This window comes from Rattus norvegicus, chromosome 8, assembly GCF_036323735.1.
Source record: "Rattus norvegicus strain BN/NHsdMcwi chromosome 8, GRCr8, whole genome shotgun sequence".
NCBI classification, from domain to species: Eukaryota; Metazoa; Chordata; class Mammalia; order Rodentia; family Muridae; genus Rattus; species Rattus norvegicus.
The window spans coordinates 5075476-5147564 of NC_086026.1; positions in this window are offsets into that span (position 1 = coordinate 5075476).

Consider the following 72089-nt stretch of genomic DNA (forward strand, 5'->3'; position numbering starts at 1 on the left):
TTTCAAGGAAGGGAATCTAAGTATCATCGTGAGTTCATTAGAGTCCCAATAGGATTCGCATGTAATATGCTAGTTATTCAAGATAGAGCAACGTTTTTAACGAACCTAAACACTGTTTCTTTGAGAATTCTGTTAGTTCCCAGTAGCAGCCTCTTGTAATATGTGTACTTTTAAAGATTTATCAAAATTTGGTAAGCCGTATCTCAGTAACTTGGTGAATTCGGTTAGTTCCCAATAGGCCGCACTAGAAATAAGTGGACTTTTCAGGATATAGAAAAATTTTCACGAATGGAATCAAAATTTCTAGTCGAATTCAGTGAGTTCCCAATGGGACATGCTTGTATGAGTGTGCTTTTCAATATATAGCAACATTTTAAGGAACGGAATCTAATTATCATGGTGAATTCAGTAGGTGCCCAATAGGACTCGCATGTAATAACTTGTTTTTCAAGATAGAGCAACGTTTTAACGAAGTGAAAAACTGTTTCTTTGTGAATTCAGTTAGTTCCCAGTAGCAGGCTCTTGTAATATGTGTACTTTTAAAGATTTATCAAAATTGACAGAGCCGATTCTGAGTAACTTTGTGTATTCAGTTAGTTTCCAATAGGCCTCAGTAGTAATAAGTGAATTGTTCGGGACGGTTTTTAAGTATCATGGTGAATTCAGTAGGTTCCCAATAGTATACGCATGTATAAGCATGATATTCAAGATAGAGCAACCTTTTAACTAACTGAAACACTGTTTCTTTGTGAATTCAGTCAGTTTCCAGTAGCAGGGTCTTGCAATATGTGTACTTTTAAAGATTTATCAAAATTTGGTGAACCCAATCTTACTAACGTGGTGAATTCATTTATTCCCAATAGGCCTCAGTAGTAATAAGTGGACTCTCGGGATATAGAAAAATTTTCACGAATGGAATCAAAATTTCTAGGCGAATTCAGTGAGTTCCCAATGGGACATGCTTGTATGAGTGTGATTTTCATTATATAGCAACATTTAAGGAACGGAATGTAAGTATCATGGTGAATTCAGTAGGTTCCCAATAGGTTTCGCAATTAATAAGCTTGATATTCAAGAGAGAGCAACGTTTTAACGAACTGAAATACTGTTTCTTTTTGAATTCAGTTAGTTCCCAGTAGCAGCCTCTTGTAATTGTGTGCTTTTAAAGATTTATCAAAATTTGATGATACCAATCTGAGTAATCTGGTGTTTTCAGTTAATTCCCAAAGGCCGCAGTAGTAATAAGTGGACTGTTCGGAATATAGAAAATTTTTCAGGAATGGAATCAAAATTTCTAAGCGAATTCAGTGAGTTCCCAATGGGACATGCTTGTATGAGTGTGCTTTTCAATATATAGCAACATTTTAAGGAACGGAATCTAAGTATCATGGTGAATTCAATAAGTTCCCAAAAGGATTCGCAAGTAATAAGCTTGGTATTCAAGATAGAGCAATGTTTTAACGAACTGAAACACTGTTTCTTTGTGAATTCAGTGAGTTCCCAGTAGCAGGCTCTTGTAATATGTGTACTTTTAAAGATTTATCAAAATTTGGTGAGCCGAATCTCAGTAACTGCGTTAATTCGGGTAGTTCCCAGTAGGCCGCAGTAGTAATAAGTGGACTGTTTGGGATATAGAAAAATTATCACGAATGGAATCAAAATTTCTAGGCGAATTCAGTGAGTTCCATTGGGACATGCTTGTATGAGTTTGCTTTTCAATATAGAGCAACATTTTAAGGAACGGAATCTAAGTATCATGGTGAATTCAGTAGGTTCCCAATAGGATTCGCAAGTAATAAGCTTGTTATTCAAGATAGAGCAACGTTTTAACGAACTGAAACACTGTTTCTTTGTGAATTCAGATAGATCCCAGTAGCAGGCTCTTGTAATATGTGTACTTTTAAATATTTATCAAAATTTTTTGAGCCGAATCTCAGTAACTTTGTGAATTCAGTTGGTTCCCAATAGGCCTCAGTTATATTAAGTGGATTGTTCGGGATATAGAAAAATTTTCAGGAATGGAAAAAGATTTTAGGTGAATTCAGGGAGTTCCCAATGGGACATGCTTGTATGAGTGTGCTTTTCAATATATAGCAACATTTTAAGGAACGGAATCTAAGTATCATCGTGAATTCAATAGGTCCTAATAGGTTTCGCGAGTAATAAGCTAGTTATTCAAGATAGAGCAACGTTTTACGAACTTGAACACTGTTTCTTTGTGAATTCAGTTAGTTCCCAGTAGCCTGATCTTGTAATAAATGTACTTTTAAAGATTTATCAAAATTTGATGAGCCAAAACTGAGTAACTTGGTGAATCAGTTAATTCCCAATAATCCGCAGTAGTAATAAGTGGACTGTTCGGAATATAGAAAAATTTTCACGAATGGAATCAAAATTTCTAAGCGAATTCAGTGAGTTGCCAATGGGATGTGCTTGTATGAGTGTGCTTTTCAATATATAGCAACACTTTACGGAATGGAATCTAAGTATCATGGTGAATTCAATAGGTTCCCAATAGGATTCGTAAGTAATAAGCTTGTTATTCAAGATAGAGCAAAGTATTAACGAACTGAAACACTGTTTCTCTGTGAATTCAGTTAGTTCCCAGTAGCAGGCTCTTGTGATATGTGTACTTTTAAAGATTTATCAAAATTTGGTGAGCCGAATCTCAGTAACTGCGTTAATTCGGGTAGTTCCAAACAGGCCGCAGTAGTAATAAGTGGACTATTCGGGATATAGAAAATTTTTCAGGAATGGAATCAAAATTTCTAGGCGAATTCAGTGAGTTCCCAATGGGACATGCTTGTATGAGTGTGCTTTTCAATATATAGCAACATTTTAAGGAACGGAATCTAAGTATCATGGTGAATTCAATAGGTTCCCAATAGGATTCGCATGTAATAAGCTTGTTTTTCAAGATAGAGCAACATATTAACGAACTGAAACACTGGTTCTTTGTGAATTCAGTTAGTTCCCAGTAGCAGGCTCTTCTAATATGTGCACTTTTAAAGATTTATCAAAATTTGGTGAGATAAATCTCAGGAACTTGTTGCATTCAGTTAGTTCCCACAAGACGCAGTAGTAATAAGTGGACTGTTCGGAATATAGAAAAATTTTCACGAATGGAATCAAAATTTCTAAGCGAATTCAGTGAGTACTCAATGGGACATGCTTGTATGAGTGTGCTTTTCGATATATAGCAACATTTTAAGGACCGGAATCTAAGTATCATGGTGAATTCAATAGGTTCCCATTAGGATTCACAAGTAATAAGCTTGTTATTCAAGATAGAGCAACGTTTTAACGAACTGAAACACTGTTTCTTTCTGAATTCAGTTAGTTCCCAGTAGCAGGCTCTTGTAATTGTGTGCTTTTAAAGATTTATCAAAATGTGTTGAGCCGAATCTCAGTAAGTTGGTGAAGTCGGTTAATTCCCAATAGGCCGCAGTAGTAATAAGAGAACTGTTCGGGATATAGAAAAATTTTCACTAATGGAATTAAAATTTCTAGGCGAATTCAGTGAGATCCCAATGGGACATGCTTGTATGAGTGTGCTTTTCAATATATAGCAACATTTAAAGGAACGGTTTTTAAGTATCATGGTGAATTCAGTAGGTTCCCAATAGTATACGCATGTATAAGCATGATATTCAAGATAGAGCAACCTTTTAACTAACTGAAACACTGTTTCTTTGAGAATTCAGTCAGTTTCCAGTAGCAGGGTCTTGCAATATGTGTACTTTTAAAGATTTATCAAAATTTGGTGAACCCAATCTTACTAACGTGGTGAATTCATTTATTCCCAGTAGGCCTCAGTAGTAATAAGTGGACTCTCGGGATATAGAAAAATTTTCACGAATGGAATCAAAATTTCTAGGCGAATTCAGTGAGTTCCCAATGGGACATGCTTGTATGAGTGTGATTTTCATTATATAGCAACATTTAAGGAACGGAATGTAAGTATCATGGTGAATTCAGTAGGTTCCCAATAGGTTTCGCAATTAATAAGCTTGATATTCAAGAGAGAGCAACGTTTTAACGAACTGAAATACTGTTTCTTTTTGAATTCAGTTAGTTCCCAGTAGCAGCCTCTTGTAATTGTGTGCTTTTAAAGATTTATCAAAATTTGGTGAGCCGAATCTCAGTAAATTGCTGAATTTGGTTAGTTCCCAATAGGCCGCAGAAGTATTTAGTGGACTGTTCGGGATATAGAAAAATTTTCACGAATGGAATCAAAATTTCTAGGGGAATTCAGTGAGTTCCCAATGGGACATGCTTGTATGAGTGTGCTTTTCAATATATAGCAACATTTTAAGGGACGGAATCTAAGTATCCTTGTGAATTCAGTAGGTTCCCTATAGGGTTCGCATGTAATAAGCTTGTTATTCAAGATAGAGCAACGTTTTGACGAACTGAAACACTGTTTCATTGGGAATTCAGTTAGTTCCCAGTAGCAGGCTCTTGTAATATGTGTACTTTTAAAGATTTACCAAATTTGGTGAGCCGAACCTCAGTAAATTTGTGAATTCAGTTAGTTCCCAATATACCGCAGTAATAATAAGTGGACTGTTCAGAATATAGAAAAATTTTCAGGAATGGAATCATAATTTCTAGGCGAATTCAGTGAGTTCCCAATGGGACATGCCTGTATGAGTGTGATTTTCATTATATAGCAACATTTAAGGAACGGAATGTAAGTATCATGGTGAATTCAGTAGGTTCCCAATAGGTCTCGCAATTAATAAGCTTGATATTCAAGAGAGAGCAACGTTTTAACGAACTGAAATACTGTTTCTTTTTGAATTCAGTTAGTTCCCAGTAGCAGCCTCTTGTAATTGTGTGCTTTTAAAGATTTATCAAAATTTGATGATACCAATCTGAGTAATCTGGTGTTTTCAGTTAATTCCCAAAGGCCGCAGTAGTAATAAGTGGACTGTTCGGAATATAGAAAATTTTTCAGGAATGGAATCAAAATTTCTAAGCGAATTCAGTGAGTTCCCAATGGGACATGCTTGTATGAGTGTGCTTTTCAATATATAGCAACATTTTAAGGAACGGAATCTAAGTATCATGGTGAATTCAATAAGTTCCCAAAAGGATTCGCAAGTAATAAGCTTGGTATTCAAGATAGAGCAATGTTTTAACGAACTGAAACACTGTTTCTTTGTGAATTCAGTGAGTTCCCAGTAGCAGGCTCTTGTAATATGTGTACTTTTAAAGATTTATCAAAATTTGGTGAGCCGAATCTCAGTAACTGCGTTAATTCGGGTAGTTCCCAGTAGGCCGCAGTAGTAATAAGTGGACTGTTTGGGATATAGAAAAATTATCACGAATGGAATCAAAATTTCTAGGCGAATTCAGTGAGTTCCATTGGGACATGCTTGTATGAGTTTGCTTTTCAATATAGAGCAACATTTTAAGGAACGGAATCTAAGTATCATGGTGAATTCAGTAGGTTCCCAATAGGATTCGCAAGTAATAAGCTTGTTATTCAAGATAGAGCAACGTTTTAACGAACTGAAACACTGTTTCTTTGTGAATTCAGATAGATCCCAGTAGCAGGCTCTTGTAATATGTGTACTTTTAAATATTTATCAAAATTTTTTGAGCCGAATCTCAGTAACTTTGTGAATTCAGTTGGTTCCCAATAGGCCTCAGTTATATTAAGTGGATTGTTCGGGATATAGAAAAATTTTCAGGAATGGAAAAAGATTTTGGGTGAATTCAGGGAGTTCCCAGTGGGACATGCTTGTATGAGTGTGCTTTTCAATATATAGCAACATTTTAAGGAACGGAATCTAAGTATCATCGTGAATTCAATAGGTCCTAATAGGTTTCGCGAGTAATAAGCTAGTTATTCAAGATAGAGCAACGTTTTACGAACTTGAACACTGTTTCTTTGTGAATTCAGTTAGTTCCCAGTAGCCTGATCTTGTAATAAATGTACTTTTAAAGATTTATCAAAATTTGATGAGCCAAAACTGAGTAACTTGGTGAATCAGTTAATTCCCAATAATCCGCAGTAGTAATAAGTGGACTGTTCGGAATATAGAAAAATTTTCACGAATGGAATCAAAATTTCTAAGCGAATTCAGTGAGTTGCCAATGGGATGTGCTTGTATGAGTGTGCTTTTCAATATATAGCAACACTTTACGGAATGGAATCTAAGTATCATGGTGAATTCAATAGGTTCCCAATAGGATTCGTAAGTAATAAGCTTGTTATTCAAGATAGAGCAAAGTATTAACGAACTGAAACACTGTTTCTCTGTGAATTCAGTTAGTTCCCAGTAGCAGGCTCTTGTGATATGTGTACTTTTAAAGATTTATCAAAATTTGGTGAGCCGAATCTCAGTAACTGCGTTAATTCGGGTAGTTCCAAACAGGCCGCAGTAGTAATAAGTGGACTATTCGGGATATAGAAAATTTTTCAGGAATGGAATCAAAATTTCTAGGCGAATTCAGTGAGTTCCCAATGGGACATGCTTGTATGAGTGTGCTTTTCAATATATAGCAACATTTTAAGGAACGGAATCTAAGTATCATGGTGAATTCAATAGGTTCCCAATAGGATTCGCATGTAATAAGCTTGTTTTTCAAGATAGAGCAACATATTAACGAACTGAAACACTGTTTCTTTGTGAATTCAGTTAGTTCCCAGTAGCAGGCTCTTCTAATATGTGCACTTTTAAAGATTTATCAAAATTTGGTGAGATAAATCTCAGGAACTTGTTGCATTCAGTTAGTTCCCACAAGACGCAGTAGTAATAAGTGGACTGTTCGGAATATAGAAAAATTTTCACGAATGGAATCAAAATTTCTAAGCGAATTCAGTGAGTACTCAATGGGACATGCTTGTATGAGTGTGCTTTTCGATATATAGCAACATTTTAAGGACCGGAATCTAAGTATCATGGTGAATTCAATAGGTTCCCATTAGGATTCACAAGTAATAAGCTTGTTATTCAAGATAGAGCAACGTTTTAACGAACTGAAACACTGTTTCTTTCTGAATTCAGTTAGTTCCCAGTAGCAGGCTCTTGTAATTGTGTGCTTTTAAAGATTTATCAAAATGTGTTGAGCCGAATCTCAGTAAGTTGGTGAAGTCGGTTAATTCCCAATAGGCCGCAGTAGTAATAAGAGAACTGTTCGGGATATAGAAAAATTTTCACTAATGGAATTAAAATTTCTAGGCGAATTCAGTGAGATCCCAATGGGACATGCTTGTATGAGTGTGCTTTTCAATATATAGCAACATTTAAAGGAACGGTTTTTAAGTATCATGGTGAATTCAGTAGGTTCCCAATAGTATACGCATGTATAAGCATGATATTCAAGATAGAGCAACCTTTTAACTAACTGAAACACTGTTTCTTTGAGAATTCAGTCAGTTTCCAGTAGCAGGGTCTTGCAATATGTGTACTTTTAAAGATTTATCAAAATTTGGTGAACCCAATCTTACTAATGTGGTGAATTCATTTATTCCCAGTAGGCCTCAGTAGTAATAAGTGGACTCTCGGGATATAGAAAAATTTTCACGAATGGAATCAAAATTTCTAGGCGAATTCAGTGAGTTCCCAATGGGACATGCTTGTATGAGTGTGATTTTCATTATATAGCAACATTTAAGGAACGGAATGTAAGTATCATGGTGAATTCAGTAGGTTCCCAATAGGTTTCGCAATTAATAAGCTTCATATTCAAGAGAGAGCAACGTTTTAACGAAATGAAATACTGTTTCTTTTTGAATTCAGTTAGTTCCCAGTAGCAGCCTCTTGTAATTGTGTGCTTTTAAAGATTTATCAAAATTTGGTGAGCCGAATCTCAGTAAATTGCTGAATTTGGTTAGTTCCCAATAGGCCGCAGTAGTATTAAGTGGACTGTTCGGGATATAGAAAAATTTTCACGAATGGAATCAAAATTTCTAGGGGAATTCAGTGAGTTCCCAATGGGACATGCTTGTATGAGTGTGCTTTTCAATATATAGCAACATTTTAAGGGACGGAATCTAAGTATCCTTGTGAATTCAGTAGGTTCCCTATAGGGTTCGCATGTAATAAGCTTGTTATTCAAGATAGAGCAACGTTTTGACGAACTGAAACACTGTTTCATTGGGAATTCAGTTAGTTCCCAGTAGCAGGCTCTTGTAATATGTGTACTTTTAAAGATTTACCAAATTTGGTGAGCCGAACCTCAGTAAATTTGTGAATTCAGTTAGTTCCCAATATACCGCAGTAATAATAAGTGGACTGTTCAGAATATAGAAAAATTTTCAGGAATGGAATCATAATTTCTAGGCGAATTCAGTGAGTTCCCAATGGGACATGCCTGTATGAGTGTGCTTTTCAATAGAGAGCAACATATTATAGAACGGAACCTAAGTATCATGGTGAATTCAGTAGGTTCCCAATAGGTTTCGCCTGTAATAAGTTTGTTATTCAAGAAAGAGCAAAGTTTTAACGAACTGAAACACTGTTTCTTTGTGAATTCTGTTAGTTCCCAGTAGCAGGCTCTTGTAATAGGTATACTTTTAAAGATTTATCAAAATTTGTTGAGCCGAATCTCAGATACTTGGTGAATTCAGTTTCTTCCCAATAGGACTCAGTAGTAATAAGTGGACTGTTCCGGATATCGAAAAATTTTCACGAATGGAATGAAAATTTCTATGCGAATTCAGTGAGTTCCCAATGGGACATGCTTGTATGAGTGTGCTTTTCAATATATAGCAACATTTTAAGGAACGGAATCTAAGTATCATGTTGAATTCAATACGTCCCAATAGGATTCGCGAGTAATAAGCTTGTTATTCAAGATAGAGCAACGTTTTAACGAACTGAAACACTGTTTCTGTGTGAATTCAGTTAGTTCCCAGTAGCAGGCTCTTGTAATTGTGTGCTTTTAAAGATTTATCAAAATTTGGTGAGCCGAATGTCAGTAAGTTTGTGTATTCATTTTGTTCCCAATAGGCCGCAGTAGTGATAAGTGGATTGTTCGGAATATAGAAAATTTTTCACGAATGGAATCAAAATTTCTAAGCGAATTGAGTGAGTTCCCAATGTGACATGCTTGTATCAGTGTGCTTTTCAATATATAGCAACACTTTAACGAACGGAATCTAAGTATAGTGGTGAATTCAGTAGGTTCCCAATAGGATTCGCAAGTAATAAGCTGGTTATTCAAGATAGAACAAAGTTTTAACGAACTGAAACACTGTTTCTCTGTGAATTCAGTTAGTTCCCAGTAGCAAGCTCTTGTACTATGTGTACTTTTAAAGATTTATCAAAATTTGGTGAGATGAATCTCAGTAACTTTGTGAATTCACTTAGTTCCAAATAGGCCGCAGTAGTAATAAGTGGACTGTTTTGGATATAGAAAAATTTTCAGGAATGGAATCAAAATTTCTAGGCGAATTCAGTGAGTTCCCAATGGGACATGCTTGTATGAGTGTGCTTTTCAATATATAGCAACATTTTAAGGAACGGAATCTAATTATCATGGTGAATTCAGTAGGTTCCCAATAGGATTCGCCTGTAATAAGTTTGTTATTCAAGAAAGAGCAAAGTTTTAACGAACTGAAACACTGTTTCTTTGTGAATTCTGTTAGTTCCCAGTAGCAGGCTCTTGTAATAGGTATACTTTTAAAGATTTATCAAAATTTGTTGAGCCGAATCCCAGATACTTGGTGAATTCAGTTTCTTCCCAATATGGCTCAGTAGTAATAAGTGGACTGTTCCGGATATCGAAAAATTTTCACGAATGGAATGAAAATTTCTATGCGAATTCAGTGAGTTCCCAATGGGACATGCTTGTATGAGTGTGCTTTTCAATATATAGCAACATTTTAAGGAACGGAATCTAAGTATCATGTTGAATTCAATACGTCCCAATAGGATTCGCGAGTAATAAGCTTGTTATTCAAGATAGAGCAACGTTTTAACGAACTGAAACACTGGTTCTTTGTGAATTCAGTTAGTTCCAGGTAGCAGGCTCTTGTAATATGTGTACTTTTAAAGATTTATCAAAATTTGATGATACCAATCTGAGTAATCTGGTGTTTTCAGTTAATTCCCAAAGGCCGCAGTAGTAATAAGTGGACTGTTCGGAATATAGAAAATTTTTCAGGAATGGAATCAAAATTTCTAAGCGAATTCAGTGAGTTCCCAATGGGACATGCTTGTATGAGTGTGCTTTTCAATATATAGCAACATTTTAAGGAACGGAATCTAAGTATCATGGTGAATTCAATAAGATCCCAAAAGGATTCGCAAGTAATAAGTTTGTTATTCAAGATAGAGCAATGTTTTAACGAACTGAAACACTGTTTCTTTGTGAATTCAGTGAGTTCCCAGTAGCAGGCTCTTGTAATATGTGTACTTTTAAAGATTTATCAAAATTTGGTGAGCCGAATCTCAGTAACTGCGTTAATTCGGGTAGTTCCCAGTAGGCCGCAGTAGTAATAAGTGGACTGTTTGGGATATAGAAAAATTTTCACGAATGGAATCAAAATTTCTAGGCGAATTCAGTGAGTTCCCATTGGGACATGCTTGTATGAGTTTGCTTTTCAATATAGAGCAACATTTTAAGGAACGGAATATAAGTATCATGGTGAATTCAGTAGGTTCCAAATAGGATTCGCAAGTAATAAGCTTGTTATTCAAGATAGAGCAACGTTTTAACGAACTGAAACACTGTTTCTTTGTGAATTCAGATAGATCCCAGTAGCAGGCTCTTGTAATATGTGTACTTTTAAATATTTATCAAAATTTTTTGAGCCGAATCTCAGTAACTTTGTGAATTCAGTTGGTTCCCAATAGGCCTCAGTTATATTAAGTGGATTGTTCGGGATATAGAAAAATTTTCAGGAATGAAAAAGATTTTAGGTGAATTCAGGGAGTTCCCAATGGGACATGCTTGTATGAGTGTGCTTTTCAATATATAGCAACATTTTAAGGAACGTAATCTAAGTATCATCGTGAATTCAATAGGTCCTAATAGGATTCGCGAGTAATAAGCTAGTTATTCAAGATAGAGCAACGTTTTACGAACTTGAACACTGTTACTTTGTGAATTCAGTTAGTTCCCAGTAGCCTGATCTTGTAATAAATGTACTTTTAAAGATTTATCAAAATTTGATGAGCCAAAACTGAGTAAATTGGTGAAGTCAGTTAATTCCCAATAATCCGCAGTAGTAATAAGTGGACTGTTCGGAATATAGAAAAATTTTCACGAATGGAATCAAAATTTCTAGGCGAATTCAGTGAGTTGCCAATGGGATGTGCTTGTATGAGTGTGCTTTTCAATATATAGCAACACTTTACGGAATGGAATCTAACTATCATGGTGAATTCAATAGGTTCCCAATAGGATTCGTAAGTAATAAGCTTGTTATTCAAGATAGAGCAAAGTATTAACGAACTGAAACACTGTTTCTCTGTGAATTCAGTTAGTTCCCAGTAGCAGGCTCTTGTGATATGTGTACTTTTAAAATTTATCAAAATTTGGTGAGCCGAATCTCAGTAACTGCGTTAATTCGGGTAGTTCCAAACAGGCCGCAGTAGTAATAAGTGGACTATTCGGGATATAGAAAATTTTTCACGAATGGAATCAAAATTTCTAGGCGAATTCAGTGAGTTCCCAATGGGACATGCTTGTATGAGTGTGCTTTTCAATATATAGCAACATTTTAAGGACCGGAATCTAAGTATCATGGTGAATTCAATAGGTTCCCATTAGGATTCACAAGTAATAAGCTTGTTATTCAAGATAGAGCAACGTTTTAACGAACTGAAACACTGTTTCTTTCTGAATTCAGTTAGTTCCCAGTAGCAGGCTCTTCTAATTGTGTGCTTTTAAGGATTTATCAAAATGTGTTGAGCCGAATCTCAGTAAGTTGGTGAAGTCGGTCAATTCCCAATAGGCCGCAGTAGTAATAAGAGAACTGTTCGGGATATAGAAAAAATTTCACTAATGGAAATAAAATTTCTAGGCGAATTCAGTGAGATCCCAATGGGACATGCTTGTATGAGTGTGCTTTTCAATATATAGCAACATTTAAAGGAACGGTTTTTAAGTATCATGGTGAATTCAGTAGGTTCCCAATAGTATACGCATGTGTAAGCATGATATTCAAGATAGAGCAACCTTTTAACTAACTGAAACACTGTTTCTTTGTGAATTCAGTCAGTTTCCAGTAGCAGGGTCTTGCAATATGTGTACTTTTAAAGATTTATCAAAATTTGGTGAACCCAATCTTACTAACGTGGTGAATTCATTTATTCCCAGTAGGCCTCAGTAGTAATAAGTGGACTCTCGGGATATAGAAAAATTTTCACGAATGGAATCAAAATTTCTAGGCGAATTCAGTGAGTTCCCAATGGGACATGCTTGTATGAGTGTGATTTTCATTATATAGCAACATTTAAGGAACGGAATGTAAGTATCATGGTGAATTCAGTAGGTTCCCAATAGGTTTCGCAATTAATAAGCTTGATATTCAAGAGAGAGCAACGTTTTAACGAACTGAAATACTGTTTCTTTTTGAATTCAGTTAGTTCCCAGTAGCAGCCTCTTGTAATTGTGTGCTTTTAAAGATTTATCAAAATTTGGTGAGCCGAATCTCAGTAAATTGCTGAATTTGGTTAGTTCCCAATAGGCCGCAGTAGTATTAAGTGGACCGTTCGGGATATAGAAAAATTTTCACGAATGGAATCAAAATTTCTAGGGGAATTCAGTGAGTTCCCAATGGGACATGCTTGTATGAGTGTGCTTTTCAATATATAGCAACATTTTAAGAAACGGAATCTAAGTATCATTGTGAATTCAGTAGGTTCCCTATAGGGTTCGCATGTAATAAGCTTGTTATTCAAGATAGAGCAACGTTTTGACGAACTGAAACACTGTTTCATTGGGAATTCAGTTAGTTCCCAGTAGCAGGCTCTTGTAATATGTGTACTTTTAAAGATTTACCAAATTTGGTGAGCCGAACCTCAGTAAATTTGTGAATTCAGTTAGTTCCCAATATGCCGCAGTAATAATAAGTGGACTGTTCAGAATATAGAAAAATTTTCAGGAATGGAAGCATAATTTCTAGGCAAATTCAGTGAGTTCCCAATGGGACATGCCTGTATGAGTGTGCTTTTCAATATAGAGCAACATATTATAGAACGGAACCTAAGTATCATGGTGAATTCGGTAGGTTCCCAATAGGTTTGGCCTGTAATAAGTTTGTTATTCAAGAAAGAGCAAAGTTTTAACGAACTGAAACACTGTTTCTCTGTGAATTCAGTTAGTTCCCAGTAGCAGGCTCTTGTAATATGTATACTTTTAAAGATTTATCAAAATTTGTTGAGCCGAATCTCAGATACTTGGTGAATTCAGTTTCTTCCCAATAGGGCTCAGTAGTAATAAGTGGACTGTTCCGGATATCGAAAAATTTTCAGGAATGGAATGAAAATTTCTATGCGAATTCAGTGAGTTCCCAATGGGACATGCTTGTATGAGTGTGCTTTTCGATATATAGCAACATTTTTAAGGGCCGGAATCTAAGTATCATTGTGAATTCAATAGGTTCCCATTAGGATTCACAAGTAATAAGCTTGTTATTCAAGATAGAGCAACGTTTTAACGAACTGAAACACTGTTTCTTTCTGAATTCAGTTAGTTCCCAGTAGCAGGCTCTTGTAATTGTGTGCTTTTAAAGATTTATCAAAATGTGTTGAGCCGAATCTCAGTAAGTTGGTGAAGTCGGTTAATTCCCAATAGGCCGCAGTAGTAATAAGAGAACTGTTCGGGATATAGAAAAATTTTCACTAATGGAATTAAAATTTCTAGGCGAATTCAGTGAGATCCCAATGGGACATGCTTGTATGAGTGTGCTTTTCAATATATAGCAACATTTAAAGGAACGGTTTTTAAGTATCATGGTGAATTCAGTAGGTTCCCAATAGTATACGCATGTATAAGCATGATATTCAAGATAGAGCAACCTTTTAACTAACTGAAACACTGTTTCTTTGTGAATTCAGTCAGTTTCCAGTAGCAGGGTCTTGCAATATGTGTACTTTTAAAGATTTATCAAAATTTGGTGAACCCAATCTTACTAACGTGGTGAATTCATTTATTCCCAGTAGGCCTCAGTAGTAATAAGTGGACTCTCGGGATATAGAAAAATTTTCACGAATGGAATCAAAATTTCTAGGCGAATTCAGTGAGTTCCCAATGGGACATGCTTGTATGAGTGTGATTTTCATTATATAGCAACATTTAAGGAACGGAATGTAAGTATCATGGTGAATTCAGTAGGTTCCCAATAGGTTTCACAATTAATAAGCTTGATATTCAAGAGAGAGCAACGTTTTAACGAACTGAAATACTGTTTCTTTTTGAATTCAGTTAGTTCCCAGTAGCAGCCTCTTGCAATTGTGTGCTTTTAAAGATTTATCAAAATTTGGTGAGCCGAATCTCAGTAAATTGCTGAATTTGGTTAGTTCCCAATAGGCCGCAGTAGTATTAAGTGGACCGTTCGGGATATAGAAAAATTTTCACGAATGGAATCAAAATTTCTAGGGGAATTCAGTGAGTTCCCAATGGGACATGCTTGTATGAGTGTGCTTTTCAATATATAGCAACATTTTAAGAAACGGAATCTAAGTATCATTGTGAATTCAGTAGGTTCCCTATAGGGTTCGCATGTAATAAGCTTGTTATTCAAGATAGAGCAACGTTTTGACGAACTGAAACACTGTTTCATTGGGAATTCAGTTAGTTCCCAGTAGCAGGCTCTTGTAATATGTGTACTTTTAAAGATTTACCAAATTTGGTGAGCCGAACCTCAGTAAATTTGTGAATTCAGTTAGTTCCCAATATGCCGCAGTAATAATAAGTGGACTGTTCAGAATATAGAAAAATTTTCAGGAATGGAAGCATAATTTCTAGGCAAATTCAGTGAGTTCCCAATGGGACATGCCTGTATGAGTGTGCTTTTCAATATAGAGCAACATATTATAGAACGGAACCTAAGTATCATGGTGAATTCGGTAGGTTCCCAATAGGTTTGGCCTGTAATAAGTTTGTTATTCAAGAAAGAGCAAAGTTTTAACGAACTGAAACACTGTTTCTCTGTGAATTCAGTTAGTTCCCAGTAGCAGGCTCTTGTAATATGTATACTTTTAAAGATTTATCAAAATTTGTTGAGCCGAATCTCAGATACTTGGTGAATTCAGTTTCTTCCCAATAGGGCTCAGTAGTAATAAGTGGACTGTTCCGGATATCGAAAAATTTTCAGGAATGGAATGAAAATTTCTATGCGAATTCAGTGAGTTCCCAATGGGACATGCTTGTATGAGTGTGCTTTTCGATATATAGCAACATTTTTAAGGACCGGAATCTAAGTATCATTGTGAATTCAATAGGTTCCCATTAGGATTCACAAGTAATAAGCTTGTTATTCAAGATAGAGCAACGTTTTAACGAACTGAAACACTGTTTCTTTCTGAATTCAGTTAGTTCCCAGTAGCAGGCTCTTGTAATTGTGTGCTTTTAAAGATTTATCAAAATGTGTTGAGCCGAATCTCAGTAAGTTGGTGAAGTCGGTTAATTCCCAATAGGCCGCAGTAGTAATAAGAGAACTGTTCGGGATATAGAAAAATTTTCACTAATGGAATTAAAATTTCTAGGCGAATTCAGTGAGATCCCAATGGGACATGCTTGTATGAGTGTGCTTTTCAATATATAGCAACATTTAAAGGAACGGTTTTTAAGTATCATGGTGAATTCAGTAGGTTCCCAATAGTATACGCATGTATAAGCATGATATTCAAGATAGAGCAACCTTTTAACTAACTGAAACACTGTTTCTTTGTGAATTCAGTCAGTTTCCAGTAGCAGGGTCTTGCAATATGTGTACTTTTAAAGATTTATCAAAATTTGGTGAACCCAATCTTACTAACGTGGTGAATTCATTTATTCCCAGTAGGCCTCAGTAGTAATAAGTGGACTCTCGGGATATAGAAAAATTTTCACGAATGGAATCAAAATTTCTAGGCGAATTCAGTGAGTTCCCAATGGGACATGCTTGTATGAGTGTGATTTTCATTATATAGCAACATTTAAGGAACGGAATGTAAGTATCATGGTGAATTCAGTAGGTTCCCAATAGGTTTCACAATTAATAAGCTTGATATTCAAGAGAGAGCAACGTTTTAACGAACTGAAATACTGTTTCTTTTTGAATTCAGTTAGTTCCCAGTAGCAGCCTCTTGTAATTGTGTGCTTTTAAAGATTTATCAAAATTTGGTGAGCCGAATCTCAGTAAATTGCTGAATTTGGTTAGTTCCCAATAGGCCGCAGTAGTATTAAGTGGACCGTTCGGGATATAGAAAAATTTTCACGAATGGAATCAAAATTTCTAGGGGAATTCAGTGAGTTCCCAATGGGACATGCTTGTATGAGTGTGCTTTTCAATATATAGCAACATTTTAAGAAACGGAATCTAAGTATCATTGTGAATTCAGTAGGTTCCCTATAGGGTTCGCATGTAATAAGCTTGTTATTCAAGATAGAGCAACGTTTTGACGAACTGAAACACTGTTTCATTGGGAATTCAGTTAGTTCCCAGTAGCAGGCTCTTGTAATATGTGTACTTTTAAAGATTTACCAAATTTGGTGAGCCGAACCTCAGTAAATTTGTGAATTCAGTTAGTTCCCAATATGCCGCAGTAATAATAAGTGGACTGTTCAGAATATAGAAAAATTTTCAGGAATGGAAGCATAATTTCTAGGCAAATTCAGTGAGTTCCCAATGGGACATGCCTGTATGAGTGTGCTTTTCAATATAGAGCAACATATTATAGAACGGAACCTAAGTATCATGGTGAATTCGGTAGGTTCCCAATAGGTTTGGCCTGTAATAAGTTTGTTATTCAAGAAAGAGCAAAGTTTTAACGAACTGAAACACTGTTTCTCTGTGAATTCAGTTAGTTCCCAGTAGCAGGCTCTTGTAATATGTATACTTTTAAAGATTTATCAAAATTTGTTGAGCCGAATCTCAGATACTTGGTGAATTCAGTTTCTTCCCAATAGGGCTCAGTAGTAATAAGTGGACTGTTCCGGATATCGAAAAATTTTCAGGAATGGAATGAAAATTTCTATGCGAATTCAGTGAGTTCCCAATGGGACATGCTTGTATGAGTGTGCTTTTCGATATATAGCAACATTTTTAAGGACCGGAATCTAAGTATCATTGTGAATTCAATAGGTTCCCATTAGGATTCACAAGTAATAAGCTTGTTATTCAAGATAGAGCAACGTTTTAACGAACTGAAACACTGTTTCTTTCTGAATTCAGTTAGTTCCCAGTAGCAGGCTCTTGTAATTGTGTGCTTTTAAAGATTTATCAAAATGTGTTGAGCCGAATCTCAGTAAGTTGGTGAAGTCGGTTAATTCCCAATAGGCCGCAGTAGTAATAAGAGAACTGTTCGGGATATAGAAAAATTTTCACTAATGGAATTAAAATTTCTAGGCGAATTCAGTGAGATCCCAATGGGACATGCTTGTATGAGTGTGCTTTTCAATATATAGCAACATTTAAAGGAACGGTTTTTAAGTATCATGGTGAATTCAGTAGGTTCCCAATAGTATACGCATGTATAAGCATGATATTCAAGATAGAGCAACCTTTTAACTAACTGAAACACTGTTTCTTTGTGAATTCAGTCAGTTTCCAGTAGCAGGGTCTTGCAATATGTGTACTTTTAAAGATTTATCAAAATTTGGTGAACCCAATCTTACTAACGTGGTGAATTCATTTATTCCCAGTAGGCCTCAGTAGTAATAAGTGGACTCTCGGGATATAGAAAAATTTTCACGAATGGAATCAAAATTTCTAGGCGAATTCAGTGAGTTCCCAATGGGACATGCTTGTATGAGTGTGATTTTCATTATATAGCAACATTTAAGGAACGGAATGTAAGTATCATGGTGAATTCAGTAGGTTCCCAATAGGTTTCGCAATTAATAAGCTTGATATTCAAGAGAGAGCAACGTTTTAACGAACTGAAATACTGTTTCTTTTTGAATTCAGTTAGTTCCCAGTAGCAGCCTCTTGTAATTGTGTGCTTTTAAAGATTTATCAAAATTTGGTGAGCCGAATCTCAGTAAATTGCTGAATTTGGTTAGTTCCCAATAGGCCGCAGTAGTATTAAGTGGACCGTTCGGGATATAGAAAAATTTTCACGAATGGAATCAAAATTTCTAGGGGAATTCAGTGAGTTCCCAATGGGACATGCTTGTATGAGTGTGCTTTTCAATATATAGCAACATTTTAAGAAACGGAATCTAAGTATCATTGTGAATTCAGTAGGTTCCCTATAGGGTTCGCATGTAATAAGCTTGTTATTCAAGATAGAGCAACGATTTGACGAACTGAAACACTGTTTCATTGGGAATTCAGTTAGTTCCCAGTAGCAGGCTCTTGTAATATGTGTACTTTTAAAGATTTACCAAATTTGGTGAGCCGAACCTCAGTAAATTTGTGAATTCAGTTAGTTCCCAATATGCCGCAGTAATAATAAGTGGACTGTTCAGAATATAGAAAAATTTTCAGGAATGGAAGCATAATTTCTAGGCAAATTCAGTGAGTTCCCAATGGGACATGCCTGTATGAGTGTGCTTTTCAATATAGAGCAACATATTATAGAACGGAACCTAAGTATCATGGTGAATTCAGTAGGTTCCCAATAGGTTTGGCCTGTAATAAGTTTGTTATTCAAGAAAGAGCAAAGTTTTAACGAACTGAAACACTGTTTCTTTGTGAATTCTGTTAGTTCCCAGTAGCAGGCTCTTGTAATATGTATACTTTTAAAGATTTATCAAAATTTGTTGAGCCGAATCTCAGATACTTGGTGAATTCAGTTTCTTCCCAATAGGGCTCAGTAGTAATAAGTGGACTGTTCCGGATATCGAAAAATTTTCACGACTGGAATGAAAATTTCTATGCGAATTCAGTGAGTTCCCAATGGGACATGCTTGTATGAGTGTGCTTTTCAATATATAGCAACATTTTAAGGAACGGAATCTAAGTATCAGGGTGAATTCAATAGGTTCCCTATAGGATTCGCAAGTAACAAGCTTGTTATTCAAGATAGAGCAATGTTTTAACGAACTGAAACACTGTTTCTTTGTGAATTCAGTTAGTTCCCAGTAGCAGGCTCTTGTAATATGTGTACTTTTAAAGATTTATCAAAATTTGGTGAGCCGAATCTCAGTAACTTTTTGAAGTCACTTAGTTCCCAATAGGCCTCAGTAATAATAAGTGGACTCTTCGGGATATAGAAAAATTTTCACGAATGGAATCAAAATTTCTAGGCGAATTCAGTAAGTTCCCAATGGGACATGCTTGTATGAGTGTGCTTTTCAATATATAGCAACATTTTAAGGAACGGAATCTAAGTATCATGGTGAATTCAGTAGATCTACAATAGGATTCGCATGTAATTAGCTTGTTATTCAATATAGAGCAACGTTTTTACAAACTGAAACACTGTTTCTTTGTGAATTCAGTTAGTTCCCAGTATCAGGCTCTTGTAATATGTGTACTCTTAAAGATTTATCAAAATTTGGTGAACCGAATCTCTGTAACTTGGTGAATTCAGTTAGTCCCCAATAGGCCTAAGTGGAATAAGTGGATTGTTCGGCTTATAGAAAAATTTACACGAATGGAATCAAAATTTCTAGGCGAATTCAGTGAGGTCCCCATGGGACATGCTTGTATGAGTGTGCCTCTAAATATAGAGCCACATTTTAAGGAATGGAATCTAAGTATCATGGTGAATTCAGTAGGTTCCCAGTAGGATTAGCATGTAATAAGCTTGTTATTCAAGATAGAGCAATGTTTGAACGAACTGAAACACTGTTTCTTTGTGGATTCAGTGAGTTCCCAGTAGCCTGTTCTTGTAATATGTGTACTTTTAAAGATTTATCAAAATATCCTGAGCCAAATATGAGTAACTTGGTGATTCGGTTAGTTCCTATAGGCGGCAGTAGTAATAAGTGGACTATTTGGGATATAGAAAAATTTTCACGAATGTAATCAAAATTTCTAGACGAATTCAGTGAGTTTCCAATGGGACATGCTTGTATGAGTGTGCTTTTCAATATATAGCAACATTTGAAGGAACGGAATCTAAGTATCATGTAGAATTCAGTAGGTTCCCAATAGGATTCGCATGTAATCAGCTTGTTATTCGAGATAGAGGAAAGTTTTAACGAACTGAAACACTGTTTCGTTCTGAATTCAGTTAGTACCCAGTAGCAGGCTCTTTAATATGTGTACTTTTAAAGATTTATCAAAATTTGGTGAGCCGAATTTCAGTAACTTGGTGAATTCAGTTAGTTCCCAATAGACCGCAATAGTAAGTGGACTGTTCGGGATATAGAAAAATTTTCACGAATGGCATAAAATTTCTAGACGAATTCAGTGAGTTCCCAATGGGACATGCTTGTATGAGTGTGCCTTTCAATATATAGCAACATTTAAAGAACGGATCTAAGTATCATTGTGAATTCACTAGGTTCCCAATAGGATTCGGATGTAATAAGCTTGTTATTCAAGGTAGAGCAACGTTTTCACGAACTGAAACACTGTTTCTTTGTGAATTCAGTAAGTTCCCAGTAGAAGGCTCTTTTAATATGTGTACTTTTAAAGATTTATCAAAATTTGGATAGCCGAATATGAGTAACTTTGTGAATTCGGTTAGTTTCCAATAGGCGGCAGTAGTAATAAGTGGACTGTTCGATATAGAAAAATTTTCATGAATGGAGTCAGAATTACTAGGCGAATTCAGTGAGTTCCCAATGGGACATGCTTGTATGAGTGTGCTTTTCAATATATAGCAACATTTTAAGGAACGGAATCTAAGTATCATTTTGAACTCAGTAGTTGCCCAATATGATTCGCATGTAATAAGCTTGTTTTTCAAGATAGAGCAACGTTTTAACGACCTGAAAAACTGTTTCTTTGTAAATTCAGTTAGTTCCCAGTAGCAGGCTATTGTAATATGTGTACTTTTAAAGATTTATCAAAATTGAAAGAGCCGATTCTGAGTAACTTTGTGTATTCAGTTAGTTTCCAATAGGCCTCAGTAGTAATAAGTGAATTGTTCGGGATATAGAAAAATTTTCATGAATGAAATCAGTATTTCTATGCGAATTCAGTGAGTTCCCAATGGTACATGCTTGTATGAGTCTGCTTTTCAATATATAGCAACATTTTAAGGAACGGAATCTAAGTATCATGGTGAATTCAGTAGGTGCCCAATAGGATTCGCATGTAATAAGCTTGTTATTCAAGATAGAGCAACGTTTTAACGACTGAAACACTGTTTCGTGTGAATTCAGTTAGTTCCCTTTAGCAGGATCTTGTAATATGTGTACTCTTAACGATTAATCAAAATTTGCTGAGCCGAATCTCAATAACGTGGAAAAATCGGTTAGTGCCCAATAGGCCGCAGTAGTAATGAATAGACTTTTCGGGATGTAGAAAAATTTTCAGGAATTGAATCAAATTTCTAGGCGAATTCAGTGAGTTCCCAATGGGACATGCTTGTATGAGTGTGCTTTTCAATGTATAGCAACATTTTAAGGAACAGAATCTAAGTATCATGGTGAATTCAGTAGGTTCCCAATAGGATTCGCATGTAATGAGCTTGTTATTCATGATAGAGCAACGTTTTACCGAACTGAAACACTCCTTCATTGTGAATTCAGTTAGTTCCCAGTAGCAGGCTCTTGTAATATGTGTACTTTTCAAGATTTATAAAAATTTCCTGAGCCGAATTTGAGTTACTTGGTGAATTCGGTTAATTCCCAGTAGGCCGCAGTAGTATTAAGTGGACTGTTCGGGATATAGAAAAATTTTGACAAATGGAATCAGTATTTCTATGCGAATTCAGTGAGTTCCCAATGTTACATGCTTGTATAAGTCTGCTTTTCAATATATAGCAACATTTTAAGGAACGGATTCTAAGTATCATGGTGAATTCAGTAGGTTCCCAGTAGGATTCGCTTGTAATAAGCTTGTTATCATGATAGAGCAACGTTTTGACAAACTGAAACACTGTTTCTTTGTGAATTCAGTTAGTTCCTAGTAGCAGGCTCTTGTAATATGTGTACTTTTAAAGATTTTTCAAAATTTGGTTAGCCGAATCTGAGTAAATTTGTGAATTCGGTTAGTTCCCAATAGGCGGCAGTAGTAATAAGTGGACTGTTCGGAATATAAAAAAATTTTCATGAATGGAATCAGAATTTCTAGGCGAATTCAGTGAGTTCCCCATGGGACATGCTTGTATGAGTGTGCCCCTAAATATAGAGCAACATTCTAAGGAACGGAATCTAAGTATCATGTTGAATTCAGTAGGTTCCCTGTAGGATTTTCATGTAATAAGCTTGTTATTCTAGATAGGGCAACGTTTGAACGAACTGAAACACTGTTTCTTTGTGGATTCAGTTAGTTCCCAGTAGCCTGCTCTTGTAATATGTGTACTTTTAAAGATTAATCAAAATTCGCTGAGCAGAATCTCAATAACGTAGAAAAATCGGTTAGTGCCCAATAGTCCGCAGTAGTAATAAATAGACTGTTCGGGATATAGAAATATTTTCAAGAATGGAATCAAAATTTCTAGGCGAATTCAGTGAGCTCCCAATGGGAAATGCTTGTATGAGTGCGCTTTTCAATATATAGCAACATTTTAAGGAACGGAATCTAAGTATCATGGTGAATTCAGGAGGTTCCCAGTAGGATTCGCATGTAATAAGCTTGTTTTTCAAGATAGAGCAACGTTTTAATGAACTGAAAAACTGTTTCTTTGTGAATTCAGTTAGTTCCCAGTAGCAGGCTCTTGTAATATGTGTACTTTTAAAGATTTATCAAAATTTGGTGAGCCGAATCTCTGTAACTTGGTGAATTCAGTTATTCCCCAATAGGCCTAAGTGGAATAAGTGGATTGTTCGGCTTATAGAAAAATTTACACGAAGGGAATCAAAATTTCTAGGCGAATTCAGTGAGTTCCCCAAGGGACATGCTTGTATGAGTGTGCCTCTAAATATAGAGCAACATTTTAAGGAATGGAATCTAAGTATCATGGTGAATTCAGTAGGTTCCCAGTAGGATTAGCATGTAATAAGCTTGTTATTAAAGATAGAGCAACGTTTGAACGAACAGAAACACTGTTTCTTTGTGGATTCAGTTAGTTCCCAGTAGCCTGTTCTTGTAATATGTGTACTTTTAAAGATTTATCAAAATTTAGTGAGCCGAATCTGACTAGCTTTGCGAATTCAGTTAGTTCCAAATTTGCGTGAGTAGTAATTAGTGAACTGTTCGGAATATAGAAAAATATTCATGAATGGAATCAGAATTTCTAGGTGAATTCAGTGAGTTCCAATGGAACATGTTTGCATAAGTGTGATTTTCAAAATAATGCAACAATTTAAGGAACGGAATCTAAGGATCATGGTGAATTCAGTAGGTTCCCAATAGGATTCGCATTGAATAAGCTTGTTATTTAAGATAGAGCAACGTTTTAACGAACTGAAACACTGTTTCTTTGTGAATTCAGTTACTTCCCAGGAGCAGGCTCTTGTAATATGTGTACTTTTAAAGATTTATCAAAATGTGGTCAGCCGAATCTCAGTAACTTGGTGAATTCAGTTAGTCCCCAATAGGCCTAAAAGGAATAAGTGGACTGTTCGGGATATCGAAAAGTTTTCACGAATGGAATCAACATTTCTAGTCGATTTCAGTGAGTTCCCAAAGGGACATGCTTGTATGAGTTTGCTTTTCAATATAGAGCAACAATTTAAGGAACGGAATCTAAGTATAATGGTGAATTTAGTAGGTTCCAAATAGGAATCGCATGCAATAAGCTTGTTATTCAAGATAGAGCAACGTTTTAATGAAATGAAACACTGTTTCTTTGTGAATTCAGTTAGTTCCCAGTAGCAGGCTCTTGTAATATGTGTACTTTTAAAGATTTATCAAAAATTGGTGAGCCGATTCTGAGTAACATGGTGAATTCGGTTAGTTCCCAATAGGCCACAGTTGTAATAAGTGGACTGTCCGGGATATAGAAAAAATTTCACGAAGGGAATCAAAATATCTAGGCGAATTCAGTGAGTTCCCAATGGGACATGCTTGTATGAGTTTGCTTTTCAATATAGAGCAACATTTTTGGAACGGAATCTAAGTATTATGGTGAATTCCGTAGGTTCCCAATAGGATTCACATGTAATAGGCTTGTTATTCAAGATAGAGCAACGTTTTAACGAACCGAAACACTGTTTGTTTGTGAATTCAGTTAGTTCCCAGTAGCCTGCCCTTGTAAAATGTGTACTTTTAACGATTTCTCAAAATTTGGTGAGCCGAATCTGAGTAACATGGTGAACTCGGTTAGTTACCAATAGGCCGCAAGTAATAAGTGGACTGTTCGGGATATAGAAAAAATTACACGAATGGAATCAAAATTTCTAGGCGAATTCAATGAGTTCCCAATGATACATGCTTGTATGAGTTTGCTTTTCAATATAGAGCAATATTTCAAAGAACGGAATGTAAGAATCATGGTGAATTCCGTAGGTTCCCAATAGGATTCGCATTTAATAATCTTGATATTCAAGATAGAGCAACGTTTTAACGAACTGAAACACTGTTTCTTTGTGAATTCAGTTAGTTCCCAGTAGCAGACTCTCGTAATATGTGTACTTTTAAAGATTTATCAAAATATCCGGAGCCGTATCTGAGTAAATCGGTAAATCGTTTAGTTCCCAGTAGGCCGCAGTAGTAATAAGTGGACTGTTCGGGATATAGAAAAATTTTCACGAATGGAATCAAAATTTCTAGGCGAATTCAGTGAGTTCCCAATGGGACATGCTTGTCTGAGTTTGCTTTTCAATATAGAGCAACATTTTAAGGAACAGAATCTAAGTATCATGGTGCATTCAGTAGATTCCCAAGAGGATTCGCATGTAATAAGCTTGTTATTCAAGATAGAGCAACGTTTTAACGAACTGAAAAAATGTTTCGTTGTGAATCCAATTAGTTCACAGTAGCCTGACCTTGTAATATGTGTACTTTTAAAGATTTATCAAAAATTGGTGAGCCGAATCTGAGTAACATGGTGAATTCGGTTAGTTCCCAATAGGCCGCAGTAGTAATAAGTGGACAGTTCGGGATCCAGAAAAATTTTCAGAAATGGAATCAAAATTTCTAGGCGAATTCAGTGATTTCCCAATGGGACATGCTTGTATGAGTTTGCTTTTCAATATAGAGCAACATTTTAAGGAACGGAATCTAAGTAACATGGTGAATTCAGTAGGTTCCCAATAGGATTCGCATGTAATAATCGTGTTATTCAAGATAGAGCAAAGTTTTAACGAACTGAAACACTGTAGCTTTGTGAATTCAGTTATTCCCAGTAGCAGGCTCTTATAATATGTGTACTTTTAACGATTTATCAAAATTTGGTGAGCCGAATCTGAGTGACATGGTGAATTCCGTTAGTTCCCAGTAGGCCGCAGTAGTAATAAGTGGACAGTTCGGGATCCAGAAAAATTTTCACGAATGGAATCAAAATTTCTAGGCGAATTCAGTGATTTCCCAATGGGACATGCTTGAATGAGTTTGCTTTTCAATATAGAGCAACATTTTAAGGAACGGAATCTAAGTATCATGGTGAATTCAGTAGGTTCCCAATAGGATTCACATGTAATAATCGTGTTATTCAAGATAGAGCAAAGTTTTAACGAACTGAAACACTGTAGCTTTGTGAATTCAGTTATTCCCAGTAGCAGGCTCTTATAATATGTGTACTTTTAACGATTTATCAAAATTTGGTGAGCCGAATCTGAGTGACATGGTGAATTCGTTTAGTTCCCAATAGGCCGCAGTAGTAATAAGTGGACTATTCGGGATATAGAAAAATTTTCACGAATGGAATCAAAATTTCTAGGCGAATTCAGTGATTTCCCAATGGGACATGCTTGTATGAGTTTGCTTTTCAATGTAGAGCAACATTTTAAGGAACGGAATGTAAGTATCATGGTTAATTCAGTAGGTACCCAATAGGATTCACATGTAATAAGCTTGTTATTCAAGATAGAGCAACGTTTTAATGAACTGAAACACTGTTTCTTTGTGAATTCAGTTAGTTCCCAGTAGCAGACTCTCATAATATGTGTACTTTTAAAGATTTATCCAAATTTGTTGAGCCGAAGCTGAGTAACATGTTGAATTCGGTTCGTTCCCAATAGGCCGCAGTAGTAATAAGTGGACTGCTCGGGATATAGAAAAATTTTCACGAATGGAATCAAAATTTCTAGACGAATTCAGTGAGTTTCCAATGGGACATGCTTGTATGAGTGTGCTTTTCAATATATAGCAACATTTGAAGGAACGGAATCTAAGTATCATGTAGAATTCAGTAGGTTCCCAATAGGATTCGCATGTAATCAGCTTGTTATTCGAGATAGAGGAAAGTTTTAACGAACTGAAACACTGTTTCGTTCTGAATTCAGTTAGTACCCAGTAGCAGGCTCTTTAATATGTGTACTTTTAAAGATTTATCAAAATTTGGTGAGCCGAATTTCAGTAACTTGGTGAATTCAGTTAGTTCCCAATAGACCGCAATAGTAAGTGGACTGTTCGGGATATAGAAAAATTTTCACGAATGGCATAAAATTTCTAGACGAATTCAGTGAGTTCCCAATGGGACATGCTTGTATGAGTGTGCCTTTCAATATATAGCAACATTTAAAGAACGGATCTAAGTATCATTGTGAATTCACTAGGTTCCCAATAGGATTCGGATGTAATAAGCTTGTTATTCAAGGTAGAGCAACGTTTTCACGAACTGAAACACTGTTTCTTTGTGAATTCAGTAAGTTCCCAGTAGAAGGCTCTTTTAATATGTGTACTTTTAAAGATTTATCAAAATTTGGATAGCCGAATATGAGTAACTTTGTGAATTCGGTTAGTTTCCAATAGGCGGCAGTAGTAATAAGTGGACTGTTCGATATAGAAAAATTTTCATGAATGGAGTCAGAATTACTAGGCGAATTCAGTGAGTTCCCAATGGGACATGCTTGTATGAGTGTGCTTTTCAATATATAGCAACATTTTAAGGAACGGAATCTAAGTATCATTTTGAACTCAGTAGTTGCCCAATATGATTCGCATGTAATAAGCTTGTTTTTCAAGATAGAGCAACGTTTTAACGACCTGAAAAACTGTTTCTTTGTAAATTCAGTTAGTTCCCAGTAGCAGGCTATTGTAATATGTGTACTTTTAAAGATTTATCAAAATTGAAAGAGCCGATTCTGAGTAACTTTGTGTATTCAGTTAGTTTCCAATAGGCCTCAGTAGTAATAAGTGAATTGTTCGGGATATAGAAAAATTTTCATGAATGAAATCAGTATTTCTATGCGAATTCAGTGAGTTCCCAATGGTACATGCTTGTATGAGTCTGCTTTTCAATATATAGCAACATTTTAAGGAACGGAATCTAAGTATCATGGTGAATTCAGTAGGTGCCCAATAGGATTCGCATGTAATAAGCTTGTTATTCAAGATAGAGCAACGTTTTAACGACTGAAACACTGTTTCGTGTGAATTCAGTTAGTTCCCTTTAGCAGGATCTTGTAATATGTGTACTCTTAACGATTAATCAAAATTTGCTGAGCCGAATCTCAATAACGTGGAAAAATCGGTTAGTGCCCAATAGGCCGCAGTAGTAATGAATAGACTTTTCGGGATGTAGAAAAATTTTCAGGAATTGAATCAAATTTCTAGGCGAATTCAGTGAGTTCCCAATGGGACATGCTTGTATGAGTGTGCTTTTCAATGTATAGCAACATTTTAAGGAACAGAATCTAAGTATCATGGTGAATTCAGTAGGTTCCCAATAGGATTCGCATGTAATGAGCTTGTTATTCATGATAGAGCAACGTTTTACCGAACTGAAACACTCCTTCATTGTGAATTCAGTTAGTTCCCAGTAGCAGGCTCTTGTAATATGTGTACTTTTCAAGATTTATAAAAATTTCCTGAGCCGAATTTGAGTTACTTGGTGAATTCGGTTAATTCCCAGTAGGCCGCAGTAGTATTAAGTGGACTGTTCGGGATATAGAAAAATTTTGACAAATGGAATCAGTATTTCTATGCGAATTCAGTGAGTTCCCAATGTTACATGCTTGTATAAGTCTGCTTTTCAATATATAGCAACATTTTAAGGAACGGATTCTAAGTATCATGGTGAATTCAGTAGGTTCCCAGTAGGATTCGCTTGTAATAAGCTTGTTATCATGATAGAGCAACGTTTTGACAAACTGAAACACTGTTTCTTTGTGAATTCAGTTAGTTCCTAGTAGCAGGCTCTTGTAATATGTGTACTTTTAAAGATTTTTCAAAATTTGGTTAGCCGAATCTGAGTAAATTTGTGAATTCGGTTAGTTCCCAATAGGCGGCAGTAGTAATAAGTGGACTGTTCGGAATATAAAAAAATTTTCATGAATGGAATCAGAATTTCTAGGCGAATTCAGTGAGTTCCCCATGGGACATGCTTGTATGAGTGTGCCCCTAAATATAGAGCAACATTCTAAGGAACGGAATCTAAGTATCATGTTGAATTCAGTAGGTTCCCTGTAGGATTTTCATGTAATAAGCTTGTTATTCTAGATAGGGCAACGTTTGAACGAACTGAAACACTGTTTCTTTGTGGATTCAGTTAGTTCCCAGTAGCCTGCTCTTGTAATATGTGTACTTTTAAAGATTAATCAAAATTCGCTGAGCAGAATCTCAATAACGTAGAAAAATCGGTTAGTGCCCAATAGTCCGCAGTAGTAATAAATAGACTGTTCGGGATATAGAAATATTTTCAAGAATGGAATCAAAATTTCTAGGCGAATTCAGTGAGCTCCCAATGGGAAATGCTTGTATGAGTGCGCTTTTCAATATATAGCAACATTTTAAGGAACGGAATCTAAGTATCATGGTGAATTCAGGAGGTTCCCAGTAGGATTCGCATGTAATAAGCTTGTTTTTCAAGATAGAGCAACGTTTTAATGAACTGAAAAACTGTTTCTTTGTGAATTCAGTTAGTTCCCAGTAGCAGGCTCTTGTAATATGTGTACTTTTAAAGATTTATCAAAATTTGGTGAGCCGAATCTCTGTAACTTGGTGAATTCAGTTATTCCCCAATAGGCCTAAGTGGAATAAGTGGATTGTTCGGCTTATAGAAAAATTTACACGAAGGGAATCAAAATTTCTAGGCGAATTCAGTGAGTTCCCCAAGGGACATGCTTGTATGAGTGTGCCTCTAAATATAGAGCAACATTTTAAGGAATGGAATCTAAGTATCATGGTGAATTCAGTAGGTTCCCAGTAGGATTAGCATGTAATAAGCTTGTTATTAAAGATAGAGCAACGTTTGAACGAACAGAAACACTGTTTCTTTGTGGATTCAGTTAGTTCCCAGTAGCCTGTTCTTGTAATATGTGTACTTTTAAAGATTTATCAAAATTTAGTGAGCCGAATCTGACTAGCTTTGCGAATTCAGTTAGTTCCAAATTTGCGTGAGTAGTAATTAGTGAACTGTTCGGAATATAGAAAAATATTCATGAATGGAATCAGAATTTCTAGGTGAATTCAGTGAGTTCCAATGGAACATGTTTGCATAAGTGTGATTTTCAAAATAATGCAACAATTTAAGGAACGGAATCTAAGGATCATGGTGAATTCAGTAGGTTCCCAATAGGATTCGCATTGAATAAGCTTGTTATTTAAGATAGAGCAACGTTTTAACGAACTGAAACACTGTTTCTTTGTGAATTCAGTTACTTCCCAGGAGCAGGCTCTTGTAATATGTGTACTTTTAAAGATTTATCAAAATGTGGTCAGCCGAATCTCAGTAACTTGGTGAATTCAGTTAGTCCCCAATAGGCCTAAAAGGAATAAGTGGACTGTTCGGGATATCGAAAAGTTTTCACGAATGGAATCAACATTTCTAGTCGATTTCAGTGAGTTCCCAAAGGGACATGCTTGTATGAGTTTGCTTTTCAATATAGAGCAACAATTTAAGGAACGGAATCTAAGTATAATGGTGAATTTAGTAGGTTCCAAATAGGAATCGCATGCAATAAGCTTGTTATTCAAGATAGAGCAACGTTTTAATGAAATGAAACACTGTTTCTTTGTGAATTCAGTTAGTTCCCAGTAGCAGGCTCTTGTAATATGTGTACTTTTAAAGATTTATCAAAAATTGGTGAGCCGATTCTGAGTAACATGGTGAATTCGGTTAGTTCCCAATAGGCCACAGTTGTAATAAGTGGACTGTCCGGGATATAGAAAAAATTTCACGAAGGGAATCAAAATATCTAGGCGAATTCAGTGAGTTCCCAATGGGACATGCTTGTATGAGTTTGCTTTTCAATATAGAGCAACATTTTTGGAACGGAATCTAAGTATTATGGTGAATTCCGTAGGTTCCCAATAGGATTCACATGTAATAGGCTTGTTATTCAAGATAGAGCAACGTTTTAACGAACCGAAACACTGTTTGTTTGTGAATTCAGTTAGTTCCCAGTAGCCTGCCCTTGTAAAATGTGTACTTTTAACGATTTCTCAAAATTTGGTGAGCCGAATCTGAGTAACATGGTGAACTCGGTTAGTTACCAATAGGCCGCAAGTAATAAGTGGACTGTTCGGGATATAGAAAAAATTACACGAATGGAATCAAAATTTCTAGGCGAATTCAATGAGTTCCCAATGATACATGCTTGTATGAGTTTGCTTTTCAATATAGAGCAATATTTCAAAGAACGGAATGTAAGAATCATGGTGAATTCCGTAGGTTCCCAATAGGATTCGCATTTAATAATCTTGATATTCAAGATAGAGCAACGTTTTAACGAACTGAAACACTGTTTCTTTGTGAATTCAGTTAGTTCCCAGTAGCAGACTCTCGTAATATGTGTACTTTTAAAGATTTATCAAAATATCCGGAGCCGTATCTGAGTAAATCGGTAAATCGTTTAGTTCCCAGTAGGCCGCAGTAGTAATAAGTGGACTGTTCGGGATATAGAAAAATTTTCACGAATGGAATCAAAATTTCTAGGCGAATTCAGTGAGTTCCCAATGGGACATGCTTGTCTGAGTTTGCTTTTCAATATAGAGCAACATTTTAAGGAACAGAATCTAAGTATCATGGTGCATTCAGTAGATTCCCAAGAGGATTCGCATGTAATAAGCTTGTTATTCAAGATAGAGCAACGTTTTAACGAACTGAAAAAATGTTTCGTTGTGAATCCAATTAGTTCACAGTAGCCTGACCTTGTAATATGTGTACTTTTAAAGATTTATCAAAAATTGGTGAGCCGAATCTGAGTAACATGGTGAATTCGGTTAGTTCCCAATAGGCCGCAGTAGTAATAAGTGGACAGTTCGGGATCCAGAAAAATTTTCAGAAATGGAATCAAAATTTCTAGGCGAATTCAGTGATTTCCCAATGGGACATGCTTGTATGAGTTTGCTTTTCAATATAGAGCAACATTTTAAGGAACGGAATCTAAGTAACATGGTGAATTCAGTAGGTTCCCAATAGGATTCGCATGTAATAATCGTGTTATTCAAGATAGAGCAAAGTTTTAACGAACTGAAACACTGTAGCTTTGTGAATTCAGTTATTCCCAGTAGCAGGCTCTTATAATATGTGTACTTTTAACGATTTATCAAAATTTGGTGAGCCGAATCTGAGTGACATGGTGAATTCCGTTAGTTCCCAGTAGGCCGCAGTAGTAATAAGTGGACAGTTCGGGATCCAGAAAAATTTTCACGAATGGAATCAAAATTTCTAGGCGAATTCAGTGATTTCCCAATGGGACATGCTTGAATGAGTTTGCTTTTCAATATAGAGCAACATTTTAAGGAACGGAATCTAAGTATCATGGTGAATTCAGTAGGTTCCCAATAGGATTCACATGTAATAATCGTGTTATTCAAGATAGAGCAAAGTTTTAACGAACTGAAACACTGTAGCTTTGTGAATTCAGTTATTCCCAGTAGCAGGCTCTTATAATATGTGTACTTTTAACGATTTATCAAAATTTGGTGAGCCGAATCTGAGTGACATGGTGAATTCGTTTAGTTCCCAATAGGCCGCAGTAGTAATAAGTGGACTATTCGGGATATAGAAAAATTTTCACGAATGGAATCAAAATTTCTAGGCGAATTCAGTGATTTCCCAATGGGACATGCTTGTATGAGTTTGCTTTTCAATGTAGAGCAACATTTTAAGGAACGGAATGTAAGTATCATGGTTAATTCAGTAGGTACCCAATAGGATTCACATGTAATAAGCTTGTTATTCAAGATAGAGCAACGTTTTAATGAACTGAAACACTGTTTCTTTGTGAATTCAGTTAGTTCCCAGTAGCAGACTCTCATAATATGTGTACTTTTAAAGATTTATCCAAATTTGTTGAGCCGAAGCTGAGTAACATGTTGAATTCGGTTCGTTCCCAATAGGCCGCAGTAGTAATAAGTGGACTGCTCGGGATATAGAAAAATTTTCACGAATGGAATCAAAATTTCTAGGCGAATTCAGTGAGTTCCCAATGGGACATGCTTGTATGAGTTTGCTTTTCAATATAGAGCAACATTTTAAGGAACGGAACCTAAGTATCATGGTGAATTCAGTAGGTTCCCAATAGGATTCGCATGTAATAAGCTTGTTAATCAAAATAGAGCAACGTTTTAACGAAGTGAAACACTGTGTCTTTGTGAATTCAGTTAGTTCCCAGTAGCTTGCTCTTGTAATAAATGTACTTTTAAAGATTTATCAAAATTTGGTGAGACGAAGCTGAGAAACATCGTGAATTCTGTTAGTTCCCAAAAGGCTGCACTAGTAATAAGTGGACTGTTCGGGAGATAGAAGAATTTTCAGGAATGTAATCATAATTTCTAGGCGAATTCAGTGATTTCCCAATGGGACATGCTTGTATGAGTTTGCTTTTCTATATAGAGCAACATTTTCAGGAACAGAATCTAAGTATCATGGTGAATTCAGTAGGTTCCCAATAGGATTCACATTTAATAATCTTGATATTCAAGATAGAGCAACGTTTTAACGAACTGAAACACTGTTACTTTGTGAATTCAGTTAGTTCCCAGTAGCAGACTCTCATAATATGTGTACTTTTAAGATTTATCAAAATATCCGGAGCCGTATCTGAGTAAATCGGTAAATCGTTTAGTTCCCAGTAGGCCGCAGTAGTAATAAGTGGACTGTTCGGGCATAGAAAAAATTTCACGAATGGAATCAAAATTTCTAGGCGAATTCAGTGAGTTCCCAATGGGACATGCTTGTATGAGTGTGCTTTTCAATATAGAGCAACATTTTAAAGAACAGAATCTAAGTATCATGGTGAATTCAGTAGATTCCCAATAGGATTCGCATGTAATAAGCTTGTTATTCAAGATAGAGCAACCTTTTAACGAACTGAAAAAATGTTTCATTGTGAATTCAATTAGTTCACAGTAGCCTGACCTTGTAATATGTGTACTTTTAAAGATTTATCAAAAATTGGTGAGCCGAATCTGAGTAACATGGTGAATTCGGTTAGTTCACAATAGGTCGCAGTAGTAATAAGTGGACTGTTCGGGATATAGAAAAATTTTCACGAATGGAATCAAAATTTCTAGGCGAATTCAGTGATTTCCCAATGGGACATGCTTGTTTGAGTTTGCTTTTCAATATAGAGCAACATTTTAGGAACGGAATCTAAGTATCATTGTGAATTCAGTAGGTTCCAATTGGATTTGCATATAATAGGCTTGTTATTCAAGATAGATCAACATTTTAACGAAGTGAAACACTGTTTCTTTGTGAATTCAGTTAGTTCCAGTAGCAGGCTTTTATAATATTTGTACTTAACGATTTATCAAAATTTGGTGAGCCGAATCTGAGTAACATGGTGAATTCGGTTAGTTCACAATAGGTCGCAGTAGTAATAAGTGGACTGTTCGGGATATAGAAAAATTTTCACGAATGGAATCAAAATTTCTAGGCGAATTCAGTGATTTCCCAATGGGACATGCTTGTTTGAGTTTGCTTTTCAATATAGAGCAACATTTTAGGAACGGAATCTAAGTATCATTGTGAATTCAGTAGGTTCCAATTGGATTCGCATATAATAAGCTTGTTATTCAAGATAGATCAACATTTTAACGAAGTGAAACACTGTTTCTTTGTGAATTCAGTTAGTTCCAGTAGCAGGCTTTTATAATATTTGTACTTAACGATTTATCAAAATTTGGTGAGCCGAATCTGAGTAACATGGTTAATTCGGTTAGTTCCCAATAGGCCGCAGTAGTAATAAGTGGACTGTTCGGGATATAGAAAAATTTTCACGAATGGAATCAAAATTTCTAGGCGAATTCAGTGAGTTCCCAATGGGACATGCTTGTATGAGTTTGCTTTTCAATATAGAGCAACATTTTAAGGAACGGAATCTAATTATCATGGTGAATTCAGTAGGTTCCCAAAAGGATTCGCATGTAATAAGCTTGTTATTCAAGATAGAGCAACTTGAAACACTGTTTCTTTGTGAATACAGTTAGTTCCCAGTAACAGGCTATTGTAATATGTGTACTTTCAAAGATATATCAAAATTTGGTGAGCCGAATCTGAGTAACATGGTGAATTCGGTTAGTTCCCAATAAGCCGCAATAGTAATAAATGGACTGGTCGGGATATAGAAAAATTTTCATGAATATAATCAAAATTTCTAGTCGAATTCCGTGATTTCCCAAAGGGACATGCTTGTATGAGTTTGTTTTTCAATATAGAGCAATATTTTAAGGAACGGATCTAAGTATCATGGTGAAGTCAGTAGGTTCCCATTAGGAATCAAATGTATAAGCTTTATATTCAAGATAGAGCAACGTTTTAACGAACTGAAACACTGTTTCTTTGTGAATTCAGTTAGTTCCCTGTAGCAGATTTATCAAAATTTCCTGAGCCGTATCTGAGTCAATCGGTAAATCGTTTAGTTCCCAATAGGCCGCAATAGTAATAAGTGGACTGTTCGGGATATAGAAAAATTTTCACGAATGGAATCAAAATTTCTAGGGGAATTCAGTGAGTTCCCAATGGGACATGCTTGTATGAGTTTGCTTTTCAATATAGAGCAACATTTTAAGGAACGGAATCTAATTATCATGGTGAATTCAGTAGGTTCCCAAAAGGATTCGCATGTAATAAGCTTGTTATTCAAGATTGAGCAACTTGAAACACTGTTTCTTTGTGAATACAGTTAGTTCCCAGTAACAGGCTATTGTAATATGTGTACTTTCAAAGATATATCAAAATTTGGTGAGCCGAATCTGAGTAACATGGTGAATACGGTTAGTTCCCAATAAGCCGCAATAGTAATAAATGGACTGGTCGGGATATAGAAAAATTTTCATGAATATAATCAAAATTTCTAGGCGAATTACGTGATTTCCCAAAGGGACATGCTTGTATGAGTTTGTTTTTCAATATAGAGCAATATTTTAAGGAACGGAATCTAAGTATCATGGTGAAGTCAGTAGGTTCCCAATAGGAATCACATGTATAAGCGTTATATTCAAGATAGAGCAACGTTTTAACGAACTGAAACACTGTTTCTTTGTGAATTCAGTTAGTTCCCTGTAGCAGATTTATCAAAATTTCCTGAGCCGTATCTGAGTCAATCGGTAAATCGTTTAGTTCCCAATAGGCCACAGTAGTAATAAGTGGACTGTTCGGGATCTAGAAAAATTTTCACGAATGGAATCAAAATTTCTAGGCGAATTCAGTGAGTTCCTAATGGGACATGCTTGTTTGAGTTTGCTTTTCAATATAGAGCAACATTTTAACGAACGGAATCTAAGTATCATGGTGAATTCAGTTGGTTCCCAATAGGATTCGCATGTAATAAGGTTGTTATTCAAGATAGAGCAACGTTTTAACGAACTGAAACACTGTTTCTTTGTGAATTCAGTTAGTTCCCAGTAGCAGGCTCTTGTAATATGTGTAATTTTAAAGATTGACCAAAGTTTTTGGAGCCGAATCTCAGTAACTTGATGATTTGTTAGTTCAAATAGGCCGCAGTAGTACAAGACGACTGTTCGGGACGTAGAAAAATTTTCACGAATGGAATCAAAATTTCTAGGCGAATTCGGTGAGCTCCCAATGGGACTTGATTGGATGAGTGTGCTTTTCAATATATAGCAACATTTAAAAACGGAATCTAAGTATCATGGTGAATTCAGTAGTTGCCCAATAGGGTTCGCATGTAATAAGCTTGTTATTCAAGATAGAGCAACGTTTTAACGAACTGAAACACTGTTTCTTTGTGAAATCAGTTAGTTCCCAGTAGCAGGCTCTTGTAATATCTGTACTTTTAAAGATTTATCAAAATTTGGTGAGCCAAATCTCAGTAACTTTGTGAATTCGGTTAGTTCACAATAGGCTGCAGTAGTAATACATGGACTATTCGGGATATAGAAAAATTTTCACGAATGGAATCAAAATTTCTAGGCGAATTCAGTGCGTTCCCATGGGACATGCTTGTATGAGTGTGCTTTTCAATATATAGCAATATTTTAAGGAACGGAATCTGAGTATCATTGTGAAATCATTAGGTCCCCAATAGGTTTCGCTTGTAATAAGCTTGTTATTCAAGATAGAGCAACGTTTTAACGAACTGAAACACTGTTTCTTTGTGAATTCAGTTAGTTCCAGTAGCAGGCTCTTGAAATATGTGTACTTTTAAAGATTTATCAAAATTTGGTGAGCCGAATCTCAGGAACTTGGTGAATTCCGTTAGTTCCCAATAGGCCGCAGTCGTAATAAGTGGACTGTTCGGGATACAGAAAAATTATCACGAATGGAATCAAAATTTCTAGGCGAATTCAGTGAGTTCTTAATGGTACATGCTTGTATGAGTGTGCTTTTCAATATATAGCAACATTTGAAGGAACGGAATCTAAGTATCATGGTGAATTCAGTAGGTTCCCAATAGGATTCGCATGTAATAAGCTTGTAATTCACGATAGAGCAACGTTTTAACGAACTGAAACACTGTTTCATTGTGAATTCAGTTAGTTCCCAGTACCAGGCTCTATTAATATGTGTACTTTTAAAGATTTATCAAAATTTCCTGAGCCGAATCTCAGTAACTAGGTGAATTCGATTAGTTCCCAGTAGGCCGCAGTAGTAATAAGTGGATTGTTCGGGATATAGAAAAATTTAGACGAATGGAATCAAATTTCTAGGCGAATTCAGTGAGTTCCCAATGGGACATGCTTGTATGAGTGTGCTTTGCAATATATAGCAACATTTAAGGAACGGAATCTGAGTATCATGGTGAATTCAGTAGGTTCCCAGTAGGATTCGCAAGTAATAGGCTGGTAATTCAATATAGAGCAAGGTTTTAACGAACTGAAACACTGTTTCTTTGTGAATTCAGTTAGTTCCCAGTACCTGCTCTTGTAATATGTGTACTTTGAAGATTTATCTAAATTTCCTGAGCACAATCTCAGTAACTTGGTGAATTCTGTTAGTTCCCAATAGGTCGCAGTAGTAATACGTGGACTGTTCCGGATATAGAAAAATTTTCACGAATGGAATCAACATTTCTAGGTGAATTCAGTGAGTTCCCATTGGACATGCTCGTATGAGTGTGCTTTTCAATTTATAAAACATTTAAGGAACGGAATCTAAGTATCATGGTGAATTCAGTAGGTTCCCAATAGGATTCGCATGTAATAAGATTGTTATTCAAGATAGAGTAACGTTTTAACAAACTGAAACATTGTTTCTTTGTGAATTCAGTTAGTTGCCAGTAGCAGGATCTTGTAATATGTGTCCTTTTCAAGATTTATCAAAATTTGGTGAGCCGAATCTGAGAAACTTATTGAATTCGGTTAGTTCCCTGTAGGCCTCAGTAGTAATAAGTTAACAGGTCGAGATATAGAAAAATTTTCACGAATGGATTGAAAATATCTAGGCGAATTCCGTGAGTTCCCAAAGGGACATGCTTTTAAGAGTGTGCTTTTCAATATATAGCAACATTTTAAGGAACGGAATCTAAGTATCATGGTGAATTCAGGAGGTTCCCAAGAGGATTCATATGTAATATGATTGTTATTCAAGATAAGCAACGTTTAACGAACTGAAACACTGTTTCTTTGTGAATTCCGTTAGTTCCCAGTAGGAGGCTCTTGTAATATGTGTACTTTTAAAGATTTATCAAAATTGGTGCGCCGAGTCTGAGTAACTTATTCAATTCAGTTAGTTCCATATAGGCCGCAGTAGTAATAAGTGGAATTTTCAGCTTATAGAAAATTTTCACGAATGGATTCAAAATTTCTAGGCGAATTCAGTGAGTTCCCAATGGGACATGCTTGTATGAGTTTACTTTTCAATATATAGCAACCTTTTAAGGAACGGAATCTAAGTATCATGGTGAATTCAGTAGGTTCCCAATACGATTCTCATGTAATAATCTTGTTATTCAAGATAGAGCAACGTTTTAACGAAGTGAAACACTGTTTCTTTGTGAATTCAGTGAGTTCCCAGTAGCAGGGTCTTGTAATATGTGTACTTTTAAAGATTTATCAAAATTTGGTGAGCCAAACCTGAGTAACATGGTGAATTCGGTTAGTTCCCAATGGGCCTCTGTAGTAATACGTGGACTGTTCGGAATATAGAAACATTTTCATGAATATAATCAAAATTTCTAGGCCAATTCAGTGATTCTCCAATGGGACATGCTTGTATGAGTTTGCTTTTAATATAGAGCAACATTTTAAGGAACGGAATCTAAGTATCATGGTGAATTCAGTAGCTCCCAATAGGATTCACATGTAATAAGCTTGTTCCACAAGCAGAGCAACGTTTTAACGAATGAATCACTGTTTCTTTGTGAATTCAGTTAGTTCCCAGTAGCAGGCTCTTGGAATATGTGTACTTTTAAAGATTTATCAAAATTTGGTGAGCCGAATCTGAGTAACTTGGTGAATTCAGTAAGTTCCAAATAGGACATAGTAGTAATAAGTGGACTGTTAGGGATATAGAAAAATGTTCACGAATGGAATCAAAATTTCTAGGCGAATTCAGTGAGTTCCCAAAGGGATATGCTTGTATGAGTGTGCTTTTCAATATATAGCAACATTTTAAGGAACGGAATCTAAGTATCATGGTGAATTCAATATGGTCCCAATAGGATTCGCATGTAATAAGCTTGTTATTCAAGATAGAGCAACGTGTTAACGAACTGAAACACTGTTTCTTAGTGAATTCAGTTAGTTGCCAGTAGCAGGCTCTTGAAATATGTGTACTTTTAAAGATTTACCAAAATTTGGTGAATCGAATCTGAGTAACTTATTGAATTCGGTTAGTTCCCTGTAGGCCGCAGTAGTAATAAGTTGATTGGTCGAGATATAGAAAAATTTTCACGAATGGAATGAAAATTTCTAGGCAAATTCCGTGTGTTCCCAATGGGACATGCTTGGATGAGTGTGCTTTTCAATATATAGCAACATTTTGAGGAACGGAATCTAAGTATCATGGTGAATTCAGGAGGTTCCCAAGAGGATTCAAGATAGAGCAACGTATTAACCAACTGAAACACTGTTTCTTTGTGAATTCCGTTAGTTCCCAGAGGGGAGGCTCTTGTTATATGTGTACTTTTAAAGATTTATCAAAATTGGTGAACCGAATCTGAGTAACTTATTCAATTCTGTTAGTTCCCTATAGGCCGCAGTAGTAATAAGTGGAATTTTCGGGTTATAGAAAAATTGTCAAGAATGTAATGAAAATTTCTAGGCGAATTCAGTGAGTTCCCAATGGGACATGCTTGTATGAGTTTTCTCTTCAATATATAGAATCATTTTATGGAACGGAATCTAAGTATCATTGTGAATACAGTAGGTTCCCAATAGGATTTGCATGTAATAAGCTTGTTATTCAAGATAGAGCACAGTTTTAACGAACTGAAACACTGTTTCTTTGTGAATTCAGTTAGTTCCCATTAGCAGACTCTTGTAATATGTGTACTTTTAAAGATTTATCAAAATTTCGTGAGCTGAATCTCAGTAACTTGGTGAAATCGGTTAGTTCCCAAAAGGCCACAGAAGTAATAAGTGGACTGTTCGTGATTTAGAAAAATTTACACGAATCGAATCAAAATTTCTACGCAAAATCAGTGAATTCCCAATGGGACATGCTTGTATGAGTGTGCTTTTCAATATATAGCAACATTTTAAGGAACGGAATCTAAGTAACCTGGTGAATTCTGTATGTTCTAATAGGATAATAAGATTGTTATTCAAGATAGAGCACAGTTTTAACGAACTGAAACACTGTTTCTTTGTGAATTCCGTTAGTTCCCAGTAGGAGGCTCTTGTAATATGTGTACTTTTAAAGATTTATCAAAATTGGTGAGCCGAGTCTGAGTAACTTATTCAATTCAGTTAGCTCGATATAGGCCGCAGCAGTAATAAGTGGAATTTTCGGCTTATAGAAAATTTTCACGAATGGATTCAAAATTTCTAGGCGAATTCAGTGTGTTCCCAATGGGACATGCTTGTATGAGTGTACTTTTCAATATATAGCAACATTTTAAGGAACGGAATCTGAGTATCATGGTGAATTCAGTAGGTTCCCAATAGGATTCGCATGTAATAAGCTGGTTATTCAATATAGAGCAAGGTTTTAACGAACTGAAACACTGTTTCTTTGTGAATTCAGTTAGTTGCCAGTAGCAGGCTCTTGAAATATATACTTTTAAAGATTTATCAAAATTTGGTGGGCCGAATCTCAGAAAGTTGGTGAATTCCGTTAGTTCCCAATAGGCCGCAGTCCTAATATTGGACTGTTCGGGATATAGAAAAATTTTCACGAATTGAATCAAAATTTCTAGGCGAATTCAGTGAGTTCCCAATGGTACATGCTTGTATGAGTGTGCTTTTCAATATATAGCAACATTTTAAGGAACGGAATCTAAGTATCATGGTGAATTCAGTAGGTTCCCAATAGGATTCGCATGTAATAAGCTTGTAATTCATGATAGAGCAACGTTTTAACGACCTGAAACACTGTTTCATTGTGAATTCAGTTAGTTCCCAGTACCAGGCTCTAGTAATATGTGTACTTTTAAAGATTTATCAAAATTTCCTGAGCCGAATCTCACTAACTTGGTCAATTCGATTAGTTCCCAGTAGGCCGCAGTAGTAATAAGTGGACTGTTCGGGATATAGAAAAATTTTCACGAATGGAATCAAATTTCTAGGCGAATTCAGTGGTTCCCAATGGGACATGCTTGTATTAGTGTGCTTTGCAATATATAGCAACATTTTAAGGAACGATATCTATGTATCATTGTGAATTCAATAGTTTCCAATAGGTTTCGAATGTAATAAGCTTGTAATTCAAGATAGAACAACGTTTTAACGAACTGAAACACTGTTTCATTGTGAATTCAGTTAGTTCCCAGTACCAGGCTCTTCAAATATGTGTACTTTTAAAGATTTATCAAAATTTCCTGAGCCGAATCTCAGTAACTTGGTGAATTCGGTTAGTTCCCAATAGGCCGCAGTAGTAATAATTGGACTGTTCGGGATATAGAAAAATTTTCACAAATGGAATCAAAATTTCTAGGCAAATTCAGTGAGTTCCCAATGGGACATGCTTGTATGAGTGTGCTTGCAATATATAGAAACATTTTAAGGAACGGAATCTGAGTATCATGGTGAATTCAGTAGGTTCCCAGTAGGATTCGCATGTAATAGGCTGGTAATTCAATATACATCAAGGTTTTAACGAACTGAAACACTGTTTCTTTGTGAATTCAGTTAGTTCCCAGTACCTGCTCTTGTAATATGTGTACTTTGAAGATTTATCAAAATTTCCTGAGCCTAATCTGAGTAACTTGGTGAATTCTGTTAGTTCCCAATAGATCGCAGTAGTAATAAGTGGACTGTTCCGGATATAGAAAAATTTTCACGAATGGAATCAACATTTCTAGGCGAATTTAGTGAGTTCCCATGGGACATGCTTGTATGAGTGTGCTTTTCAATTTATAGCAACATTTAAGGAACGGAATCTAAGTATCATGGTGAATTCAGTAGGTTCCCAATAGGATTCGCATGTAATAAGATTGTTATTCAAGATAGAGCAACGTTTGAACGAACTGAACCACTGTTTCTTTGTGAATTCAGTTAGTTGCCAGAAGCAGGCTCTTGTAATATGTGTCCTTTTCAAGATTTATCAAAATTTGGTGAGCCGAATCTCAGGAACTTTGTGAATTCGGTTAGTTCCCAATAGGCCGCAGTAGTAATAAGTGGACTGTTCGGGATATAGAAAAATTTTCACGAATGGAATCAAAATTTCTAGGCGAATTCAGTGAGTTCCCAATGGGACATGGTTGTATGAGTGTGCTTTTAAATATATAGCAACATTTTAAGGAACGGAATCTAAGTATCATGGTGAATTCAGTAGGTTCACAATAGGATTCGCATGTAATAGGATTGTTATTCAAGATAGAACAACGTTTTAACGAACTGAAACACTGTTTCTTTGTGAATTCAGTTAGTTCCCAGTAGCAGGCTCTTGTAATATGTGTACTTTTAAAGATATATCAAAATTTGGTGAGCCGAATCTGGGTAACTTATTCAATTCGGTTAGTTCCCTGTAGGCCGCAGTAGTAATAAGTGGAATTTTCGGGTTATAGAAAAATTTTCATGAATGGAATCAAAATTTCTAGGCGAATTCAGTGAGTTCCCAATGGGACATGCATGTATGAGTGTGCTTTTCAATATATAGCAACATTTTAAGGAACGGAATCTGAGTATCATGGTGAGTTCAGTAGGTTCCCAATAGGATTCGCATCTAATAAGCTGGTTATTCAATATAGAGCAAGGTTTTAACGAACTGAAACACTGTTTCTTTGTGAATTCAGTTACTTCCAGTAGCAGGCTCTTGAAATATGTGTACTTTTAAAGATTTATCAAAATTTGGTGAGCCGAATCTAAGGAACTTGGTGAATTCCGTTAGTTCCCAATAGGCCGCAGTCGTAATAAGTGGACTGTTCGGGATACAGAAAAATTTTCACGAACGGAATCAAAATTTCTAGGCGAATTCAGTGAGTTCTTAATGGTACATGCTTGTATGAGTGTGCTTTTCAATATATAGCAACATTTGAAGGAACGGTATCTAAGTATCATGGTGAATTCAGTAGGTTCCCAATAGGATTCGCATGTAATAAGCTTGTAATTCACGATAGAGCAACGTTTTAACGAACTGAAACACTGTTTCATTGTGAATTCAGTTAGTTCCCAGTACCAGGCTCTATTAATATGTGTACTTTTAAAGATTTATCAAAATTTCCTGAGCCGAATCTCAGTAACTTGGTGAATTCGATTAGTTCCCAGTAGGCCGCAGTAGTAATAAGTGGATTGTTCGGGATATAGAAAAATTTAGACGAATGGAATCAAATTTCTAGGCGAATTCAGTGAGTTCCCAATGGGACATGCTTGTATGAGTGTGCTTTGCAATATATAGCAACATTTTAAGGAACGGAATCTGAGTATCATGGTGAATTCAGTAGGTTCCCAGTAGGATTCGCAAGTAATAGGCTGGTAATTCAATATAGAGCAAGGTTTTAACGAACTGAAACACTGTTTCTTTGTGAATTCAGTTAGTTCCCAGTACCTGCTCTTGTAATATGTGTACTTTGAAGATTTATCTAAATTTCCTGAGCACAATCTCAGTAACTTGGTGAATTCTGTTAGTTCCCAATAGGTCGCAGTAGTAATACGTGGACTGTTCCGGATATAGAAAAATTTTCAGGAATGGAATCAACATTTCTAGGTGAATTCAGTGAGTTCCCATGGGACATGCTCGTATGAGTGTGCTTTTCAATTTATAAAACATTTAAGGAACGGAATCTAAGTATCATGGTGAATTCAGTAGGTTCCCAATAGGATTCGCATGTAATAAGATTGTTATTCAAGATAGAGTAACGTTTTAACGAACTGAAACATTGTTTCTTTGTGAATTCAGTTAGTTGCCAGTAGCAGGATCTTGTAATATGTGTCCTTTTCAAGATTTATCAAAATTTGGTGAGCCGAATCTGAGAAACTTATTGAATTCGGTTAGTTCCCTGTAGGCCTCAGTAGTAATAAGTTAACAGGTCGAGATATAGAAAAATTTTCACGAATGGATTGAAAATTTCTAGGCGAATTCCGTGAGTTCCCAAAGGGACATGCTTTTAAGAGTGTGCTTTTCAATATATAGCAACGTTTTAAGGAACGGAATCTAAGTATCATGGTGAATTCAGGAGGTTCCCAAAAGATTCATATGTAATATGATTGTTTTTCAAGATAGAGCAACGTTTTAACGAACTGAAACACTGTTTCTTTGTGAATTCCGTTAGCTCCCAGTAGGAGGCTCTTGTAATATGTGTACTTTTAAAGATTTATCAAAATTGGTGCGCTGAGTCTGAGTAACTTATTCAATTCAGTTAGTTCCATATAGGCCGCAGTAGTAATAAGTGGAATTTTCGGCTTATAGAAAATTTTCACGAATGGATTCAAAATTTCTAGGCGAATTCAGTGAGTTCCCAATGGGACATGCTTGTATGAGTGTACTTTTCAATATATAGCAACCTTTTAAGGAACGGAATCTGAGTATCATGGTGAATTCAGTAGGTTCCCAATAGGATTCGCATGTAATAAGCTGGTTATTCAATATAGAGCAAGGTTTTAACGAACTGAAACCCTGTTTTTTTGTGAATTCAGTTAGTTGCCAGTAGCAGGCTCTTGAAATATGTACTTTTAAAGATTTATCAAAATTTGGTGAGCCGAATCTCAGAAACTTGGTGAATTCCGTTAGTTCCCAATAGGCTACAGAAATAATAAGTGGACTTTTCGGAATATTGAAAAATTTTCACGAATGGAATCAAAATTTATATTCGATTTCAGTGAGTTCCCTATGGGAAATGTTAGTTTGAGTGTGCTTTTCAATATATAGCAACATTTTAAGGAACGGAATCTAAGTATCATGGTGAATTCAGTAGGTTCCCAATAGGATTCGCATGTAGTAACCTTGTTATTCAAGATAGAGCAACATTTTAACAAACTGAAACACTGTTTCTTTTTGAATTCAGTTAGTTAACCGTAACCTGCTATTGTAATATGTGTACTTTTAAAGATTTATCAAAATTTCTTGAGCCGATTCTCAGTAACTTGGTGAATTCGGTTAGTTCCCAATAGGCCGCAGTAGTAATAAGTGGACTGTTCGTGATATAGTAAAATTTACACGAATGGAATCAAAATTTCTAGACGAAATCAGTGAGTTCCCAAGGGATATGCTTGTATGATTGTGCTTTTCAATATATAGCAACATTTTAAGGAACGGAATCCAAGTATCATGGTGAATTCAATAGGTTCCCAATAGGATTCGCATGTATTAAGCTTGTTATTCAATATAGAGCAAAGTTTTAACGAACTGAAACACTCTTTCTTTGTGAATTCAGGTAGTTACCAGTAGCAGGCTCCTGTAATATGTGTACTTTTAAAGATTTATCAAAATATCCTGAGCCGAATCTCTGTAACTTGGTGAATTCGGTTACTTCCCAATAGGCCGCAGTAGTAATAAGTGGACTGTTCGTGATATAGAAAAATGTTCACGAATGGAATCAAAATTTCTATGCGAATTCAGTGAGAGTTCCCAATGGGACATGCTTGTATGAGTCTGCTTTTCAATATATAGCAACATTTTAAGGAACGGAATCTAAGTATCATGGTGAATTCAGTAGGTTCCCAATAGGATTCGCATGTAGTAACCTTGTTATTCAAGATAGAGCAACATTTTAACAAACTGAAACACTGTTTCTTTTTGAATTCAGTTAGTTAACCGTAACCTGCTATTGTAATATGTGTACTTTTAAAGATTTATCAAAATTTCTTGAGCCGATTCTCAGTAACTTGGTGAATTCGGTTAGTTCCCAATAGGCCGCAGTAGTAATAAGTGGACTGTTCGTGATATAGTAAAATTTACACGAATGGAATCAAAATTTCTAGACGAAATCAGTGAGTTCCCAAGGGATATGCTTGTATGATTGTGCTTTTCAATATATAGCAACATTTTAAGGAACGGAATCCAAGTATCATGGTGAATTCAATAGGTTCCCAATAGGATTCGCATGTATTAAGCTTGTTATTCAATATAGAGCAAAGTTTTAACGAACTGAAACACTGTTTCTTTGTGAATTCAGGTAGTTACCAGTAGCAGGCTCCTGTAATATGTGTACTTTTAAAGATTTATCAAAATATCCTGAGCCGAATCTCTGTAACTTGGTGAATTCGGTTACTTCCCAATAGGCCGCAGTAGTAATAAGTGGACTGTTCGTGATATAGAAAAATGTTCACGAATGGAATCAAAATTTCTATGCGAATTCAGTGAGAGTTCCCAATGGGACATGCTTGTATGAGTCTGCTTTTCAATATATAGCAACATTTTAAGGAACGGAATATAAGTATCATGGTGAATTCAGAAGGTTCCCAAAAGGATTCGCATGTAATAAGATTGTTATTCAAGATAGAGCAACGTTTTAACGAACTGAAACACTGTTTCATTGTGAATTCAGTTAGTTCCGAGTACCAGGCTCTTGTAATATGTGTACTTTTAAAGATTTATCAAAATTTCCTGAGCCTAATCTGAGTAAATTATTCAATTCGGTTAGTTCCCTATATGCTGCTGTTGTAATAAGTGGAATTTTCGGGTTATAGAAAAATTGTCAAGAATGTAATGAAAATTTCTAGGCGAATTCAGTGAGTTTCCAATGGGACATGCTTGTATGAGTTTGCTTTTTAATATATAGCAACATTTTAAGGGACGGAGTCTAAGTAATATGGTGAATTCAGTAGGTTCCCAATAGGAATCGCATGTAATAAGCTTGTTATTCAAGATAGAGCATAGTTTTAACGAACTGAAACACTGTTTCTTTGTGAATTCAGTTAGTTCCAGTAGCAGGCTCATGTAATATGTGTACTTTTAAAGATTTAGCAAAATTTGTTGAGCCGAATCTCAGTAACTTGGTGAATTCGGTTAGTTCCCAATAGGCCACAGAAGTAATAAGTGGACTCTTCGGAATATTGAAAAATTTTCACGAATGGAATCAAAATTTATATTCGATTTCAGTGAGTTCCCAATGGGAAATGTTTGTTTGAGTGTACGTTTCAATATATAGCAACATTTTAAGGAACGGAAACTAAGTATCATGGTGAATTCAGTAGGTTCCCAATAGGATTCGCATGTAGTAACCTTGTTATTCAAGATAGAGCAACGTTTTAACAAACTGAAACACTGTTTCTTTGTGAATTCAGTTAGTTACCGGTAACCTGCTATTGTAATATGTGTACTTTTAAAGATTTATCAAAATTTCTTGAGCCGAATCTCAGTAACTTGGTGAATTCGGTTAGTTCCCAATAGGCCGCAGTAGTAATAAGTGGACTGTTCGTGATATAGTAAAATTTAGACGAATGGAATCAAAATTTCTAGACGAAATCGTGAGTTCCCATGGGATATGCTTGTATGATTGTGCTTTTCAATATATAGCAACATTTTAAGGAACAGAATCAAAGTATCATGGTGAATTCAGTAGGTTCCCAATAGGATTCGCATGTATTAAGCTTGTTATTCAATATAGAGCAAAGTTTTAACGAACTGAAACACTGTTTCTTTGTGAATTCAGTTAGTTCCTAGTAGCAGGCTCTTGTAATATGTGTACTTTTAAAGATTTATCAAAATTTCCTGAGCCAAATCTCAGTAACTTGGTGAATTCCGTTAGTTCCCAATAGGCCGCAGTAGTAATAATTGGACTGTTCGGGATATAGAAAAATTTTCACAAATGGAATCAAAATTTCTAGTCAAATTCAGTGAGTTTCCAATAGGACATGCTTGTATGAGTGTGCTTTTCAATATATAGCAACATTTTAAGGAACGGAATCTAAGTATCATGGTGAATTCAGTAGGTTCCCAGTAGGATTCGCATGTAATAATCTAGTTATTCAAGATAGAGCAACGTTTTAACGAACTGAAACACTGTTTCTTTGTGAATTCAGTTAGTTGCCAGTAGCAGGCTCTTGTAATATGTGTCCTTTTCAAGATTTATCAAAATTTGGGGAGCCGAATCTGAGAAAATTATTGAATTCGGTTAGTTCCCTGTAGGCCGCAGTAGTAATAAGTTAACAGGTCGAGATATAGAAAAATTTTCACGAATGGATTGAAAATTTCTAGGCGAATTCCGTGAGTTCCCAAAGGGACATGCTTTTAAGAGTGTGCTTTTCAATATATAGCAACATGTTAAGGAACGGAATCTAAGTATCATGGTGAATTCAGGAGGTTCTTAAAAGGATTCATATGTAATATGATTGTTATTCAAGATAGAGCAACGTTTTAACGAACTGAAACACTGTTTCTTTGTGAATTCCGTTAGTTCCCAGTAGGAGGCTCTTGTAATATGTGTACTTTTAAAGATTTATCAAAATTGGTGAGCCGAGTCTGAGTAACTTATTCAATTCAGTTAGTTCCATATAGGCCGCAGTAGAAATAAGTGGAATTTTCGGCTTATAGAAAAATTTTCACGAATGGAATCAAAATTTCTAGGCGAATTCAGTGAGTTCCCAATGGGACATGCTTGTATGAGTGTACTTTTCAATATATAGCAACATTTTAAGGAACGGAATCTGAGTATCATGGTGAATTCAGTAGGTTCCCAATAGGATTCGCATGTAATAGGTTGGTAATTCAATATAGAGCAAGGTTTTAACGAACTGAAACACTGTTTCTTTGTGAATTCAGTAAGTTCGCAGTACCTGCTCTTGTAATATGTGTACTTTGAAGATTTATCAAAATTTCCTGAGCCTAATCTGAGTAACTTGGTGAATTCTGTTAGTTCCCAATAGGTCGCAGTAGTAATAAGTGGACAGTTCCGGATATAGAAAAATTTTCATTAATGGAATCAACATTTCTAGGCGAATTCAGTGAGTTCCCATTGGACATGCTTGTATGAGTGTGCTTTTCAATTTATAGCAACATTTAAGGAACGGAATCTAAGAATCATGGTGAATTCAGTAGGTTCCCAATAGGATTCGCATGTAATAAGATTGTTATTCAAGATAGACTAACGTTTTAACGAACTGAAACACTGTTTCTTTGTGAATTCAGTTAGTTGCCAGTAGCAGGCTCTTGTAATATGTGTCCTTTTCAAGATTTATCAAAATTTGGGGAGCCGAATCTGAGAAAATTATTGAATTCGGTTAGTTCCCTGTAGGCCGCAGTAGTAATAAGTTAACAGGTCGAGATATAGAAAAATTTTCACGAATGGATTGAAAATTTCTAGGCGAATTCCGTGAGTTCCCAAAGGGACATGCTTTTAAGAGTGTGCTTTTCAATATATAGCAACATGTTAAGGAACGGAATCTAAGTATCATGGTGAATTCAGGAGGTTCTTAAAAGGATTCATATGTAATATGATTGTTATTCAAGATAGAGCAACGTTTTAACGAACTGAAACACTGTTTCTTTGTGAATTCCGTTAGTTCCCAGTAGGAGGCTCTTGTAATATGTGTACTTTTAAAGATTTATCAAAATTGGTGAGCCGAGTCTGAGTAACTTATTCAATTCAGTTAGTTCCATATAGGCCGCAGTAGAAATAAGTGGAATTTTCGGCTTATAGAAAAATTTTCACGAATGGAATCAAAATTTCTAGGCGAATTCAGTGAGTTCCCAATGGGACATGCTTGTATGAGTGTACTTTTCAATATATAGCAACATTTTAAGGAACGGAATCTGAGTATCATGGTGAATTCAGTAGGTTCCCAATAGGATTCGCATGTAATAGGCTGGTAATTCAATATAGAGCAAGGTTTTAACGAACTGAAACACTGTTTCTTTGTGAATTCAGTAAGTTCGCAGTACCTGCTCTTGTAATATGTGTACTTTGAAGATTTATCAAAATTTCCTGAGCCTAATCTGAGTAACTTGGTGAATTCTGTTAGTTCCCAATAGGTCGCAGTAGTAATAAGTGGACAGTTCCGGATATAGAAAAATTTTCATTAATGGAATCAACATTTCTAGGCGAATTCAGTGAGTTCCCATTGGACATGCTTGTATGAGTGTGCTTTTCAATTTATAGCAACATTTAAGGAACGGAATCTAAGAATCATGGTGAATTCAGTAGGTTCCCAATAGGATTCGCATGTAATAAGATTGTTATTCAAGATAGACTAACGTTTTAACGAACTGAAACACTGTTTCTTTGTGAATTCAGTTAGTTGCCAGAAGCAGGCTCTTGTAATATGTGTCCTTTTCAAGATTTATAAAAATTTGGTGAGCCGAATCTCAGGAACTTTGTGAATTCGTTTAGTTCCCAATAGGCCGCAGTAGTAATAAGTGGACTGTTGGGGATATAGAAAAATTTTCACGAATGGAATCAAAATTTCTAGGCGAATTCAGTTAGTTCCCAATGGGACATGGTTGTATGAGTGTGCTTTTAAATATATGGCAACATTTTAAGGATCGGAATCTAAGTATCATGGTGAATTCAGTAGGTTCCCAATAGGATTCGCATGTAATAAGCTTGTAATTCATGATAGAGCAACGTTTTAACGACCTGAAACCCTGTTTCATTGTGAATTCAGTTAGTTCCCAGTACCAGGCTCTAGTAATATGTGTACTTTTAAAGATTTATCAAAATTTCCTGAGCCGAATCTCAGTAACGTGGTGAATTCGATTTGTTCCCAGTAGGCCGCAGTAGTAATAAGTGGTCTGTTCGGGATATAGAAAAATTTTCACGAATGGAATCAAATTTCTAGGCGAATTCAGTGGTTCCCAATGGGACATGCTTGTATTAGTGTGCTTTGCAATATATAGCAACATTTTAAGGAACGATATCTATGTATCATGGTGCATTCAATAGTTCCAAATACGATTCGAATGTAATAAGCTTGTAATTCAAGATAGAGCAACATTTTAACGAACTGAAACACTGTTTCTTTGTGAATTCAGTTAGTTTCCAGTACCTGCTCTTGTAATATGTGTACTTTGAAGATTTTTCAAAATTTCCTGAGTCTAATCTGAGTAACTTGGTGAATCCTGTTAGTTCCCAATAGGTCGCAGTAGTAATACGTGGACTGTTCCGGATATAGAAAAATTTTCACGAATAGAATCAACATTTCTAGGCGAATTCAGTGAGTTCCCAAAGGGACATGCTTTTAAGAGTGTGCTTTTCAATATATAGCAACATTTTAAGGAACGGAATCTAAGTATCATGGTGAATTCATGAGGTTCCCAAGAGGATTCATATGTAATATGATTGTTATTCAAGATAGAGCAACGTTTTAACGAACTGAAACACTGTTTCTTTGTGAATTCCGTTAGTTCCCAGTAGGAGGCTCTTGTAATATGTGTACTTTTAAAGATTTATCAAAATTGGTGAGCCGAGTCTGAGTAACATATTCAATTCAGTTAGTTCCCTACAAGCCGCAGTAGTAATAAGTGGAATTTTCGGCTTATAGAAAAATTTTCACGAATGGAATCAAAATTTCTAGGCGAATTCAGTGAGTTCCCAATGGGACATGCTTGTTTGAGTGTACTTATCAATATATAGAACATTTTAAGGAACGGAAAGTGAGTATCATGGTGAATTCAGTAGGTTCCCAATAGGATTCGCATGTAATAAGCTGGTTATTCAATATAGAGCAAGGTTTTAACGAACTGAAACACTGTTTCTTTGAGAATTCAGTTAGTTGCCAGTAGCAGGCTCTTGAAATATGTGTACTTTTAAAGATTTATCAATATTTGGTGAGCCGAATCCCAGGAACTTGGTGAATTCCGTTAGTTCCCAATAGGCCGCAGTCGTAATAAGTGGACTGTTCGGGATATAGAAAAATTTTCACGATTGGAATCAAAATTTCTAGGCGAATTCAGTGAGTACCTAATGTTACATGCTTGTATGAGTGTGCTTTTCAATATATAGCAATATTTGAAGGAACGGAATCTAAGTATCATGGTGAATTCAGTAGGTTCCCAATAGGATTCGCATGTAATAAGCTTGTAATTCATGATAGAGCAACGTTTTAACGACTTGAAACACTGTTTCATTGTGAATTCAGTTAGTTCCCAGTACCAGGCTCTAGTAATATGTGTACTTTTAAAGATTTATCAAAATTTCCTGAGCCGAATCTCAGTAACTTGGTGAATTCGATTAGTTCCCAGTAGGCCGCAGTAGTAATAAGTGGACTGTTCGGGATATAGAAAAATTTTCACGAATGGAATCAAATTTCTAGGCGAATTCAGTGAGTTCCCAATGGGACATGCTAGTATTAGTGTGCTTTGCAATATATAGCAACAATTTAAGAAACGATATCTATGTATCATGGTGAATTCAGTAGTTACCAATAGGATTCGAATGTAATAAGCTTGTAATTCAAGATAGAGCAACGTTTTAACGAACTGAAACACTGTTTCATTGTGAATTCAGTTAGTTCCGAGTACCAGGCTCTTGTAATATGTGTACTTTTAAAGATTTATCAAAATTTCCTGAGCCTAATCTGAGTAAATTATTCAATTCGGTTAGTTCCCTATATGCTGCTGTTGTAATAAGTGGAATTTTCGGGTTATAGAAAAATTGTCAAGAATGTAATGAAAATTTCTAGGCGAATTCAGTGAGTTTCCAATGGGACATGCTTGTATGAGTTTGCTTTTTAATATATAGCAACATTTTAAGGGACGGAGTCTAAGTAATATGGTGAATTCAGTAGGTTCCCAATAGGAATCGCATGTAATAAGCTTGTTATTCAAGATAGAGCATAGTTTTAACGAACTGAAACACTGTTTCTTTGTGAATTCAGTTAGTTCCAGTAGCAGGCTCATGTAATATGTGTACTTTTAAAGATTTAGCAAAATTTGTTGAGCCGAATCTCAGTAACTTGGTGAATTCGGTTAGTTCCCAATAGGCCACAGAAGTAATAAGTGGACTCTTCGGAATATTGAAAAATTTTCACGAATGGAATCAAAATTTATATTCGATTTCAGTGAGTTCCCAATGGGAAATGTTTGTTTGAGTGTACGTTTCAATATATAGCAACATTTTAAGGAACGGAAACTAAGTATCATGGTGAATTCAGTAGGTTCCCAATAGGATTCGCATGTAGTAACCTTGTTATTCAAGATAGAGCAACGTTTTAACAAACTGAAACACTGTTTCTTTGTGAATTCAGTTAGTTACTGGTAACCTGCTATTGTAATATGTGTAATTTTAAAGATTTATCAAAATTTCTTGAGCCGAATCTCAGTAACTTGGTGAATTCGGTTAGTTCCCAATAGGCCGCAGTAGTAATAAGTGGACTGTTCGTGATATAGTAAAATTTAGACGAATGGAATCAAAATTTCTAGACGAAATCAGTGAGTTCCCATGGGATATGCTTGTATGATTGTGCTTTTCAATATATAGCAACATTTTAAGGAACAGAATCAAAGTATCATGGTGAATTCAGTAGGTTCCCAATAGGATTCGCATGTACTAAGCTTGTTATTCAATATAGAGCAAAGTTTTAACGAACTGAAACACTGTTTCTTTGTGAATTCAGTTAGTTCCTAGTAGCAGGCTCTTGTAATATGTGTACTTTTAAAGATTTATCAAAATTTCCTGAGCCAAATCTCAGTAACTTGGTGAATTCCGTTAGTTCCCAATAGGCCGCAGTAGTAATAATTGGACTGTTCGGGATATAGAAAAATTTTCACAAATGGAATCAAAATTTCTAGTCAAATTCAGTGAGTTCCCAATGGGACATGCTTGTATGAGTGTGCTTTTCAATATATAGCAACATTTTAAGGAACGAAATCTAAGTATCATGGTGAATTCAGTAGGTTCCCAGTAGGATTCGCATGTAATAAGCTTGTTATTCAAGATAGAGCAACGTTTTAACGAACTGAAACACCGTTTCTTTGTGAATTCAGTTAGTTGCCAGTAGCAGGCTCTTGTAATATGTGTCCTTTTCAAGATTTATCAAAATTTGGGGAGCCGAATCTGAGAAAATTATTGAATTCGGTTAGTTCCCTGTAGGCCGCAGTAGTAATAAGTTAACAGGTCGAGATATAGAAAAATTTTCACGAATGGATTGAAAATTTCTAGGCGAATTCCGTGAGTTCCCAAAGGGACATGCTTTTAAGAGTGTGCTTTTCAATATATAGCAACATGTTAAGGAACGGAATCTAAGTATCATGGTGAATTCAGGAGGTTCTTAAGAGGATTCATATGTAATATGATTGTTATTCAAGATAGAGCAACGTTTTAACCAACTGAAACACTGTTTCTTTGTGAATTCCGTTAGTTCCCAGTAGGAGGCTCTTGTAATATGTGTACTTTTAAAGATTTATCAAAATTGGAGAGCCGAGTCTGAGTAACTTATTCAATTCAGTTAGTTCCATATAGGCCGCAGTAGTAATAAGTGGAATTTTCGGCTTATAGAAAAATTTTCACGAATGGAATCAAAATTTCTAGGCGAATTCAGTGAGTTCCCAATGGGACATGCTTGTATGAGTGTACTTTTCAATATATAGCAACATTTTAAGGAACGGAATCTGAGTATCATGGTGAATTCAGTAGGTTCCCAATAGGATTCGCATGTAATAGGCTGGTAATTCAATATAGAGCAAGGTTTTAACGAACTGAAACACTGTTTCTTTGTGAATTCAGTTAGTTCGCAGTACCTGCTCTTGTAATATGTGTACTTTGAAGATTTATCAAAATTTCCTGAGCCTAATCTGAGTAACTTGGTGAATTCTGTTAGTTCCCAATAGGTCGCAGTAGTAATAAGTGGACAGTTCCGGATATAGAAAAATTTTCATTAATGGAATCAACATTTCTAGGCGAATTCAGTGAGTTCCCATTGGACATGCTTGTATGAGTGTGCTTTTCAATTTATAGCAACATTTAAGGAACGGAATCTAAGTATCATGGTGAATTCAGTAGGTTCCCAATAGGATTCGCATGTAATAAGATTGTTATTCAAGATAGAGTAACGTTTTAACGAACTGAAACACTGTTTCTTTGTGAATTCAGTTAGTTGCCAGAAGCAGGCTCTTGTAATATGTGTCCTTTTCAAGATTTATCAAAATTTGGTGAGCCGAATCTCAGGAACTTTGTGAATTCGGTTAGTTCCCAATAGGCCGCAGTAGTAATAAGTGGACTGTTCGGGATATAGAAAAATTTTCACGAATGGAATCAAAATTTCTAGGCGAATTCAGTTAGTTCCCAATGGGACATGGTGGTATGAGTGTGCTTTTAAATATATGGCAACATTTAAAGGAACGGAATCTAAGTATCATGGTGAATTCAGTAGGTTCCCAATAGGATTCGCATGTAATAAGCTTGTAATTCATGATAGAGCAACGTTTTAACGACCTGAAACACTGTTTCATTGTGAATTCAGTTAGTTCCCAGTACCAGGCTCTAGTAATATGTGTACTTTTAAAGATTTATCAAAATTTCCTGAGCCAAATCTCAGTAACGTGGTGAATTCGATTTGTTCCCAGTAGGCCGCAGTAGTAATAAGTGGTCTTTTCGGGATATAGAAAAATTTTCACGAATGGAATCAAATTTCTAGGCGAATTCAGTGGTTCCCAATGGGACATGCTTGTATTAGTGTGCTTTGCAATATATAGCAACATTTTAAGGAACGATATCTATGTATCATGGTGAATTCAGTAGTTCCCAATAGGATTCGAATGTAATAAGCTTGTAATTCAAGATAGAGCAACATTTTAACGAACTGAAACACTGTTTCTTTGTGAATTCAGTTAGTTTCCAGTACCTGCTCTTGTAATATGTGTACTTTGAAGATTTTTCAAAATTTCCTGAGCCTAATCTGAGTAACTTGGTGAATTCTGTTAGTTCCCAATAGGTCGCAGTAGTAATAAGTGGACTGTTCCGGATATAGAAAAATTTTCACGAATGGAATCAACATTTCTAGGCGAATTCAGTGAGTTCCCATGGGACATGCTTGTATGAGTGTACGTTTCAATTTATAGCAACATTTAAGGAACGGAATCTAAGTATCATGGTGAATTCAGTAGGTTCCCAATAGGATTCGCATGTAATAAGATTGTTATTCAAGATAGTGTAACGTTTTAACGAACTGAAACACTGTTTCTTTGTGAATTCAGTTAGTTGCCAGAAGCAGGCTCTTGTAATATGTGTCCTTTTCAAGATTTATCAAAATTTGTAGAGCCGAATCACAGGAACTTTGTGAATTCGGTTAGTTCCTAATAGGCCGCAGTAGTAATAAGTGGCCTGTTCGGGATATAGAAAAATTTTCACGAATGGAATCAAAATTTCTAGGCGAATTCAGTGAGTTCCCAATGGTACATGCATGTATGAGTGTGCTTTTCAATATATAGCAACATTTGAAGGAACGGAATCTAAGTAGCACGGTGAAATCAGTAGGTTCCCAATAGGATTCGAATGTAATAAGCTTGTAATTCATGATAGAGCAACGTTTTAACGACCTGAAACACTGTTTCATTGTGAATTCAGTTAGTTCCCAGTAGCAGGCTCTTGTAATATGTGTACTTTTAAATATATATCAAAATTTGGTGAGCCGAATCTGGGTAAGTTATTCAATTCGGTTAGTTCCCTATAGGCCGCAGTAGTAATAAGTGGAATTTTCGGGTTATAGAAAAATTTTCATGAATGGAATCAAAATTTCTAGGCGAATTCAGTGAGTTCCCAATGGGACATGCTTGTACGAGTGTGCTTTTCAATATATAGCAACATTTTAAGGAACGGAATCTAAGTATCGTGGTGAAATCAGTAGCTACCCAATAGTATTCGCATGTAATAAGCTAGTTATTCAAGAGAGAGCAACGTGTTAACGAACTGAAACACTGTTTCTTAGTGAATTCAGTTAGTTCCCAGTAGCAGGCTCTTGAAATATGTGTACTTTAAAAGATTTATCAAAATTTGGTGAACCGAATCTGAGTAACTTATTGAATTCGGTTAGTTCCCTGTAGGCCGCAGTAGTAATAAGTTAACAGGTCGAGATATAGAAAAATTTTCACGAACGGAATGAAAATTTCTAGGCGAATTCCGTGAGTTCCCAAAGGGACATGCTTGTATGAGTGTGCTTTTCAATATATAGCAACATTTTAAGGAACGGAATCTAAGTTTCATGGTGAATTCAGGAGGTTCCCAAGAGGATTCATATGTAATATGATTGTTATTCAAGATAGAGCAACGTTTTAACGAACTGAAACACTGTTTCTTTGTGAATTCCGTTAGTTCCCAGTAGGAGGCTCTTGTAATATGTGTACTTTTAAAGATTTATCAAAATTGGTGAGCCGAATCTGAGTAACTTATTCAATTCAGTTAGTTCCCTATAGGCCGCAGTAGTAATAAGTGGAATTTTCGGCTTATAGAAAATTTTTCACGAATGAATGAAAATATCTAGGCGTATTCAGTGAGTTCCCAATGGGACATGCTTGAATGAGTGTGCTTTTCAATATATAGCAACATTTGAAGGAACGGATTATAAGTATCATGGTGAATTCAGTAGGTTCCCAATAGGATTCGCATGTATTAAGCTTCTTATTCAATATAGAGCAAAGTTTTAACGAACTGAAACACTGTTTCTTTGTGAATTCAGGTAGTTCCCAGTAGCAGGCTCTTGTAATATGTGTACTTTTAAAGATTTATCAAAATTTCCTGAGCCTAATCTGAGTATTTTATTCAATTCGGTTAGTTCCCTATATGCCGCTGTTGTAATAAGTGGAATTTTCGGGTTATAGAAAAATTGTCAAGAATGTAATGAACATTTCTAGGCGAATTCAGTGAGTTTCCAATGGGACATGCTTGTATGAGTTTGCTTTTCAATATATAGCAACATTTTAAGGGACGGAGTCTAAGTATTATGGTGAATTCAGTAGGTTCCCAATAGGTTTCGCATGTAATAAGCTTGTTATTCAAGATAGAGCATAGTTTTAACGAACTGAAACACTGTTTCATTGTCAATTCAGTTAGTTCCAGTAGCAGGCTCGTGTAATATGTGTACTTTTAAAGATTTATCAAAATTTGTTGAGCCGAATATCAGTAACTTGGTGAATTCGGTTAGTTCCCAATAGGCCACAGAAGTAATAAGTGGACTCTTCGGAATATTGAAAAATTTTCACGAATGGAATCAAAATTTATATACGATTTCAGTGAGTTCCCAATGGGAAATGTTTGTTTGAGTGTGCTTTTCAATATATAGCATCATTTTAAGGAACGGAATCTAAGTATCATGGTGAATTCAGTAGGTTCCCAATAGGATTCGCATGTAGTAACCTTGTTATTCAAGATAGAGCAACGTTTTAACGAAGTGAAACACTGTTTCTTTGTGAATTCCGTTAGTTCCCAGTAGCAGGCTCTTGTAATGTGTGTACTTTTAATGATCTATCAAAATTTGGTGAGCCGATTCTCAGTAAGTTGGTGAATTCGGTTACTTCCCAATAGGCCGCAGTAGTAATAAGTGAACTGTTCATGATATAGAAAAATGTTCACGAATGGAATCAAAATTTCTAGGCAAAATCAGTGATTTCCCATGGGACATGCTTGTATGAGTGTGCTTTTCAATATATAGCAACAATTTAAGAAACGGAATATAAGTATCATGGTGAATTCAGTAGGTTCCCAATGAGATTCGCATGTAATAAGATTGTTATTCAAGATAGAGCAACGTTTAACGAACTGAAACACTGTTTCTTTGTGAATTCAGTTAGTTCCCAGTAGCAGGCTCTTGTAATATGTGTACTTTTAAAGATTTATCAAAATTTCCTGAGCACAATCTCAGTAACTTGGTGAATTCGGTTAGTCCCAATAGGCCGCAGTAGTAATAATTGGACTGTTCGGGATATAGAAAAATTTTCACAAATGGAATCAAAATTTCTAGTCAAATTCAGTGAGTTCCCAATTGGACATGCTTGTATGAGTGTGCTTTTCAATATATAGCAACATTTTAAGGAACGGAATCTAAGTATCATGGTGAATTCAGTAGGTTCCCAGTAGGATTCGCATGTAATAAGCTTGTTATTCAAGATAGAGCAACGATTTAACGAGCTGAAACACTGTTTCTTTGTGAATTCAGTTAGTTGCCAGTAGCAGGCTCTTGTAATATGTGTCCTTTTCAAGATTTATCAAAATTTGGTGAGCCGAATCTGAGAAACTTATTGAAGTCGGTTAGTTCCCTGTAGGCCGCTGTAGTAATAAGTTAACAGGTCGAGATATAGAAAAATTTTCAAGAATGGATTGAAAATTTCTAGGCGAATTCCGTGAGTTCCCTAAGGGACATGCTTGTAAGAGTGTGCTTTTCAATATATAGCCACATTTTAAGGAACGGAATCTAAGTATCATGGTGAATTCAGGAGTTTCCCAAGAGGATTCATATGTAATATGATTGTTATTCAAGATAGAGCAACGTTTTAACGAACTGAAACACTGTTTCTTTGTGAATTCCGTTAGTTCCCAGTAGGAGGCTCTTGTAATATGTGTACTTTTAAAGATTTATCAAAATTGGTGAGCCGAGTCTGAGTAACTTTTTCAATTCAGTTAGTTCCCTATAGGCCGCAGTAGTAATATGTGGAATTTTCGGCTTATAGAAAAATTTTCACGAATGGAATCAAAATTTCTAGGCGAATTCAGTGAGTTCCCAATGGGACATGCTTGTATGAGTGTGCTTTTCAATATACAGCAACATTTTAAGGAACGGAATCTGAGTATCATGGTGAATTCAGTAGGTTCCCAATAGGATTCGCATGTAATAAGCTGGTTATTCAATATAGAGCAAGGTTTTAACGAACTGAAACACTGTTTCTTTGTGAATTCAGTTAGTTGCCAGTAGCAGGCTCTTGAAATATGTGTACTTTTAAAGAATTATCAAAATTTGGTGAACCGAATCTCAGGAACTTGGTGAATTCCGTTAGTTCCCAAAAGGCCGCAGTCGTAATAAGTGGTCTGTTCGGGATATAGAAAAATTTTCACGAATGGAATCAAAATTTCTAGGCGAATTCAGTGAGTTCCCAATGGTACATGCTTGTATGAGTGTTCTTTTCAATATATAGCAACATTTGAAGGAACGGAATCTAAGTATCATGGTGAATTCAGTAGGTTCCCAATAGGATTCGCATGTAATAAGCTTGTAATTCATGATAGAGCAACGTTTTAATAACCTGAAACACTGTTTCATTGTGAATTCAGTTAGTTCCCAGTACCAGGCTCTAGTAACATGTGTACTCTTAAAGATTTATCAAAATTTCCTGAGCCGAATCTCAGTAACTTGGCGAATTCGATTAGTTCCCAGTAGGCCGCAGTAGTAATAAGTGGACTGTTCAGGATATAGAAAAATTTTCACAAATGGAATCAAAATTTCTAGGCGAATTCAGTGAGTTCCCAATGGGACATGCTTGTATTAGTGTGCTTTGCAATATATAGCAACAATTTAAGGAACGATATCTATGTATCATGGTGAATTCAGTAGTTCCCAATAGGATTCGAATGTAATAAGCTTGTAATTCAAGATAGAGCAACGTTTTAACGAACTGAAACAGTGTTTCATTGTGAATTCAGTAAGTTCCCAGTACCAGGCTCTTGTAATATGTGTACTTTTAAAGATTTATCAAAATTTCCTGAGCCGAATCTCAGTAACTTGGTGAATTTTAGTTCCCAACAGGCCGCAATAGTAATAATTGGACTGTTCGGGATATAGAAAAATTTTCACAAATGGAATCAAAATTTCTAGGCAAATTCAGTGAGCTCCCAACTGGACATGCTTGTATGAGTGTGCTTTGCAATATATAGCAACATTTTAAGGAACGGAATCTGAGTATCATGGTGAATTCAGTAGGTTCCCAGTAGGATTCGAATGTAATAGGCTGATAATTCAATATAGAGCAAGGATTTAACGAACTGAAACACAGTTTCATTGTGAATTCAGTTAGTTCCCAGTACCTGCTCTTGTAATATGTGTACTTTGAAGATTTATCAAAATTTCCTGAGCCTAATCTGAGTAACTTGGTGAATTCTGTTAGTTCCCAATAGGTCACAGTAGTAATAAGTGGACTGTTCCGGATATAGAAAAATTTTCACGAATGGAATCAACATTTCTAGTCGAATTCAGTGACTTCCCATGGGACATGCTTGTATGAGTGTGCTTTTCAATTTATAGCAACATTTAAGGAACGGAATCTAAGTATCATGGTGAATTCAGTAGGTTCCCAATAGGATTCGCATGTAATAAGATTGTTATTCAAGATAGAGTAACGTTTTAACGAACTGAAACACTGTTTCTTTGTGAATTCAGTTAGTTGCCAGAAGCAGGCTCTTGTAATATGTGTCCTTTTCAAGATATATCAAAATTTGGTGAGCCGAATCTGTGTAACTTATTCAATTCGGTTAGTTCCCTATAGGCCGCAGTAGTAATAAGTGGATTTTTCGGGCTATAGAAAAATTTTCATGAATGGAATCAAAATTTCTAGGCGAATTCAGTGAGTTCCCAATGGGACATGCTTGTACGAGTGTGCTTTTCAATATACAGCAACATTTTAAGGAACGGAATCTAAGTATCATTGTGAATTCAGTAGGTTCCCAATAGGATTCGCATGTAATAAGATTGTTATTCAAGATAGTGTAACGTTTTAACGAACTGAAACACTGTTTCTTTGTGAATTCAGTTAGTTGCCAGAAGCAGGCTCTTGTAATATGTGTCCTTTTCAAGATTTATCAAAATTTGTAGAGCCGAATCACAGGAACTTTGTGAATTCGGTTAGTTCCCAATAGGCCGCAGTAGTAATAAGTGGCCTGTTCGGGATATAGAAAAATTTTCACGAATGGAATCAAAATTTCTAGGCGAATTCAGTGAGTTCCCAATGGTACATGCATGTATGAGTGTGCTTTTCAATATATAGCAACATTTGAAGGAACGGAATCTAAGTAGCACGGTGAAATCAGTAGGTTCCCAATAGGATTCGAATGTAATAAGCTTGTAATTCATGATAGAGCAACGTTTTAACGACCTGAAACACTGTTTCATTGTGAATTCAGTTAGTTCCCAGTAGCAGGCTCTTGTAATATGTGTACTTTTAAATATATATCAAAATTTGGTGAGCCGAATCTGGGTAAGTTATTCAATTCGGTTAGTTCCCTATAGGCCGCAGTAGTAATAAGTGGAATTTTCGGGTTATAGAAAAATTTTCATGAATGGAATCAAAATTTCTAGGCGAATTCAGTGAGTTCCCAATGGGACATGCTTGTACGAGTGTGCTTTTCAATATATAGCAACATTTTAAGGAACGGAATCTAAGTATCGTGGTGAAATCAGTAGCTACCCAATAGTATTCGCATGTAATAAGCTAGTTATTCAAGAGAGAGCAACGTGTTAACGAACTGAAACACTGTTTCTTAGTGAATTCAGTTAGTTCCCAGTAGCAGGCTCTTGAAATATGTGTACTTTAAAAGATTTATCAAAATTTGGTGAACCGAATCTGAGTAACTTATTGAATTCGGTTAGTTCCCTGTAGGCCGCAGTAGTAATAAGTTAACAGGTCGAGATATAGAAAAATTTTCACGAACGGAATGAAAATTTCTAGGCGAATTCCGTGAGTTCCCAAAGGGACATGCTTGTATGAGTGTGCTTTTCAATATATAGCAACATTTTAAGGAACGGAATCTAAGTTTCATGGTGAATACAGGAGGTTCCCAAGAGGATTCATATGTAATATGATTGTTATTCAAGATAGAGCAACGTTTTAACGAACTGAAACACTGTTTCTTTGTGAATTCCGTTAGTTCCCAGTAGGAGGCTCTTGTAATATGTGTACTTTTAAAGATTTATCAAAATTGGTGAGCCGAATCTGAGTAACTTATTCAATTCAGTTAGTTCCCTATAGGCCGCAGTAGTAATAAGTGGAATTTTCGGCTTATAGAAAATTTTTCACGAATGAATGAAAATATCTAGGCGTATTCAGTGAGTTCCCAATGGGACATGCTTGAATGAGTGTGCTTTTCAATATATAGCAACATTTGAAGGAACGGATTATAAGTATCATGGTGAATTCAGTAGGTTCCCAATAGGATTCGCATGTATTAAGCTTCTTATTCAATATAGAGCAAAGTTTTAACGAACTGAAACACTGTTTCTTTGTGAATTCAGGTAGTTCCCAGTAGCAGGCTCTTGTAATATGTGTACTTTTAAAGATTTATCAAAATTTCCTGAGCCTAATCTGAGTATTTTATTCAATTCGGTTAGTTCCCTATATGCCGCTGTTGTAATAAGTGGAATTTTCGGGTTATAGAAAAATTGTCAAGAATGTAATGAACATTTCTAGGCGAATTCAGTGAGTTTCCAATGGGACATGCTTGTATGAGTTTGCTTTTCAATATATAGCAACATTTTAAGGGACGGAGTCTAAGTATTATGGTGAATTCAGTAGGTTCCCAATAGGTTTCGCATGTAATAAGCTTGTTATTCAAGATAGAGCATAGTTTTAACGAACTGAAACACTGTTTCATTGTCAATTCAGTTAGTTCCAGTAGCAGGCTCGTGTAATATGTGTACTTTTAAAGATTTATCAAAATTTGTTGAGCCGAATATCAGTAACTTGGTGAATTCGGATAGTTCCCAATAGGCCACAGAAGTAATAAGTGGACTCTTCGGAATATTGAAAAATTTTCACGAATGGAATCAAAATTTATATACGATTTCAGTGAGTTCCCAATGGGAAATGTTTGTTTGAGTGTGCTTTTCAATATATAGCATCATTTTAAGGAACGGAATCTAAGTATCATGGTGAATTCAGTAGGTTCCCAATAGGATTCGCATGTAGTAACCTTGTTATTCAAGATAGAGCAACGTTTTAACGAAGTGAAACACTGTTTCTTTGTGAATTCCGTTAGTTCCCAGTAGCAGGCTCTTGTAATGTGTGTACTTTTAATGATTTATCAAAATTTGGTGAGCCGATTCTCAGTAAGTTGGTGAATTCGGTTACTTCCCAATAGGCCGCAGTAGTAATAAGTGAACTGTTCATGATATAGAAAAATGTTCACGAATGGAATCAAAATTTCTAGGCAAAATCAGTGATTTCCCATGGGACATGCTTGTATGAGTGTGCTTTTCAATATATAGCAACAATTTAAGCAACGGAATATAAGTATCATGGTGAATTCAGTAGGTTCCCAATGAGATTCGCATGTAATAAGATTGTTATTCAAGATAGAGCAACGTTTAACGAACTGAAACACTGTTTCTTTGTGAATTCAGTTAGTTCCCAGTAGCAGGCTCTTGTAATATGTGTACTTTTAAAGATTTATCAAAATTTCCTGAGCACAATCTCAGTAATTTGGTGAATTCGGTTAGTCCCAATAGGCCGCAGTAGTAATAATTGGACTGTTCGGGATATAGAAAAATTTTCACAAATGGAATCAAAATTTCTAGTCAAATTCAGTGAGTTCCCAATTGGACATGCTTGTATGAGTGTGCTTTTCAATATATAGCAACATTTTAAGGAACGGAATCTAAGTATCATGGTGAATTCAGTAGGTTCCCAGTAGGATTCGCATGTAATAAGCTTGTTATTCAAGATAGAGCAACGATTTAACGAGCTGAAACACTGTTTCTTTGTGAATTCAGTTAGTTGCCAGTAGCAGGCTCTTGTAATATGTGTCCTTTTCAAGATTTATCAAAATTTGGTGAGCCGAATCTGAGAAACTTATTGAATTCGGTTAGTTCCCTGTAGGCCGCTGTAGTAATAAGTTAACAGGTCGAGATATAGAAAAATTTTCAAGAATGGATTGAAAATTTCTAGGCGAATTCCGTGAGTTCCCAAAGGGACATGCTTGTAAGAGTGTGCTTTTCAATATATAGCCACATTTTAAGGAACGGAATCTAAGTATCATGGTGAATTCAGGAGTTTCCCAAGAGGATTCATATGTAATATGATTGTTATTCAAGATAGAGCAACGTTTTAACGAACTGAAACACTGTTTCTTTGTGAATTCCGTTAGTTCCCAGTAGGAGGCTCTTGTAATATGTGTACTTTTAAAGATTTATCAAAATTGGTGAGCCGAGTCTGAGTAACTTTTTCAATTCAGTTAGTTCCCTATAGGCCGCAGTAGTAATATGTGGAATTTTCGGCTTATAGAAAAATTTTCACGAATGGAATCAAAATTTCTAGGCGAATTCAGTGAGTTCCCAATGGGACATGCTTGTATGAGTGTGCTTTTCAATATACAGCAACATTTTAAGGAACGGAATCTGAGTATCATGGTGAATTCAGTAGGTTCCCAATAGGATTCGCATGTAATAAGCTGGTTATTCAATATAGAGCAAGGTTTTAACGAACTGAAACACTGTTTCTTTGTGAATTCAGTTAGTTGCCAGTAGCAGGCTCTTGAAATATGTGTACTTTTAAAGAATTATCAAAATTTGGTGAACCGAATCTCAGGAACTTGGTGAATTCCGTTAGTTCCCAAAAGGCCGCAGTCGTAATAAGTGGTCTGTTCGGGATATAGAAAAATTTTCACGAATGGAATCAAAATTTCTAGGCGAATTCAGTGAGTTCCCAATGGTACATGCTTGTATGAGTGTTCTTTTCAATATATAGCAACATTTGAAGGAACGGAATCTAACTATCATGGTGAATTCAGTAGGTTCCCAATAGGATTCGCATGTAATAAGCTTGTAATTCATGATAGAGCAACGTTTTAATGACCTGAAACACTGTTTCATTGTGAATTCAGTTAGTTCCCAGTACCAGGCTCTAGTAACATGTGTACTCTTAAAGATTTATCAAAATTTCCTGAGCCGAATCTCAGTAACTTGGCGAATTCGATTAGTTCCCAGTAGGCCGCAGTAGTAATAAGTGGACTGTTCAGGATATAGAAAAATTTTCACAAATGGAATCAAAATTTCTAGGCGAATTCAGTGAGTTCCCAATGGGACATGCTTGTATTAGTGTGCTTTGCAATATATAGCAACAATTTAAGGAACGATATCTATGTATCATGGTGAATTCAGTAGTTCCCAATAGGATTCGAATGTAATAAGCTTGTAATTCAAGATAGAGCAACGTTTTAACGAACTGAAACAGTGTTTCATTGTGAATTCAGTAAGTTCCCAGTACCAGGCTCTTGTAATATGTGTACTTTTAAAGATTTATCAAAATTTCCTGAGCCGAATCTCAGTAACTTGGTGAATTTTAGTTCCCAACAGGCCGCAATAGTAATAATTGGACTGTTCGGGATATAGAAAAATTTTCACAAATGGAATCAAAATTTCTAGGCAAATTCAGTGACCTCCCAATGGGACATGCTTGTATGAGTGTGCTTTGCAATATATAGCAACATTTTAAGGAACGGAATCTGAGTATCATGGTGAATTCAGTAGGTTCCCAGTAGGATTCGAATGTAATAGGCTGATAATTCAATATAGAGCAAGGATTTAACGAACTGAAACACAGTTTCATTGTGAATTCAGTTAGTTCCCAGTACCTGCTCTTGTAATATGTGTACTTTGAAGATTTATCAAAATTTCCTGAGCCTAATCTGAGTAACTTGGTGAATTCTGTTAGTTCCCAATAGGTCACAGTAGTAATAAGTGGACTGTTCCGGATATAGAAAAATTTTCACGAATGGAATCAACATTTCTAGTCGAATTCAGTGACTTCCCATGGGACATGCTTGTATGAGTGTGCTTTTCAATTTATAGCAACATTTAAGGAACGGAATCTAAGTATCATGGTGAATTCAGTAGGTTCCCAATAGGATTCGCATGTAATAAGATTGTTATTCAAGATAGAGTAACGTTTTAACGAACTGAAACACTGTTTCTTTGTGAATTCAGTTAGTTGCCAGAAGCAGGCTCTTGTAATATGTGTCCTTTTCAAGATATATCAAAATTTGGTGAGCCGAATCTGTGTAACTTATTCAATTCGGTTAGTTCCCTATAGGCCGCAGTAGTAATAAGTGGATTTTTCGGGCTATAGAAAAATTTTCATGAATGGAATCAAAATTTCTAGGCGAATTCAGTGAGTTCCCAATGGGACATGCTTGTACGAGTGTGCTTTTCAATATACAGCAACATTTTAAGGAACGGAATCTAAGTATCATGGTGAATTCAGTAGCTACCCAATAGGATTCGCATGTAATAAGCTTGTTATTCAAGATAGAACAACGTGTTAACGAACTGAAACACTGTTTCTTAGTGAATTCAGTTAGTTCCCAGTAGCAGGCTTTTGAAATATGTGTACTTTAAAAGATTTATCAAAATTTGGTGAACCGAATCTGAGTAACTTATTGAATTCGGTTAGTTCCCTGTAGGCCGCAGTAGTAATAAGTTAACAGGTCGAGATATAGAAAAATTTTCACGAACGGAATGAAAATTTCTAGGCGAATTCCGTGAGTTCCCAAAGGGACATGCTTGTATGAGTGTGCTTTTCAATATATAGCAACATTTTAAGGAACGGAATCTAAGTTTCATGGTGAATTCAGGAGGTTCCCAAGAGGATTCATATGTAATATGATTGTTATTCAAGATAGAGCAACGATTTAACGAACTGAAACACTGTTTCTTTGTGAATTCCGTTAGTTCCCAGTAGGAGGCTCTTGTAATATGTGTACTTTTAAAGATTTATCAAAATTGGTGAGCCGAATCTGAGTAACTTATTCAATTCAGTTAGTTCCCTATAGGCCGCAGTAGTAATAAGTGGAATTTTCGGCTTATAGAAAATTTTTCACGAATGAATGAAAATATCTAGGCGTATTCAGTGAGTTCCCAATGGGTCATGCTTGAATGAGTGTGCTTTTCAATATATAGCAACATTTGAAGGAACGGATTATAAGTATCATGGTGAATTCAGTAGGTTCCCAATAGGATTCGCATGTATTAAGCTTCTTATTCAAGATAGAGCAAAGTTTTAACGAACTGAAACACTGTTTCTTTGTGAATTCAGGTAGTTCCCAGTAGCAGGCTCTTGTAATATGTGTACTTTTAAAGATTTATCAAAATTTCCTGAGCCTAATCTGAGTATTTTATTTAATTCGGTTAGTTCCCTATATGCCGCTGTTGTAATAAGTGGAATTTTCGGGTTATAGAAAAATTGTCAAGAATGTAATGAACATTTCTAGGCGAATTCAGTGAGTTTCCAATGGGACATGCTTGTATGAGTTTGCTTTTCAATATATAGCAACATTTTAAGGGAAGGAGTCTAAGTATTATGGTGAATTCAGTAGGTTCCCAATAGGTTTCGCATGTAATAAGCTTGTTATTCAAGATAGAGCATAGTTTTAACGAACTGGAACACTGTTTCTTTGTCAATTCAGTTAGTTCCAGTAGCAGGCTCGTGTAATATGTGTACTTTTAAAGATTTATCAAAATTTGTTGAGCCGAATATCAGTAACTTGGTGAATTCGGTTAGTTCCCAATAGGCCACAGAAGTAATAAGTGGACTCTTCGGAATATTGAAAAATTTTCACGAATGGAATCAAAATTTATATACGATTTCAGTGAGTTCCCAATGGGAAATGTTTGTTTGAGTGTGCTTTTCAATATATAGCATCATTTTAAGGAACGGAATCTAAGTATCATGGTGAATTCAGTAGGTTCCCAATAGGATTCGCATGTAGTAACCTTGTTATTCAAGATAGAGCAACGTTTTAACGAACTGAAACACCGTTTCTTTGTGAATTCAGTTAGTTGCCAGTAGCAGGCTCTTGTAATATGTGTCCTTTTCAAGATTTATCAAAATTTGGGGAGCCGAATCTGAGAAAATTATTGAATTCGGTTAGTTCCCTGTAGGCCGCAGTAGTAATAAGTTAACAGGTCGAGATATAGAAAAATTTTCACGAATGGATTGAAAATTTCTAGGCGAATTCCGTGAGTTCCCAAAGGGACATGCTTGTATGAGTGTGCTTTTCAATATATAGCAACATGTTAAGGAACGGAATCTAAGTATCATGGTGAATTCAGGAGGTTCTTAAGAGGATTCATATGTAATATGATTGTTATTCAAGATAGAGCAACGTTTTAACCAACTGAAACACTGTTTCTTTGTGAATTCCGTTAGTTCCCAGTAGGAGGCTCTTGTAATATGTGTACTTTTAAAGATTTATCAAAATTGGTGAGCCGAGTCTGAGTAACTTTTTCAATTCAGTTAGTTCCCTATAGGCCGCAGTAGTAATATGTGGAATTTTCGGCTTATAGAAAAATTTTCACGAATGGAATCAAAATTTCTAGGCGAATTCAGTGAGTTCCCAATGGGACATGCTTGTATGAGTGTGCTTTTCAATATACAGCAACATTTTAAGGAACGGAATCTGAGTATCTTGGTGAATTCAGTAGGTTCCCAATAGGATTCGCATGTAATAAGCTGGTTATTCAATATAGAGCAAGGTTTTAACGAACTGAAACACTGTTTCTTTGTGAATTCAGTTAGTTGCCAGTAGCAGACTCTTGAAATATGTGTACTTTTAAAGAATTATCAAAATTTGGTGAACCGAATCTCAGGAACTTGGTGAATTCCGTTAGTTCCCAAAAGGCCGCAGTCGTAATAAGTGGTCTGTTCGGGATATAGAAAAATTTTCACGAATGGAATCAAAATTTCTAGGCGAATTCAGTGAGTTCCCAATGGTACATGCTTGTATGAGTGTTCTTTTCAATATATAGCAACATTTGAAGGAACGGAATCTAACTATCATGGTGAATTCAGTAGGTTCCCAATAGGATTCGCATGTAATAAGCTTGTAATTCATGATAGAGCAACGTTTTAATGACCTGAAACACTGTTTCATTGTGAATTCAGTTAGTTCCCAGTACCAGGCTCTAGTAACATGTGTACTCTTAAAGATTTATCAAAATTTCCTGAGCCGAATCTCAGTAACTTGGCGAATTCGATTAGTTCCCAGTAGGCCGCAGTAGTAATAAGTGGACTGTTCAGGATATAGAAAAATTTTCACAAATGGAATCAAAATTTCTAGGCGAATTCAGTGAGTTCCCAATGGGACATGCTTGTATTAGTGTGCTTTGCAATATATAGCAACAATTTAAGGAACGATATCTATGTATCATGGTGAATTCAGTAGTTCCCAATAGGATTCGAATGTAATAAGCTTGTAATTCAAGATAGAGCAACGTTTTAACGAACTGAAACAGTGTTTCATTGTGAATTCAGTAAGTTCCCAGTACCAGGCTCTTGTAATATGTGTACTTTTAAAGATTTATCAAAATTTCCTGAGCCGAATCTCAGTAACTTGGTGAATTTTAGTTCCCAACAGGCCGCAATAGTAATAATTGGACTGTTCGGGATATAGAAAAATTTTCACAAATGGAATCAAAATTTCTAGGCAAATTCAGTGACCTCCCAATGGGACATGCTTGTATGAGTGTGCTTTGCAATATATAGCAACATTTTAAGGAACGGAATCTGAGTATCATGGTGAATTCAGTAGGTTCCCAGTAGGATTCGAATGTAATAGGCTGATAATTCAATATAGAGCAAGGATTTAACGAACTGAAACACAGTTTCATTGTGAATTCAGTTAGTTCCCAGTACCTGCTCTTGTAATATGTGTACTTTGAAGATTTATCAAAATTTCCTGAGCCTAATCTGAGTAACTTGGTGAATTCTGTTAGTTCCCAATAGGTCACAGTAGTAATAAGTGGACTGTTCCGGATATAGAAAAATTTTCACGAATGGAATCAACATTTCTAGTCGAATTCAGTGACTTCCCATGGGACATGCTTGTATGAGTGTGCTTTTCAATTTATAGCAACATTTAAGGAACGGAATCTAAGTATCATGGTGAATTCAGTAGGTTCCCAATAGGATTCGCATGTAATAAGATTGTTATTCAAGATAGAGTAACGTTTTAACGAACTGAAACACTGTTTCTTTGTGAATTCAGTTAGTTGCCAGAAGCAGGCTCTTGTAATATGTGTCCTTTTCAAGATATATCAAAATTTGGTGAGCCGAATCTGTGTAACTTATTCAATTCGGTTAGTTCCCTATAGGCCGCAGTAGTAATAAGTGGATTTTTCGGGCTATAGAAAAATTTTCATGAATGGAATCAAAATTTCTAGGCGAATTCAGTGAGTTCCCAATGGGACATGCTTGTACGAGTGTGCTTTTCAATATACAGCAACATTTTAAGGAACGGAATCTAAGTATCATGGTGAATTCAGTAGCTACCCAATAGGATTCGCATGTAATAAGCTTGTTATTCAAGATAGAACAACGTGTTAACGAACTGAAACACTGTTTCTTAGTGAATTCAGTTAGTTCCCAGTAGCAGGCTTTTGAAATATGTGTACTTTAAAAGATTTATCAAAATTTGGTGAACCGAATCTGAGTAACTTATTGAATTCGGTTAGTTCCCTGTAGGCCGCAGTAGTAATAAGTTAACAGGTCGAGATATAGAAAAATTTTCACGAACGGAATGAAAATTTCTAGGCGAATTCCGTGAGTTCCCAAAGGGACATGCTTGTATGAGTGTGCTTTTCAATATATAGCAACATTTTAAGGAACGGAATCTAAGTTTCATGGTGAATTCAGGAGGTTCCCAAGAGGATTCATATGTAATATGATTGTTATTCAAGATAGAGCAACGATTTAACGAACTGAAACACTGTTTCTTTGTGAATTCCGTTAGTTCCCAGTAGGAGGCTCTTGTAATATGTGTACTTTTAAAGATTTATCAAAATTGGTGAGCCGAATCTGAGTAACTTATTCAATTCAGTTAGTTCCCTATAGGCCGCAGTAGTAATAAGTGGAATTTTCGGCTTATAGAAAATTTTTCACGAATGAATGAAAATATCTAGGCGTATTCAGTGAGTTCCCAATGGGTCATGCTTGAATGAGTGTGCTTTTCAATATATAGCAACATTTGAAGGAACGGATTATAAGTATCATGGTGAATTCAGTAGGTTCCCAATA